The 65,389-nt window shown below is 39.6% G+C and overlaps 1 protein-coding gene across 10 annotated transcripts; it reads right to left on the minus strand.

Annotated features, from left to right (window-relative positions):
* Positions 1–9,270: 9,270 nt before the first annotated feature.
* Positions 9,271–60,683, minus strand: MOBP (myelin associated oligodendrocyte basic protein). 10 transcript variants are annotated; one of them, XR_009402421.1, is made up of 7 exons: positions 45,909–46,134; positions 35,802–36,011; positions 35,295–35,588; positions 22,795–22,904; positions 22,524–22,565; positions 11,911–11,994; positions 9,271–11,797 (listed from the first exon to the last, which is right to left on the minus strand). XR_009402421.1 is itself a non-coding variant. In XM_059390494.1 (5 exons), exons 3-5 carry the CDS (start codon positions 36,005–36,007, stop codon positions 22,865–22,867), a joined length of 540 nt encoding a protein of 179 aa, XP_059246477.1. In that variant the 5' UTR covers positions 36,008–36,011; positions 53,759–53,835; positions 60,572–60,683; the 3' UTR covers positions 20,316–22,864. The 10 variants fall into 10 exon arrangements, 5 of the variants coding, with proteins under 5 accessions (XP_059246477.1, XP_059246478.1, XP_059246474.1 ...); XR_009402420.1 differs by having other exon boundaries at positions 22,685–22,904; positions 45,909–46,133; XR_009402418.1 differs by lacking the exon at positions 22,524–22,565 and having other exon boundaries at positions 22,685–22,904; positions 45,909–46,133.
* Positions 60,684–65,389: the final 4,706 nt, after the last annotated feature.

The raw sequence follows: 65,389 nt of genomic DNA on the forward strand, positions 1-65,389 counted from the left end.
GAATAGACACCTAATAGGTGGGATGTGGTATCTCATTGTGGTTTTCATTTACATTTCCCTGTTGATTAGTGATGATGAACATCTTCTTATGTGTCTGTTGACCATTTGTATGTCTTTGAAAAATGGCCAGTTTTCTTGATCTTCCATAGTCACCTATCTTTGCAAGAATAATGAATCCATACATGTCAATTACACCTATCTCACTAATTGTGTTATTAAGATTTCTATATTCTTACTTGTTTCTTTGCCTTCTTTCTCTGTTATGAACTGGGAGAAGGAAGTTAAATTTATCTACTATACTTTAATCTTTTTATTTGCTTTCTTGTCCTAAATTTCAGTTTAATAAATGCTAACATTGCATTATTTTGTGAATAGATATTTGTTACTTTTGTTATTAAGTACACACTACCATTATGTAAAAAGCACTAGTCTCACTATTTGGCATTAACTAATATTCTTGTTTGATATTAATTTGATATGACCCTCCTTGTCTTTTTTTTTTTTTTTTATTTCCCGCATAACTCTGTCTTTTTTAAATTGAGGTCGGGTTCATGTTTCAGGTATACCTTTGCCATTCCTTTTTTTTTTTTTAACTTTTCTGAATCACTCTATTTCAGATGTTTTTCTTATATAAATTGCTTTGTGGTTTAATCTGATTTTTTTTTAAAGATTTTATTTATTTATTTGACAGACAGAGATCACAAGTAGGCAGAGAGGCAGGCAGAGAGAGAGAGGAGGAAGCAGGCTCCCTGCCGAGCAGAGAGCCCGATGCGGGACTCGATCCCAGGACCCTGAGATCATGACCTGAGCCAAAGGCAGCGGCTTAACCCACTGAGCCACCCAGGCGCCCTTAATCTGATTTTTTTAAATAAGTAATTTGAATCTATTTACATTTAATAATATAACAAATGTATTTGGCCTTTGGTCTGTCACATTATTAAATGTTATGTGTTCTCCATTTTCTCAAGGTTTGCAGTGTGCATTTATTTTTTTGTGTGCTTATTTCTTCTTCAGAATGTTTGTGGAAAAGATGGGGTTATAGTGGCCTGAATTTGTCCCTTCCTCCTTGGGTATGCCTGAGGCAGTTTTTATCCTGGTTGAAACTCTTACAAATATTCATTGATGGAATTTACTCATTAAAAGAAAAATGAGGGTGTGTCAGGGAAGGTTGAGGAGGAACTGCTGGTTGACCTATGAGCTGAGCTTGGGCACTCTGCACTCCTTACTCCCACCCCTGTCCTTTGAATGTGGGTTCCACTTGCCTCTCATGCTCCCAGAGGCTGCTCCAAAGACATGACCTTGAGATGGTGCTATGGTGAGAATACCTGCAGGGTATGTGTGACTGAACTCAACTAAGGCCTCTGTATAAACTTTTAAGGTTTCTCAAGCAGGTACCAAGATCCATTCATCTTGCTGCTTACAAAGACAAGCTTCTTATGTGAGTTCCCTTCCTTATTAAACCTGCCACCTACCAACCTGGAGTGCCTGGCTAGCCTCTTTCTTCCATCTCTCCCTGCCCTGCATGTTTGAGGGCTGATTTCAGATTACATCTGGGAAGATCCCAAGGAGCTTGCAAACCAACAAGGTATTACAAGGTTGCTTTATACAGAGATTGCTTTTTATTTTCTTCTTTTTTCTTTTGACAGCTCACTTTATGTAACTTCCTTTGGGTTTTTTATTTCTGCTTGGTAATCTTCCTTCATAGGAGCAATTGATTTTTTTAAGAGGTTTGTTTGTTTGTTTTTTAACTCAAGACAAAATATTTTGTTAAAATGTTCATCTATTGCTTTGCAAGTTTCTTTGTTATCCTTTATCTGGTCAGTTTTGCTGATTTTTAAACTTTTATCTTTCCATGATTCTTGGTCAACTTCTTTTTATTATTCTCAGCACTGGTTAGTTGTATTTCCCTGTCTGTTTGCAGCAAGTAGGTATTTTTGTTGTTTAAGTTTTAGAGGGTTTTGGAGGGGATTTGATTTGTGGGGGTCTTTTGGGGTTGGTTTCTGAGATTTGCCTTTGCTTGTTTTCTATCATACATTTTCTTTGTTGATGTTGTTTAGAATCAAAGATCATGTATTTTCTAATAATAAAGAATTGAACTATCTGTTTAAGGTTCTACCATGCATTTCCTCTCCTACCCTGACATAGTCGCTATTCAATCCTCACCCCAACTTCCCAAATCCTTCAGTTCCTGACATGTGCAAGAAATGTTTTGTATCACTTCATTGTGTATCCTTACCTACAGGAAGTACATTTTGAAATCCACTACCCTACAGCCACCTTTCTATTCACTTCCGTTAAGCAGACTATGGTGCCTTTGCAGCCCTTGAAACTTAGATCTTAGCTGTTTCTCTCTCTCTCTCTCTTTTTTTTTTTTTTTTTTTTTTGCTTAAATGATATTTAATACATTGTCCCCTCATCTGTTGCTTTCTTATAATGTATAAGAGAAGATTGCTGTCTCACACAAATAAGTTCATATTGGAATTTCAGGTATATTTTCTTTAAAGAGATTTCTTTTTATTTTTTTTTTCCCCATCAGTTCCTGAGCAGAAACCCAATTATGTGGCTCTCACAGAAAAGTTTGCTTTCTCTCAAAACAAAAGAAAACAAAAAAGCAAAACAAACAAAAGAGTTGGCTTTTTCTATGGGGAAAAAGCAAAGGTGACCCACGTCTCCCAGTCTTCCCATTTCCTTCAACTGAAAAATAGCAGGCATTGCTGTGAATCTAAGCCAGGATTTTGCTTTCTTCATTCTGATGTCTTGGAGATTATCAATAATATCAAACAAAGCTTTCATTCCTTTTTCAATATTACATATTTGTCCAATATATGAATTCCCAGTAATTAATCAGACAAGTTTTTATTAATGAAATTCAAGTCAAGATATCTGTATTCAAGTCTGAAGGTAGAATGACATACATTAATTAGAGATGAATAACATTTCAAGGTAAATGAGAAAAACACTGCCTTTTAGTATATGAAATATTTATAAATAGAAGGGCTTTTATTTGCTCTGTTTTCATGAAATATCTATAACTAGAACTCCAGGTAAGCCTGGATGTCTGCATTCCTCAGTCATCTACATCTATCATGTGCCTAGTCACATGAAAGTTTTCAGGTTACCCAGATTATAATTAAAGAAATACCGGTTTTGAAGTGAACAATGTCCAGGGTGCAACCCAACACCTGTAAAATTTTGGGAAATGTTACCCAAATGTAGCTTTTTCTTCAAAACCCAAACAATCTGGCACCCTCTCATTTTCCCTTCCACGTATGACAGGCATCCATTTTATACTTTGCTGCACATTCTTTGTGCTGTTGCTCATTTACTTAATTTCTCTTCTTCCACCTTCCATAGACTTAAAGAGTAGACACACTCCATAAAATAGAAGACTATGAATATATAAAAGTTGAGCCCAGGAAAATTCAGAAAAGCAAACTGAAGAAGAAAATTAAAATATGAATGTATAGACTATTACTTATTCGAAGTGGAAAATGGCAAGAATAATTTATTGTTTGCCAGAATCAGGTTTTTTCCTTGGGCATGCATCTAGCTTACCATCTCCAGCCTCCTCTGCAGCTGGAGTCCTTTGTTTGAATTTCACCTAATAGGAAGTATACACACATGATATGTGCTACTTCTGAGTTGTGGCCCATGAAAACCTTCCGTGTGTATTCTTCCATATTCTATCCTCCTTCTTCTTGACTGGAAGGGACTTGACAATCATGACATCAAAAGCCCTGTACTGAGGATGGCAGAGCCTCTGTTATGCTAGGGCCTTAAATAACTCTGTGGGGGAGAGGTGTCCAGCCAATCCTCGTAATTGCCCGACTGTCATCTGAGCCAAGGCAGAAATTTTGATTGTCTTTGAGCTACTAATCATGTTGTGTTTGTTACTTAGTATAGCACCAATAACACATGTGATTGATACCAAGTACAATAAACCCACATTTTCTATTTGGATTTCAGGTCTTTTAACAGCTAGAAAAAAGTCTAGACAGATATTTACCCAACAAATAGCAGTTCAGGGCATGAGTTACTCTTGATTATCAGCTTTGGAGTACGTCTGAACTGGCACAGAGGAATAAATGACTTTCCAAACCAAACCAAGAGCGCTTTGGCAATGTTGCCATGAGCCTCAAGAAGCTTCTGGGACAGGAGGCATCCAGTGAAACATTACCAGTTCTAATCTCCTGTAATCTCCAGTTACAGGACTGTAACTGGAGATTGAGGAGCCCACATTATCTGTGAGACATTAAGTTGCAACCAGGATAAGAGCTGTGGTCAGTTTCTGGAGTCAGGCACTGGCAAAGTCAAGAATCCCAGGGGATGGTGGGTCAATATGGAAATTGAGAAAGCCAGGATCCAGGCTGCTGAGTTCAAATCCCAGCTTTACTCCTTACTAATTATGGAGTCTTGAGCAACTTCTTAATGTCTCTGTGCTGATTTTTTCTTCTTCTATAAAACTTGTATAATATATATGTGTCTCAAAGGCTTGTTGTGCAAATTAAATACATCTAAATTTCAGTGTCTGGCACATAGTAAGCAATCAATAAATAGTAACTTTTCTTTTTTTTAAGATGAATGAGAAAGATGATGGAGCATACCTGGGGGAATTAGGCTGTGGCACAAACCAGGAGCAAAGCCAGAAAGGGTGAGAACCAGGGTTGTTTGTTTTTTTTTTTTTTAAAGATTTTATTTATTTATTTGACAGAGAGAGATCACAGTAGACAGAGAGGCAGGCAGAGAGAGAGGAGGAAGCAGGCTCCCCGCTGAGCAGAGAGCCCAATGCGGGACTCGATCCCAGGACCCTGAGATCATGACCTGAGCCGAAGGCAGCGGCTTAACCCACTGAGCCACCCAGGCACCCTAGGGTTTTGCTCTATAAAAATTCCCATATGAAGCTGAAACATCTGACTTTTGGTCTTGCCCCACCTAGTATAAAGTGTGGAGTAACATATAGGAGCAAGCCACCACTTACATGGGGCAACAACAGCAGGAATCACCCATCCCTGAGGGAAGGAACCTTAAGGTCTGGCAGCCTCACAGTGGGACACCAGGCAGTGTCGGTTCATTGAGATATACCAGGAAAAGAGGGCTGAAGAATGGAGCTTGCATTGGTGTCAGAGTTTCAAATCTTCTAAATATCATCTGTGTGACTTTGGGATGAGTCTTTGAAACTAATTTTTTCTCATCTAAAATATGATAGTATTTAAAGAGCTGCTTATGATTAACAAGATAATGCATTATCTAATAAAATATCTAATAAGTAATAGCTCAATAAATCTTTAACACTTGTCAGTGGAAGGGAGGCCATGGTGTCTATATGGTCTCCAATGATGGATAAGTGGCTGGGCCAGGCATGGGAACCATTCAGTTTATTCTAAAAACCACATTTGGGAGCATTACTAGTTGTTAGTAAGCACTTAACAACATCCAGCTTGTGCTGAGTTGGCTTTGATCTATAAATACATTTAAGACTGTGAATAAGTGTATGCTCTGTCCAGTAGGCCAGCCTCAGAAATTTCTATTTCCTCAGCAGTACCCCTCTGTTCCCAGGGCTGCTCTTGGTCGTGGTCTGGGACACTTTGTTCCTTCCCCCATGGCCACCATCAGAGTCTCCATGGTTCCCTGTGTTATGGCTCCCAGTTCACAGAGAGATGTTATGGATAGTGGCTCTGTTTGCCTTCTCTTTAGTATGGAGCTTTCAACAACTCCACTCTGCTGCCTTATGGGCTCAGATGATACCTATGCATGGAAACATTTCTGATTCTAAAATTTTGCTCACTCTTATAAGAAACTGTAGCATCTGGGACACCTGTGTGGCTTAGTGGGTTAAAGCCCCTGCCTTTGGCTCAGGTCATGATCTCGGGGTTCTAGGATTGAGTCCCACATCGGGCTCTCAGCTCAGCAGGGAGCCTGTTTCCGCCCCCCCCACCCCGCCTACTTGTGATTTCTCTCTCTCTGAATAAATAAATAAATAAGTAAAATCTTCAAAAAAAAGAAAGAAAGAAAAGAAACTGTAGGATCCATTCTGTATAATACTAATGTTAGCAAAGAATTAATTCAAGAAATTTTTTCTGGAATATAGGAGAACAGAGACAGATTAACCCACAATGAGAGAGATGATCAATCTGGTCTAGTGGTTTCTTGAGATGGGGGCGTGGAGGCCCATGGGTATTAAAATTTAGTCAGAGGAGCAAAGTTAGAAACAGAAGGCCCAGATTCTCAGTGTCAAGTGGAAGCCACTGCTCAGGACCTGGAGGGAAAGATGTATTGGTCTATATAAAAGTAGTGATGGCAAGAACCAGGAAGAAGTAGGGCATCATCAGAAGCCACAAAATAAAAATCCATTCAGTATGAATAAGGGAAGTAAATAAGAGAAGAAGGAGAGTGAGGGTAGGAATGAGTGAATTTGTAAGAAGAATATTATTGGAACTATGGACTCGCCAGCCTATGACTACAGAAAAGAGACATCTATATTTCTGTTCCTAAGATAGCTCCAGTCCTTACCTTGTGAAGGAAATACCCCTAAGTTTTTCTCAGTGTTCACAGCAGGGCTGAAAAATTCAGTCTTCCTCAGCAATTGCTATTAAAGCCAGTCAGTCTTCTTTTCATGCTGGTGTTCACCATCTGCAAAGGTCCCTGTTTTTCCTGCTTACCAAAGGCCTAGAGATAGAGCCTTCTGAATTTTTTTTTTTTAACACATCCAGGCAGGAGATGTTCAGTGGTGCCCAAAACACAAATTCTGTGATTTAAAGAGCCAGTAAAGAAGGGATGTTCATATGTTGAAAGCTTCCCTTTACATCCTCTCTCCAGGGGTCCCACCTGAGATGGCAGGAACAAGGACAATTTGGTTACAGCAGTTGGCTCTCCCCATTACTACAAATCATGTTTGACTTATAATTCTCACAGTGACTCCCGGACAGAGAAGACTAAGCAGGGCAAACCTGCCAATCCCGAGTAGCTGATGCTGACCATGGGCAGTGCTCACAGACTTGAAATCCCTCATTCTTTGGTTTACACATTATACAAGGCCAAAACCCTCTATTCCTTGTTCTTCCCTAGATCCCATTGAGTTTCCAACCAAGTACTTCCAAAATGCCTCCATCAGACTGCCCCACAGCACTGCTGACTTCTTGCCCAAAGCACACTTCCACCACCACCTCCTTTGAGGAAAGTGGTTTGACCTCCTACCTGCATATGTTGGGCATGGTGCTATCCTTTGTTGATGATAAATCTGTTGTTAGTTGGTCTTATTCCAATTTTGTGTAACTATAGTATATGTCTAAGATACGAATTTTACAAAGAAGAGGATGCTATCATGGCAAGAACTGATGCTAAAATGACCTTTTCACTTGGTTTATCCTACCTTTAATTCTTACAGACATCAACTGGCATTACATTGACTCATTTTCCACTTGATTTTGGTGCTTTAGGTTGTTTTTAACACAAACACTTTTTTCCTCATATATTTATGAACAAACTTACTTCTTACCATTCTATTTTCTTTTCCTTCACTCATTTTTTTTGCTTCTTTAATTTTTATCTAATAATTTATCTAATTTTTAAACCTTTATTTATTTAAGTAATCTCTCCACCCAATATGGAGCTCAAACTCACAATTCTGAGATCAAGAGTCACATGACTGCTGAACCACCCAGGCACCCCTGATTCTTTCATTATAAAATCTCCTTAGAAAGAAAAACCTCATTCAAAATTTATATTTTTATGGCATATTTTCCCTTTATTTCATCATTTTCCTTTTACTTTTTAAATACCTTTGGTACTTTTTCACCAACATGGTTTTTTTTTGTTTGTTTGACATTACACACCAAATATTTTTTGTTCATCAGTGTCCATTTAACATTTTTCTGACGTCAGTAGGACTTTTTTCCCCCTTGGAATGAGGCCAGGGGGTCTACTACAGGTAAAAAAGCTTGTTCTGATTGGCCATCTGAGGCATATAACCCCACGATAATAAAAATAATAAAGAGATAGGATGCAGAACCCCTTCCTGTGTGAAGTGAATCATTATTGGATAAATGGTTATAGCAACATGGCATAATTTGCAATAGTGCACATGTGCTGGTTAGTTGATAAAACTCAGTGCAGCTTTCAGGAGATGCCTCTATCCATGGTGCAGACATTTCTGGGCATACTTAGGCAAGATTGTGATTTACTGCTGGAAAGATAGGAAAAAAAAAACTCTTAAAGATCATCCTGGAATAATCAGAAACCCTGGCATCCCAGTCCACTGGCATCCTTGACTACCCACATATATCACATTTCACAGAGATTTTTACAATAGTCATAGTGTATGGTGATATCCTTCTGACTATGTCCCGCTGCAGGTCCACAGCATCTGATATTTTCAAACTGCTGGTTATAAAACTTAAGTGTAGGCCTCACATGATTTGTATTAATCAATACACAGCTTTTTAAGTAAAAAATTTCAGAGACCAGGTATGTTTTTCAGGCAAATCTATTTTATCTTTTTTTTTTTTTTTTACATCATTATGGACTTACGCCTCTTTGATACCTTAGGGCAACTTTGCTTTCTTTCAACATCCCTAAGAGCCACAAGCTAATCCTGATTTTTTTTTCCTCTGCCCAGAATTATGAAATCAACTATCCCCCAAGGGTATCTGTCTTTTTTACTAGAAAATAGTTTTAGAAGCCACAAGCACTAGTTCTACAAATAAGCTTGTTCCACATTCTGACTGGAATTTGGCAAGATGATAGCAAAAATATCCAACAGCATGAATCATTGTAGGGACAGAACAGATAAAGTCTCCTTTAAAAAATGTTCAGAATTTGTATTGATATTTTCAATTCACCTCTATTTTAGTAAGTTCTTCTTTCCTTACTCTGATAGAAGAGTTTATTCATCCATTTCAATTTTTCAACAACTCATTTTCCTTATTTTCATTAATGTTAATTTTAAAAAAGCTCTGTATTTATCATACCAAACCATGGGTCTAAATATCAGCATTGCCTCCTCCAAATTCAGAAGGCTCTGAATTTCTTCTGTTTTGAACTTCAGCTCAGCCATCCTGAAACTGACTCCAAAGTGTGGCGCTCCCATTGATTCTTTGGTTAGCACTGTCTTCACACTAATATCTGGAAGGGAAGCAGCCCAAGCCTTTGTGTAGAACACCAAAGAAACTAAGAGTTCAGAGCACTCAGTGTGATACCCTGATGCCTTGTTTGCATAATAAAAGACAAAAAATGCAGGTGATACACAAATACCCCTTCTTAAAATTAAAAAAAAAAAAAAAATCCACTGTCAATTATCTCTGTTTGAGCTCCCAGTTTGATTTGATTTGATTTTTCCTTCTTATTTATTCTTTAACTAGTGCCTTTGTATATCTATGTGACAGGATTTTTAGTTAAAAAAACTGCATTTCCTGCCCTTGGGTACTAGTGGGTACACCAACTTACAAGAGTCGGCTGCATTCATCACCCCTGATTCTGCACTCAGTGACATCATGCTCACAGCCTGCAATCAACCATAGCAGAAGTGTTTACAACATGGAAATTGGCAAACACTATAAATCAGGGCTTTCCACCCAAAAATCCTGTTGTCAGGCATTTACAGGACAACTCTGGGTTCAGCTTTAGGACAACTCAGTTTTTCCAAAACCAGTCAAAATATCAGAACATAAAATCAATTAACATACAGAATTATCAGAGTTAATATGCCAAACATTATGGTCAAGAATCCCCACTTAAGAAGTTTACATAGAATAGCATTTGGAGCTTTATGTATTTTTTTTGCAGTATTCATGGCATAATGCTTCCCAGAACCAACACTTAGAAGACAAAAAAAAAAAAAAAAAAAGCCACAATTGGATTATAGCACATTTTAGTTATAATATCCATTTAGTTATCCACTAGTTTCAAGTAATTTCCAGATATTTTTTATCCATCCCCAAGGGTTTTATTTCCACAACAGACAAACACAGACAATTCATTAATTTCTAGTTATTAACATTTCTGTGGTATTATCCAGTTTTTTAACATAAGTTAATATACACCATGCTCTTTCCTTTTCGATTTTGCATTCTGTAATATCTGTATCTTCTGAGTGATATAGAGGATAGAACCAAGGAAGTTACTAAGTATGAGGTCTGGCTCTGCCAAAATCTAAAATGGGCTGAAGGAATATTAAGTTTCCTTATTAGGTTTGAGTGGGGCTGGCCGACAAATTTGATCTTTCTAGTGGACTGTCATGGCACCCCTGGTGTCATTCCCAGGAATGTAATGGCCTCACATATCTCATTGTTAAAAAGTGTTCATAGTAGAGGTTCTCATTTTGTTGTTCATTTAGCACCCGAGTTTAGGCAGGAGAAACGTTTCTACCTGAGGGCTTTGTGTAGTTCAATTCCCCTGCCTTTTTATTGCCACTTGCCCAGAGAAGTGGCCTCCCCAGCTGAGGAAGCCAAATGCTCTGATTTGTTCTTCCAGTTGCCTTGGGAGTACTTGGCCTGATTCTGCTTTGCAGAGGAATAGTCTTCTGAGCTGGATCTTACCTGAGTCTAGCATTTTTCCTCCCTACTCTCTGGTTTCCCTCTCCCCCAAACCCCACACCTTAAGCAGACTTCCTCTGGCATTGCCCCATATTCCCACTTGCCTTTTAAACTTGGCTGGGTCTGGCTGTGCTCACTCAAGGACACAGAGCCACACAGCCTTGTTGGAGTGTCAGGCATCTGCCTGTGCTTGGCCACCCAACCCCCAGCACAAGACTGCTTCAGATGCCCTCACTCTCCTGAGTTTCCTCTACTAATACTACCCATTTTACATCCCTCCACATTCTGCAACATTCCATTATCTTCTACTGTGCTTTCCTACCTATTGCTACAGGAAGGTTGGGAGGGATGGTGTATTCAACTCTACCCCTTTGTCCACATGTCAGAAATCTGCCTGAAGCCACAGCACAACCCAGGTCCAAAATGAGCAAGTGTTCTGTTCTCTAAGACTTGTAACCTTGGAAAGACCCCAGGCTGATCATGAGTCTCCCACTTATCCCGCCAAACTCCTTTGTGTCTGGCTAATATTGTTGACTATTTCTATACAGGTTTTAATCTCTTATTTCTTCAAGCCAGGAATTATTTCATATCTTCCTTTTGACTTCTGGGGGATAGATATTTTTTAGATAGGCTTTCATTTTTTGTTGTCATTTTTTAAAATCTATTCCATTATAGAGAGCATTTGAGATATCATGGTTTCTGCTTATCGCACAATTATAGTATTATGGGTCATTAAAATGTATGCATGGGGCATCAGATTGCATTTACCATCAATTGTTTGCTTTTTATATTCTTCATTTGTCTTACAAATTTGTGTACCTGGTATAGGTATATATGATTCATTTGTTTTAACTGCTGTTAAGAGTTTTATTTATAAGTATACCATTGTTGATTTACTCATTCTATTAGTGAACATTTTTATTAATTCCTTTCTCTTTCTCTCTCTTCTTTTCCAATAGCAAACAATTCTTTACTGAATAGATGTATGTGTGCCTCCTTTTCTCATGAATGCAAGTTTTCTCCAGGATCAGTACCTAGAATTATAATTGCTTGATCATAAGTTATATAATATCTTGTTTTGCTAGCATCCCCATTTTGTACCCCAGAAGTATTAAAATAGTTTATAAATTTTCATCAGTGGCTTATCAGAATTTTTCCCAAAACTTGATAAACTTTTATTTTTGCCATTATGGTGGCTATACAACCATATTTTTTTGTGTGCATCCCTGAAGAAAGATATATATCTTCAGATTGAAGGAACTTGAGTCCTAAGCAAAATAAATAAAAATAAGTCTATACTTAGTGACAGCATAATGAAAATTCATAAAATGAAAGACAAAAAGAAAAATCTTAATCCAAGGAAAAATAACAGTTTACTTACAATGGAAGAACAAGTAGACTGACAACATATTTCTCATTGGCAGTGACAGAGGTCAGAAGACAACAGAGGGGTATCTTCACAAGGCTGTTAAGGGAAGAAAGACCTGTCATATTAGAACTCTATATTATTCTCCCAGAGGTTGTATCTGCACATCCTCAACTTGCCTCCTTCATCTTGCTTCAGAAAGATACTTCCCTTTGACCAAATGATAGAGTAGGTGTCTGAAGCTGGGCAAATCTTAGAGCCTCATGCCCTCTGGTCACATGACTGGTTCAAAGAGTAGGTATATAAACAAAGAAAGAAAGAGCTCTCTTTCCATGCATTGTCTTCCTTTTGGTCTGTTCCATCTAAGAGTACTTATAGGAAGATTTTCAGGAAGAAAGAGAGAGGAAGAGGGAGAGAGAGAGAAAACTTTAAAGTTTCTAGTCAGAGTTCATTTTTTAAGTGACTGGAGGTATAGGAGTAGCAGAGGGCAGGTAGGGTGTATAGATGGGAAAAATGTAGCCCAACCACTCTGAGAGATGGGAGACAGAGGCAACAAAAAATGGCACCAGATAAAAATGCTGACCATCAGTGGATGAACTTTAATAGGCTCCACCTACCAACAACTTAACCAAGGAAACAGAGCATCTTAATGTGTACATAGTCCCTTCACAAGCACAGAAACTGCAGATCTGATATCCTTGTATTGTACACCTATGCTCTTTTTATTCAAATGTAAGACAACATAGTCCATTTACATCACAGAATTTCAGACCTGGGAATTTTCTTAAAGGTACCCTTTCTTTGCATAGATGGGTGAATCAAAGGCCAGAGATTAAAGTATTTGGAGCAACATAGCTGAGTAGTGACAGACACAGAGACAGAACTTGGATCTCCTAACCCCAAGTCACTTCTTTTCCCAGTCACACCATCTCTGCACCCATAGGGACTGAATTTTTGAAGTGGCCTTCCTAATGTTCCTGGGATAATTCTCTGTAGTAGACATGTTCTAAATGCTGTCTATCCACTATGTCCTTTTTTTCTCTTCCCATGTCTCTCCATTTTCCTCTGCTAGAAAGTTATTGGGTTTAATGTTAAAGCTGTTGTCCTAAAACCCTGCCATTAAGCTGAAGACCCCACCGCTATTTATGAGGGGGGTTAGCCCATGTCATCATAATAACCAAATGGAGTGGGAAAAGGTATCTTGCAGAAGATAGTATACTGATATGGGAAAATCAAAGGTGACCCAGCAATTTGGTGTGGACTCTACTCCAAGTCCTCCTTAAATACATGCTCAACATGTTAATGCATCTCAAAAAGAAAAAAATCCTACTCCAAATGAAGTGAAGCCTTCAAAAGACACTATAGCAGAAGACCACCTCATAATCCAATTGGTAATACTTAGATTTTGTCATCAAGTCTACTTTATTCTCTTTCCAAAGTCTTTCTCTTCATATGTCTTATTCCTTTGGAGTTTCTTTCCTCCTCTGCCATGAACTTCCCCTTCCTTTGTCCAGAGTCCTTTGCCTCCACCCTAGGACTGTAAACACCACTTGGCAAGGCACAGTGTTTTAGTTAGCCAAAGATCTCATGTTCCTCAAGGTTGCCCCACCTCAGGGAGCTAAGTTTGTTCGGTGAGGGGTACGGATAGTGCATGCAAGGTTGTCTGCCCAGAGTATGGGACCAACACATTCTTTTCGCAGTCCAGTGTTGCTCTAGGTATTGTCCTATATCAATAAACAAATCAACTAGACTCTATTTGATCACAATACTCAGGTTCCTGAAGTTCTGTATGACTAAGAACAGGTAAGCTGACCTCTATCAACTAGAACTCTTTATAATATTCCTCCAGAAAATTTATTTCTATGTAAGTGTGTTAAATTTTTTAGACTCAAAGATTTCATCTTCTTTGGTCTGCACAACAGCCCTGAAAAGGGAAGTTTGGCTTAAATGACTTGCCTAAAGTAATGAAAAACAAAGCCATGCCCCAGCTCAAGTATTGTTATGCACATAAATGGTCTTTCCAGCATTCCTGCACATTTTCCTGAAACTTTCTTTGAACCACTACTTTGAACACCAACAGTTGGAAAACTTACTAATTTACTATATTTACTCCAACATGAATGTATTGAAATTGTACAGAATAGCCAAGATATAGACAACAGGATAAGAAATATCAAAAATTTAGAAATCAATATTTTTAGAAATCAGATAAGTTTTTTTATAAAACAGGTTATACTAAAAGGTTAACATATTCAAATGAAATCTTACTTTATAAGTATTAATTCGGATAAAACTTAAATATGAATACCAATAGTAATATTGCTTGGGGCAGAGGAAAAGTGATTTGGCCCAGACCCATACTCACACCCTTCCACCACAAGACTATCAACCAATAGAGCAAGCACCTGTATACAACCTGTATACAACCAATAGAGCAGTGCATCTATGAGCCCTGGTCTCTGTCCAGTATGGGTTGAAGAAATGGTACCATACACTTTGGGGCTCTCAGTTATCCTCTGGAATAGTTATCTGAGCTTTGTCTCTAAAGCCCTGATGGCTGGAAATTTCACTTCTGAGACTCTAATTAGTACTCAGTAAGTCTCAAAACAATTTTTTTTTCTTCAATATATTTTCATTATTTATTCAATCAGCAAATATCAACCCAGTTGACCAGGGATACTTGTGATGGCCACACTTATCTCTCGATCACCTGCAGACACTTTTGTTTTGATCTCTTAGATACAAGTAAAAAAGTACTTAGTGCTCCTGGGTTCCAAGTAAGGAGGGTTCCTAAAAAAAACATGGATGAAGATCAAAGTTCAGGTGGTCCCCTAAAAATTTAAAGTGGGAACTCAGATTTTAAGACAAAATGAGTTCTGTATCTAGAAAGAAATCACATACACACAAGCCTAATTTTCCCCTGTGTAAATAATGTTCTCAGATAGGGTACCTTGATGGCTCAGTCAGTTAAGCATCTACCTTTGGCTCAGGTCATGATCCCAAGATTCTGGAATCGAGTCCCACATCAGGTTCCCTGCTCAGTGGGGAGTCTGCTTCTCCTTGTCCCTCTGCCTCTCCCCCAGGTTATGCTCTCTCTCTCCCACTGTCTTAAATAGATGATAGAATAGATAGATAGATAGATAGATAAAAAATACTGTCCTGGAGTAAACAAGTTTGTGGCATAATGCATCCTTGCATGAGAAAGTCACTATATAACATGATTCCAAATCAGTTATATCCCAGAGAGAGTTAAAAATATTCAGAACACAGAGCTGTCTTGAGAAGCAGCTATATGAAGATTTATTGGGTGATATATGTGGACTAATGTTTTTTCATTTTTACAGCAACTTGAATTTTGCAAGTCAGAAGAGAGAGGAAATTGGAATGGCATGTCAACCAAATCTCCTTCTATATGGTAAAAGACATCACTATGTTTACCCCCCTACCTTCCATCTGCATATGATTTTGAGCAAAAGGAAAACAGGGAGTGGAAGGGAAAGAAACCACCTCCCCCAGGACACACGAAGCAGCAGAAGGAAAGAAGCCACAAAAACCAAAGAATAGGGGCGCCTGGGTGGCTCAGTAGGTTAAAGCCTCTGCCTTCGGCTCAGGTCATGATCTCAGGGTCCTGGGATTGAGCCCCACATCAGGCTCTCTGCTCAGTGGGGAGCCTGCTTCCTCCTGCCTCTTTGCCTACTTGTGATCTCTGTCTGTCAAATAAAAAAAATGAAATCTTAAAAAAAAAAAAAAAAGGAAAGAATATCTCTCCCTCTCCTCTGCTACCCACATACACATTTGATGCCAAATGCTTCCAGATCTTCCTTTGGACTCCAGAGATTCTCTTATTAGGACTCCAAGAGTCCTAATAAGAAGAAAGGGGTGAGTATCACATGAGAACCTAAGTTCAAGTATTTGACTGAGAACTTTTGGAAGTATGAGACAATGCAAATATCAGCAAATTAAAATTGTAGGTGAAAGCAAGTTAAGGAAGTAGAAATAGCCCTGACATAACCATCCTAATGGAGATTAGCACATTTGCAAGGCACATTGAGTGGTAGCTTGGCAGCAAGCCATGTGGGAAGACAAGGAAAACTAGACCTGGAGGGAACTGGAGCCAAAACAAACCCGGCTTTGGGTCATCACCCCAACTGGATCATTCTTGGTGACCTGACAAGTGGGGATCCGATAACTCAAAGTGTTGATGGTTTGGGCAGAATCTCAGCTAACATCTGGGAACAAGATCTGGGGAGGACAGAATGAAACCCAGAACAATAAAAATGTATGAGAGTTGTTGGTAGGTCTGCTGGAAATCTAAAAACCAAGTTCTTTTGTGAATTTAAGTTGTAGAAAAACAGATGAGTGAGGAAAGAGATGCAAGTTGGAAGAAAGACAGGAGCTGGAGGAGAGGAAGCTGTAGCCATTGGAAATGGTGGAGCGGAGACAAGGCTGTGGTCTCCTCCTGCCACTGGCTGTTCCTACCTTCCCAGCCCTACCTCCTGAGATCAGCAAGCAAATCAGGGGAGATATCAAGTCTCAGAAAATAGCTGTGGCTTAGGAAAATAATGGAGTTGAAGTTCTGAATAAATGTGCTTTGCAGATGACACTACTTGTTCTTCATCTTTGCATCAGAGGAGAAAAATCATAGAGAAGGAAATAAACAGGATCATTTTAAAAATAAGAGTGAGTTGGCAGATTACCATAGTAAAAAGATAAAGAGTCAGGGAAATCAGATGGTACCAAAATCCACATTAAAAATAGGTGAAGAAAACAGACACCATTTATATTCCAAGCCAAATAATGAGTTATCAACAAGGCAGCAGCTGGAAGACAAAAGTTGGAAAATTATTCTTTTTTGTTTGTTTGTTTGCTGCTTATAGGCAAAGCTCTCGTTTAAAATTAAAGGCAAAATCTTGCAGCTGGCAGTCGAGATCCATAATGATCTCCATCAGCAGAAAACTAAGATTCTGTTAAAGGGTGTGACTCAGAAAGTTTATAAGCCACAGGGAAAGAACAGAGGCTTTTGGGGGCAGAAGGGGATGTTCACAGATGATTCAAGAAATGAAGAGGGAGGGCGCCTGGGTGGCTCAGTGGGTTAAGCCGCTGCCTTCGGCTCAGGTCATGATCTCAGAGTCCTGGGATCGAGTCCCGCATCGGGCTCTCTGCTTGGCAAAGAGCCTGCTTCCCCCTCTCTCTCTCTCTGGCTGCCTCTCCGTCTACTTGTGATTTCTCTCTGTCAAATTAATAAATAAAATCTTTAAAAAAAAAAAGAAAAAGAAATGGAGAGGGAATATAGATTGTGTATAAATCTATTAGATCACTATGTGAAGGTAAAGAAAGCCTAAGATACCAGATTTTTTTCTTTTTGGTGCATTAAAATTTATTCCTGGATGGAAAAGAGTTGTTGCCTTCCCTGAGACAGAAATTGCAAGTAGCAAACCCAGAATCTGGTGTACTTCAGAGATTTCAGACATAAAACCAAATCCAGGAAGATCACTAAACAACTTCTATCAACAAGAGGTCCTGGCTCCCATGGGACACTCCCTGTGAGTACTGGGGTATTCTACTCCCCACTGTGCAATTCACTTGGAAGAAGCATGCCTGGAAGTGGATTAGCTGTGAATGGACTGCCACCCATTTAGGTTAACCTGGGGGGTGTCAGGAAAAACTTTATCCTTTATCTTTGGGCACACAAAATTTAATTGATGAAAAGTAGCCATAATGTCTACTGAATGCTGCACCCACTGAAAGACAGACTACCCAACCCTCCATGATGGTATTAGGCACTAAGAGATATCTCTATTTCAGCATTAATCAAACAGATTTGCTTAGAGTTCAAAGTGGGCTGTGCATGAACCATCACCTGGGCCAAGGGATCATTTTTAGTTTCTGATAATATATATACCTCTAATATTGTTCAAGTGTGGCTTCATTAACAAAGACTGGGCCCAAAATCTCTTACTTTCTGCAGTGAGGGCTGGTTTTGACTAATGCTGATGCAAATAACTTCTTATCTTTATCAGGAATATGTGTCACTAATCTAACAGATGAAGACTTCCAACAGTCATCATCATCATCTTCTCAAACATGGACCCAGACAGTCCCAACTTTTCCTCTGGGTGAGCTTCCATCTCCTAACTAAAGGAAATCTTGGAAACCTAGACCCTCTTGCTGTAAAAGTATCTTCTTTCTAGGCATCATTACTTGAGATTATCTACCTCTCTCTCTACAAAGTATTTATAGCCTTTGGGCTCTAGAGAGGAGTGCACTATTCTCTCCAGATACCACTGTTGGGCTCCAAGGGCTTCCAGCCTCAGTTATAAATGGACTCTTGGCACAGTGCATGTGCCTCAAAATCCAAGTAATATTTGCAGTTCTCTGGTACTTAAATTTAACACTATTTTAGAACTGAGTTTTATTGTTCTGAGATCTTTTTAACCAAATGACTCAAATCTGATAGATATTTGATTTGTATGAAGACTACCACTTACACTCTAACCTCTCATTTTTTCCACTCCCTGCAAACCTATTTTATGTGTTATTGATGTAGTTTAGTTAATGTAGCTTATACTACAGAAATGGATTTTTAGTACCATGTTGAATATAATATTCCAACGTAAATTTGCTTAAAAAAAAGTATAGGTATAATTATCAGGACTGTTCGCTGATCTATGAACTTTTGCTCATCCATTCTTTGGATAAACCTAGTCAGTTGATTCTAAGTCAAAACACTCAACTTGGCAGTGGGTGAGTTGTTGCCTAAGAGGAAATAATTTGTCACTGAAACACCAGTCAACTGAACCCAAAGCTATGATGCAATGCCAAATAGTACACTCTTTGATTCAATGAATCATTTAGAAAATCACTAGCATAAGTATTGTACCAGTATTTGCTCTCAGTTGTGACAGCAGAGATTGTCAGACCATTTGACTTCAGTGGAACCCCTCATCTATATAAAATTAGAAGTCAGCATAGACCCTAGAAGCTGCCTTAGTTGATGTGGAGCTGCAGCTTAGAGCCCTGTTGCCTCCATCTCCCTCTTATCTTATGATATTGTACCCCAAGGGCCCCAGGTCACCACCAATCTCAGTTGGGAAACTTCTAGGTTGCAACATGATAACAAAAAGGCCAAGATCATGGTTTCAGTGGTCATGGCAGCCATGGCCAACCTCTCCCACTTACAACCCAAAGTACCATGTAGTATAGGATGGATGTATACTTGATATTTAACAGAAAGAAATTATTTTTATCACTATACTTAACCAACCCCCCTACAAGTGTGTATTTATGTTACCAACAAGAGTGAGTATGCAAAATCTCTCCAACTTAAAACCATATACTCTATTGTTGTGTTAATAGAATCATCTTTGTCTATTAAGAATACTTCATTTTGTTTAGCAGAGATAATAAGTACCCATTAATGGTGTTATTAGTGGGATTGAGACATGTGCTATGGAGTCAGTCCAGAAAACCTCCCAGGACCCTTTAGGCCTGAGTTTCCACATCTGTCTGGTGTTGGAAGAGAGTCCAGATGGACATTCAACAAACTACTCTCTCAGAGCACAGTCCCATCTTGCTGTGATTTGTCAGAATTTTTATGGCTTCCCATAGTGAAAACTTCCTTGTGATTCTTTATTCCTTGAGAAGTTTAGATTCTGCATTTCTTTCTCTAATTCTTTCATCTTCCATCTGAGACCATATGGGACTTAAGTTTAGATCTGGGATTTATATCTAAATATGAAATTGTAGGCAACCACTTAGTGGCAAAATATTGCCTTGAATTGTTAGTTAATTAATTAAATTCCTCTGTAGAAAGTTTTTTTTTTGTTTTAAAGAAGATTTCAAAGATCTGAAATGAAGTGATCTCTTCATAATCCTGTTCACTGTCCTTATATCTCTGACCCTCAACACCACCTACTACCCCATCATGAATAGCTCACTTCACCACTGACATCAAGAGGAAATCAAAGCCATAGGCAGAAACAGCCTCAAGCTCCTGCCTCTAACACTGCAAACCGACCAAAATCTATATCCTCCCTTCCTCCTTCTCCCTTTTCCACTGAAAAGGAACCCGTACTCTGTGCCCGATCTCCTCACTTGTGCCCCACTTCCTCCACTCTTGACTCCCTCAATATCTCTTCCTCCTTTGTATACCCACTCCGCTGCTTCCTTACCAGCAGCTTTCACCATACTCAAGCATCTCCTGAGTTCATGGAATGCTCCAGCTACTGGACTATCCTCTGCTTCCCTTCATGGTCAAATTCCTGTTCCTCACCTCCTATTTACCCCAAGAGTGCCCTAAAATGTCACCAATAGTTCCTTATTGTTACATATAATTTAGCAATAAATTTTGAGATACTTCTCGAAAGTATCTAAACTTTTGAAAAATTATTCCTATTTAAAAAACAACAAGCAAACATCTATTCAGTCAGTAAGTATTTATTGAGTTCTTCCTAGTGCTGGGAACTGAAGATGTAACAGGAAACAGGTGTTGGTGATCATCGAGTTTACATTAAGAGCAGAAGGAGAGCTAAGCAATAAACAAGTAAATAAGTGAACAAGATAATTCCCAAGAGTGATAAGTGCTGTGAAGACAAATACAACTAAAAAATCTAAAGTGGTGGGATAGAGAGTAACTATGGAAACCTCAGTCAGTTTCCAAGGGAAACATCTCTGAGATGATATTTGAGCTAAAGTCACCAGTGCAAAGATCTTGGACCAGAGCATCACAGGCAGAGTGAATAGCAAGAACAGAGCCCCGAATGAGCATAAGCACTGAGTAGCTATGACAACATATTGTTTATACATACAAAAGTAGACAACAGAAAGAAGACAGGAAACTGTCATCTTGCTGGGTAGGGAAAGGGCTTCTGAGCTGCAAATGGGGTAGATAAAACCTGGAAGGGCAATAAGTCTTGTACCCTTAGGGCTGGAGCATAGTTCCAGCTCCCCTCCACTATTCTCCTAAGTAGAAAAGTGTTGGAGGGTTGAGGATGAGTGGGATTTGGATCAACTGTCTGTATTTCTCACCCTTTGGTCCCAACTTTAAAGCCAAAAAACAAATCAGCCAAGCTTGGGCTTACAACAAGCTGAGATAGCTTCTGGAGTGGACCCCACTGGAGCCTCAAGAGAGATGAGCCCACCCCAACTGCTCTCCTTCCATCCCCCAACTCTGAGATGAGTAAGGAAAGTGGTCCAAGACAGGTTCCTGCAAGGCTGCTGCTGGGCAAACAGTAGAACCCTAAGTCAGGGTCAGGCCCCCGAAAAGGAGACTATTAGTGTGTGATCTTCTCATGTGGTCAGTTTCAGTGGTCAGAGTCCTCTTGGGGGAAACGGAATTGCATGAGACTTGGAGGGGCTCTCCAGGATTTGTGCCTGAGAGAGAAAATGAGAGCCCAAAAGTATTTCCCCAAAGCCAAGCTCCCCAACAATACACAAATACACACACCAGTCAACAGGAGGGCAAGATGATCTGAAAGTCCTCCAATTAACCTAGGGGCAACCCCCACCCAAAGTGTGTGTGTGTAGGGATATAGTCTAACAAGAGCAGAGTCAGGGGTTATTTCCTATGCCCCTGACTGAGAGTCCATACTTAAGGTTAAAGTTCTTCCCAAGAGTCTCTGGCTATAAATATTGGGAGAAAATTAGAGATGAAGTCAACTCCCAGCCTTACTCCATTATAATTGGGTTCAGACCTGCACACATCATGGGTTAACCTCCTACAAAGGAGGGAAATCTTGGACTACTTATCTACCCTAACTTCCCAATTCTTCACCCCTATCCCCCACTTAATTCTCCTTTCCCCAGGGTCAAGCTCCTGTCCTATTTTACCTGATCCCACTAGAGTATGTGGAGGCACTAACCAGGGACAATAAAGAGGGACCAGTACTCAGATCTCCCCAGGAATTTGGGGCACTAGGGCCTGGAAATAGCAACTATTTGAGTACCCCTTCTGGTCCTACGAAGGGCCCTGGGGCCATCTGTCTGTGTCCTGAGGTGGGAGCACAGAACAGAATCTCTGCTTCACAGATGGCTCCTCTCAGCATCGTTGTCTCCAGGAGCCTTTAGGAAAGGGGCAGGGAGTAAGGCATTGAGTAATCCCAGACAACTTGCCCAAGTTGAAGCAATTAATTCTAGAGTTAGATCTGTCCATATGGGTTAGAAAGGCTCAAAAAGTGTCTTGGAATATTTGCTCTCACCCAGGCAGAGACCAGAAGACATTCACAAATCCCTGTGTGAGGTTGGTGACAGGGGCCTGGGGAGTGGGAGGGAGTTGCTTCTTCATGACTTTACTCTCATCTCTGACAGAGCACACTGGCTGAATTTAACATGTAGATTTAGACAACTCCTACCCTCCTTGGGAATTTCCTTGCATGTCTGGTTCATCTGCTAACCTAATATCTTACTCAAAAGAACTTGGATCTTCCCCAGAACCAACTGTACCTCTGACTGTGTGCTGGTACAGGGGAACTGGTTGAAGAGGTCAAATGAAAACCAAATGGCACAGGGAAAGAGAGGAACCAGGCAGAGGATTAGTTACAAAGAAGATCAAGAATCAAATGTCAAACTAGGCAACAGGATGCCAAAGATAGAGGGGAAAAGATATTGGAGGACAATAAAAGGGCTGGTACCTGGCTATTCTGGTCCAAAGACTCTGGAGGTCTGTGCATGTTCTGTGAAAGACAGGACTGCAGCTGAGACTAAAAGAGCCATATACTGAGATCTGGAGCCCAAGGGGACACTGCTGGGACCCACCAACTGGAGTATGACACATAGAGATACCCCCTCTCACCTCCAGGCAGGCTGCCCGGAAACCCCTGCCCCGAGGGGACTGTGGACATTGGTAGTTGCCACATTAACAGGTGTCTGCCCCTGCGCCATATTTGAAGCTAGGTGACTTGCCCAAGAGCACGTGAGTCAAGAAGCAGTGAGTCCAGGTCCCGAGGTGGTCCATTCACTTGAAACTCCTCCCTCACTTTTTCCGTGGGGTTGGCTTGCTCTTCCTTTTCAATCTGGTTTACAAAGAGAAACAAAAATCCATAGCGTTTCTAAGTGATGAACATTTTCTCTGTGCTCAGTTAACATAATTGTGAATTTATAGATACATTTAGGGTTATTATTTCTCTGGGAAATCTAGCCTTAGAATTTCTTTTCTTAATTTCACAAATCTGGTAGTATCTGGCCAAAATAATATGTTAACTTTTTCCTGGCCTAAGCCTAGAAAAATTATTCTTTTGAAGTTCTATATTTTGTACATTAATTATTGGTTTTTTGATTAATCATTGAAGATAATTTTAAGACACAGAAAACACAAAGGAAATAAAAAATACCACCCCACTCCTTAAAAAAAAACTAGTTTTACTGACAATAGGCATAAAGACATGATGTACACTTATATACATTAAGGTATTTAAACTCACATTATAAAACTGTGGCCATATTAACATGTTGCTATTTTGATGGGGAACAGATTGTGTTCAGGAGATAAACAACACCCAGTAAAAACATTATATATATGTGTCTCCAAACAGTTGCTTGCAAGCTTGTTCTCCAACTGAGGGATTACATTTTATTAACCACAATTTATTTAGACAGCAGAACTCTATGTGACTACCTTGGAAATGAGGCCATGTCAAATAGTTTCAGAACATCATCAAAGTTCTTAATTTAAAAATCAAACAAGAAAAAACCCCACCAAGATACACACATTAGGAATCCCAACTTTTGTATCAACATGGATGGGACCGGAGGAGATTATGCTGAGTGAAATAAGTCAGGCAGAGAAAGTCAATTATAATATGGTTTCACTTACTTGTGGAGCATAAAGAATAACACAGAAGACATTAGAAGAAAGAAAGGAAAAGCGAATTGGGGTAAGTCAGAGGGAAAGACGAAGGGTGAGAGACTGTGGACTCTGAGAAACATTGAGGGTTTGGGAGGGGAGGGGAGTGGGGGAATGGGTGAAACTGATGATAGTTATTAAGGAGGACACATATTGCATGGAGCCCTGGGTGTGGTGCATAAACAATGAATCTTGGAACACTGAAAAAAATAAAATAAAATTTAATTTAATAAAAAAAGAAATGTGCCATACTTTTAACACTGAAAACTAAACTTATGAGAAACACAGTTTTTCCTATAACTGAGGGGGTTTTTAAAATTAGAAATAAGATTCACAGTCAGGTGTTAACAATACCATTTTCCAAAACCCAAAATTATATATCAAGCTAACAGGGCTGGATACCAAGAAAAATAAAAGAATAAATACTTTATTTTAACCTGTAGAATAAATTATAGCCGGAGAAGGTTGGAACACATCCCTGGAAATTTGAGAAGAAAATCTCTTTACATTTTCTGGATTGCTTCCACGAACTCGAGGCATGACAGCCTGTTCATAAAAGAATGTTCCATAAATCATGCTAGATATGAAACCCTGGGTGCTGGCACTGACATGGAAGACCACAAATCCCAGGCATCACCCTGTGCAGGTAGCCCTGCAATCAGCCACTGTGGCATCCTAGATGGTGTGAGCTCCTTATTATCTAATTAGCCCTCCACTGGCAATGGCAGCTACATGGGTTCCACTAAGGGTAGCCAAATTGTGCAGCAATAGCCCATGAAATCCAGTTCAACAAGGGGAAGCAACTGAATTGGGGAGGATCTGCTAGTGGCCAGGATTAAATGACACAATGTGTCTATTAAATAACAGTTCTAATAACATCCACTTACCTAACAGTATAAGATGATGAAAAATGCACTTTACACTAACAACTGATGAGGAAGGTAAAAATCCTCATTTTACAAATGGGAAAAATATAGCTTTCAAAGAATAACTTTGACAGACAGCAGAGCCTGGATTCAAACCTGATGTCAGAGTCTTTGTCCTTCCCACTGTGCCAGAATGACAGCTAGGTTGTATTTTCAGGTCTTATTCACTCAGTAACATCAGCCAACTCCTTAATCAGGTCCTGGGGATATAAGTGTTAAGAGTCCCAGGTCCTGATTCATGCAGATTCTGGCAAGAGAGATGCACACTACTGTGTCTGAAATGTAGTAATGGAAGTAAAAGGGGAGAGGTGGCCCTCTGATAGCAAGAACTGTGAAGACCCTTAAGTCAAAAGGCTATGCCAAGACTCCTTAGAAATTACAATATGATGAGTCTGCAGACACAGGAGAGGAGAAGTTCTATGTCTACATGAAATACTCTGTACATCATCCTCAAAGACCAAGTCAAAACAGGAACATAACAGGTCATTATTACACAAAAGTCAAATCTTACATAAAATGTCCTAGTCATCTTATTGTAGCACAGCTTTGAGGGATGAAAATTATAAAGACTCTCCATATAACAGAGCATCTAATTTGGGCTCTAGCCTCCTTTAATGTTCCAGAAAGCCAATTTTGCAAGGACTTAATCTTGTTAAAATATTTCTCTTTAAAGAAAATGTTCAAGTGAAATAGTAGTTTAAACCATACAAAAATTAAGCATACATATTGAAAAGGGGGGAAAAAAAGCACCAAAAAAATTCACAGGCATGATTGTCAATGTAGAAAATCCCAGAGTCTGCCCCAGAAAAAAAAAACTAGACTCAGTTTAGCAAGATCACAAGCTACATGATCAATATACAAAAATCAATTATGTTTTATATATTGTTAAATAAATTTTATATATTGACAATTATATTTTATATATTTTATATACATTGATATGCATTATATATCAGTTATATTTTATATATAGTATATATTTTATGTATATAATGCATGAAGTGCTTCATTATAAAGCAAACAAAATATGTACAATATCCGTATGCTGAAAATGCAAAACAAAAAAGGTCTAAATGAATGGGCAGATATACCATGTCCATGGATTCAATATTGTTACAGTTTTCACCAAGTTGATTTATAAACTCAACACAACCCCATTCAATTCTACCAGAATATATTGTATAAATTCACACAATGACCCTAAATTTTGTATGGGAAAGTAGAGGAACTAGAATAATCACAACAAATTTCAAAAATAAAGAAGAGTGTTGGAGAATTCACACTAAACTGATTTCAATACTTACTGTAAGGCTATAGTAATAAAGTTGGTAAAAGAAGGATATGTAAATTAACTAACAGAATAGAAAGTCCAGAAATAAACTCATACATTTAGTCAACCAATTTTTGACAAAATTGCAAAGGTAATTCAGTGGAAAATCTTCTCAATAAATGGTGTTGGAACAACTGAATGTCCATATGCAAAAAAAAAAAAAAAAATTGAACCTCAATCCATACTTCACACTATTTACAAAATATTAACTCAAAATGGACAATAATATAAATGTAAACTTAAAGTTTTAGCATTCTAGAAGAAAACATAGGGAAAAAATCTTTGGGACCTTGGGTTAGGCAAAGAATTCTTACATATAATACAAAAAACATTATCTATAAAAGGAAAAAAAATTGAAAAATTGGGGTTCATCAAAATTTAAAATTTTGGTTCTTCTAAAGACATTGTTAAAAAAATGAGAAAACAAGTCAAGCTAGCCATAGACTGGGAGAAAATATTTGCAAAACATATATTTGATAAATATATTAAATTTCATATATTTGATTATATATTTAATATATATCCAGATATATTTTTAAACTCCAAAAGCACAACAATAAGAAAAATAACAACCAACTTTTTGAAATGGGCAAAAGATCTTTTGTTTAAAGATTTTATTTATTTATTTGACAGAGATAGACACAGCAAGAGAGGGAACACCAGCAGGGGAGTGTGAGAAGGAGAAGCAGGTTTCCCAATGAGCAGAAAGATGTGGGGCTTGATCCCAGGACCCTGGGACCATGACCTGAGCTGAAGGCAGACACTTAATGACTGAGCCACCCAGGTACCCCTAAAATGGGCAAAAAGATTGAGCACACACTTAACTAGTAAATACCACCCATCTTTGGTGGATGATATATCAGTTCATTTAAAGATCCTCAATGTCACTAGTCATTAAGAAAATACAAAATTAAAATTACAATGAGATAGCACTATACATTTATTGGAATGGGTAAAATTTTAAAAACTGACAAAATGCAGAACATTCCACATTGCTAGTGGGAATACAAAATAATATAACCACTGTCTAAAACAATTTAGCAGTTTCTTACACATTTAAACATATATCTACCACATGGCCCAGCAATACCAGTTCTACTTATTTACTCAAGAGAAAAGAAAACTTACACTCACATTAATGTTTACAGCAGGTTTATTCATAATCACCAAAAACTGAAAACAATCTAAATACCCTTCAACTGGTTAATGGAAAACTACGATAGGTACATGCATATAATGGAATATTACTCAGCAATTTTTATTATGAAAAAACTGCTGATTCATGCAACAACATGGTTCAATCTCAAATGCATTATGCTAAGTTAAAGAAGACAGACTCAAGAGGGTACATACTGTACAATTCCATTTATATGACATTTTAGACTTATAAGACAGAACTATAGGGACAGAAAAGATTATTGGTTGTCACGTGTTTGTTGATTGACTGCAAAGAGGAAATACGAGGGAAATTTGGTGGGGGAATGAGGTGATGTCTCAACTGTGATGGCGGTTACATGATTGTGTGTCTAGAACTGTTTGCCAAAAAAGTCAAATGCTGCTGCATGCAAATTATATCTCAATAAACCTGATATATGTAGGTTATGTTTGGGATGGGTGGGTGTATTACATACATATATATGATACTTGTGGGGTCCATGCCTTTCTCCTTTATCTGAATGCACATAACTGAACTATGACTGCCCAAAAGTTAATAGTGCTAAGTGATATAATGAGCATAATTCTGCTTATACCCAACTACTACTGTCCTGATGTGTGTTATTTTCCAATGAGACACAGCTGCCTGGAAATAGACATGGTGAAGACAGATGGCTGGATTCACCCAAAGTTAGAGTTTTCCCAAAGACATGAGACAGATATTTAGAGGGTAGTGGACTTCAGGGTGCTTTTGAAAGAGATTAAAATGTCGAGCCATGGCTTCTAATTTAGAGAGGGAGAAAAGTGAAGAAAGGAGTTTGAATAGACTTTTTTTTCAGAGAAGACATACAGATGGCCAACAGGTACATGAAAAGATCTTTAACATCACTAATCAACAGAAAAATGCAAATCAAAAACACATAAGATACCATCAACACCTGTAATAATGGCTGTTACCAAAAAGAGTGGAAATAACAAGTGTTGGTAAAGATGTGGAGAACAGGCAACCCTTGTGCACTGTTGGTGGGAATGTAAATTGGTGCAACCACTATGGAAAACATCATGGAGTTTTCTCAAAAAAAATATAAAATAAAACAGCTATATGATCCAGCAATTTCATTTCTGAGTATTTACCCCAAAAAAATGAAAACACTAACTCAAAGAGATATAGGCACCTCCATGTTCATTGCAGAATTATTTAAAATAGCCAAGATATGGAAATAAACTATGTGTCCATCAATGGATGAATAGATGAATGGATGAATGGATAAAGAAACTGTGGCTTATATATACAGTGGAATATTATTCAGTCATAAATAAGAATGAGATCCTGCCATTTGCAATAACATGGATATGCCTTAAGGGCATTACACTAAGGGAAATAAAGAGAATGGATTGATGGTTGCCGAAAGCGGAAGGTGGGGGGTAGGGGGCAGGAGAAATGAGTGCTGGGGTTTTTTTAGTTTAAATAAATTGGCTAATCTCTAATACAATACAGTACTATACAATATAATAAATATAAAAATCAAAGTTCCAGAGGGAAAAAGGGAGTCTAATGAATGGAGAATGAAAAACAAAGGTCAGACCACTAGTGACACCCAGTGAAGTTTAAGAACAGCTGTGGAAACATTAGACAAAGCAAGCTGTAAGAAAAGCAGACTTGATGTGGAGTTGAATGATTCCACTGTCAATTGTGGAGATGATAATTTGTTTCCCTCCCTGGAGAATAAATTCCATAAGAACAAAAGATTCAGATGCAGCTCCAAGGATCAGAGCTCAGCTAGCTCTCAGTAGTTTTCCCAGCCTGGTCTCTGGTATTCAAAACCTACCCTAACTTTCTCAACTCTCCCCAGCTCTTTCATCGTTGGTTAGAACTTGCCTTCATCGTAATGACTATTAATGTGTCTCTCCTTTGCTAAACTGAATGGTTTTTCCTGCTCCCATCAAAGGCCAGTCTCCACACATACTGTGAAGGAGCTTTACTCTATCAGTGATCTCCATTCCCCCTCTTATATTTTCAATCTCACTCTCATGTCGATACACCTTCTCATCAACTTTTAGCATACTCTAAGTTATAGTTCAAAAAAAATTCTAGAAGTAAAATTAGCCGTCATTTGTTGGGGATGTTTGAAAGTTAAGATGGTGGTTAGGTTTTCAACATGGGTGAAACGAGATGAAATGAGAGAATGAGCACGTCTTCATGGGAATGCAGTCAGGTGGGAACAGCTGGGTTTGGCAACATCCAGAGTGATCTGCCAGACAAAAAGGCCAAATGTGAGTTTAATGTTAGGGCTGGAGTAAGGTTTGAAAGTCATCAGTGTGCTAGTCATGAAAGAAGGGAAAAGAAGGGAAAGAAGGAAAATCTCCCAAGCAGCAGGCTCAGGATGGAACCCCAGCAGATTCCAAGGTTTATCAATTGCAGGAAAGGAAGGATTCACAATAAGGACAGAAGGAAAGTCCACAAAGAGAATTATGAAACAGGAGGGTCATGGAAGGCAAGAGTACAAAAAATTAATGACTGAGTGAGTAGTCAACAAATTTAACAGACAGTACCATTGATATAAAGAGGGGTTCAGCATTCATCAAGTAAAGCAGCACAAAGAGCATAGGGAAGCCGTTAGAGCAGATGTTATTGGGGCTTTGTCTACAATTCCTTGCCCTTACCACTGTATGCACATTGGCTGAATTTCCAGATACCTTTCTCTGTCTGTGGGCTATTTCCTGCTGCTGTAGCCCACTTTGCCATCTGCTTGGTAGACCAAAGGGCCAAGGAATTAATACCTCCACTCTTGAAGTAGCATTGGTTGACCAATGACTGACAGGACCTGGTGTAAAAATAACCCAGTTCCTTCACCCACTGCTTAGATAGGAAAACTGAGTGCACATCTTACACTGGCTTCTAGGGCTCTTTAGCAGGATTAAGCCCCAGGAACCCACAGTGAGAACTGGTTTGATAACATAGAATCAGCTTCTTCCTTTCCTGTCACACTTCCCTGTGTGACATTACCTTCAGCATTACCAGCATTACCAGCATTACCTTCCTTGCCCCAGTGAACTGCCTGCCCTTGCATTGTTGCTGCTGTAGGAACCTGCATAGGAGAAACTCCATTGAGGTGCTATGGGAAGAAGCAGAGCAAAGTGAGCTGAAGAGTTAATGCAATGTAGAGAAGTTAAGGTGATGAATTTACACTAATTATGCTGAAAATAAAAAATAAATAAAAATAAAAGAAAGAAACCAGAAACCAAATGGGATTACCCAAAGTAGTATTAAGGAGGGCACGTATTGCATGGAGCACTGGGTGTGGTGCAAAAACAATGAATACTGTTACACTGAAAATAAAAGAAAGAAAGAAAGAAAAAAGAAAGAAAGAAAGAAAGAAAGAAAGAAAGAAAGAAAGAAAGAAAGAAAGAAAGAAAGAAAGAAAATTACCTGAGAAGAGGAGAGATGGGACAGGGCCAGAGGCAAACTCAGTCATTAAGAGACAATTCAACATGTTCAGAAGCTAAAGTGCTTTCTCTTTAGACAATAGAAAAAGGCTGAAGTTGTCAGGGAGGTTCAGCAAGACCCTGGAAGAAACATGAGTGGGGGGAGGAAGATTACACAGATCACACATAAGCAGAGGAAACGAGGGGTTGACTGCTCAGGAAAAAAATTCTTTCTCCCCTAACAAGAAGGATTGAAAGACAGATGCATATCATAATAAACATGTTGGGTCTGGTGGAAGAAAACTAGTCTGGAGAGAGGCAGGTGCTCATCCACCAACACTTATAAGCTATAGGCTTTTCCTAGCTGTGCTCAGCAACTCTCCACATCTATGAATGGACTCAGCGTCTGGAAGTTGGAGTAGAGCACATGGACCATCAGCTTGATCTAGGTGAGGGATTTGTGGGATGAGTGTGGCTGGATGATGGACAACAATGGCATTAAGGCTGTTAGAGAAAGTAGTTAATCATGTGGTCTAAATTAAGGACATGGGACCAGGCAGGAATTGTCAGAATAGAAGAACAGACACAACTCATTGAACCAGAGAACTCTCTGGTTTACCCAGGCCTCTGTGAGTACTTGCTCTACGTAGGCACTATTGTCTGGGGACTGCCACGATGTGTAGAAGCCTGCTTCTGGTCAGGAAGGAATTAATGACTTAGGTAGGGCAAGACTTAAGGGTTCAGTTATCCAAACTCATAAAAGCAATAATGCGATCTGAGAAGCAGGCAGAAACACCAGAGCCTGATCTAAGAGCAAAGTGCTCAGGCCCTTTTCTGAACTCTGCTATTACCTGGGAAATGGTAGATGAATTTCTGATTCTGTTTGGCTGATGAGACCAAAAATAGATTGCCAGGGTGTAAACATAAAGATACAATTAAGCATAATATATGTCTGGGTGACGTTTTTCCACAAGCATGTAAGACATTTTTTCTAAGACATGAGTACAAAGTGAGTGTTTTTGCTTGTGTAAATACAGGGAAGGCTCAGAAAAGGGACTGGAAGGACAAGTTTAGCCAGTCTTGTACAAAGAGAAAATGATTTATGGTTTTCCAGAAGAACAAAGTGCAGAGTGTACCTTTTGGTATCAGGAAGGACAAAGAGAGGACATAGAAATTGTCTGGAGTAAGTTCGGGTCTGCACACCTGAAAAGGAGACAGGTACTCCCATCTAACAGTTGAAGCTTAGCCCCAATACCCAGTTCTGTCAGTGCACACTCAGACCATCAGACCATCAGAGTAATTGCTCTGGGTCAGTGATCTTCAGAAGTAAATTCTAGCTTGTCGAGTATGTCAGTGTTTACAATTGCATTATAAACATGCATGTTGTCTGTCAGTCCTAATAATTCCAAGCAAGCTCACAGCTATATACGTATGTGTGTGTGTACTTATATATAAGGATTTGTGGGATGAGTGTGGCTGGATATATATATATATATATATATATATATATATATCTTCTTCTACAGTGACAAAGGGAAAGTAGACTGTTTAATACTGTTTAATACTCCATTGCCAATGTAACCAGCATGTTGTCATTCAGTGAGTGGGCTTGTCCTAACCTTTAGAAGCAATGCAGTGCCATGTCTCGTTCAGGACAATGCATGGTCAATAAAACACCAAACCCTGCTTGCTTCAATATGAGACTCAAAGCTAAAGCACTCTTTCTCTGAAAAATCAAATTCTCTGGAGAGCCTGAAACCACTTAGAACCTTAACTCTCTACCAATCAGCTACTTTCCTGGGCTTTGATTTTATCATCTGCTGAAGTGAGACAAGAGAGTAAAAAAGCAGCTGGAGGAGGGGAGGGACCAGATAGGGACCAGGCAAAATGGAAGCAGCCAAGCTTCGCATAGTTCTGGAGGGAAGAGCAGCATCACCGAGGGAGGGGCCGCTCACAAATACCATGAGCAGCTGGACCAGGGGCATACATCATTTCCTTTGATTGCCCAGAGCTTGGTGCAGTGCTGTGCACATGATCTTGATGAATAGGCCTGAAAATACATGTAGAAATAGATTGGTTCTCCAAGCTTCTGGTGTGCAGGGCTCAATGGGTACAAGACATTTTGTTGAAAGAATGAGTCAAAGGCACACTGCTCAAAGTTGTGCGACTGGTCCCAAATCAATCACAAAACCACAGATCACCTGCACCTAAAGCAGAGCACCGAGGAGCCAAGAGAGGCTTGGCCCAGGAAACATGTGTTAACCCTAAACAAGGATGACCTGTGAAATCCTAAAATCTTGAGGAATTGAAAGTAGAATAAACTAAGAGGAAGATCCAAGGTTTCCTCCCATCAGATACAAGAATGCTACCATGTTCAATCAGGTTGCAAGGAATTACACCAATCAGATCCTAAGATTTGAATATTCTCTGTTTTTTGAGATCTATCCAAGGGAGCTACTAAGGATACAATAGGCCTCTGTCAGTATTTATTTAACCTTTAAAGGTCAGAACTCAGGAATGGGAATGGCACTATCTCAGAAAGTCTGTTTAGAAGCTTTTTATTGACCTTTTCTCCAAGAGCAATTTAGTAGCTCTACTTAAGAGTGATTTTATTTTTTTTCCCATTAACCTTCCCACCCCTTTGATTTGGGAACAGCCAACCAGTAGCAACAGAGGGAATAAACAGTGTGGTGAAGCAATGGCTCTAATGCATTTCCTCAGAACATTTAGAAATCTGAGAAGGAAAAATGAGTGTCTCAAGAAGGGCTCAGATGGTGCACCCTCAGTGTTGTGGACCATTACAAACAGGTGTTTTCAGGTCCCCTGTACCAGTGAACAAAAAGGACTGAGGAGGCAAGGGCAGCCTGAAACCTAATAAGAACAGTTAACTTGGGGAATCAAGTTACACCAACATTAGGATGTCTCTGGAGTTCAGGTGGATAAAACCAGCAGGATGGGTGCAGACAGATAAGTTGGCTTTCATGGTCTTCCATCTGTGTCCTGCTTGAACTCCCAGCCGCCCAAGCAGCCATCACACAACTCACTGCAAATGGTGGCTTGAAGCCACCCCCACAGATGACCTGCCATGTATCCAGTTAGTTTCCTCTGCTTCTCACACTTCGTAACCAGTCCCACATATCTTAACTTACCTGGCCATCACCCTTGGACTCAGGCTCCCTGGGACATCTTGATTAATGACTAGGTAACCTGGTATACAACTTAATATTCCAGAATTAAAGATGGCAGCCTCTTACCTCCTTCACAAATTAACTCACCTGATCTTGCATATTTTTAATTCTTTCACTTTTGGTGTCATACACATGGCCCCTTTCACATGTCTTTATTGCACATTACAGATAATGTGGATCATTTATTATGGATGGAAGCATCAGTGCTTCTCAAAGGGTGGTCTGTGTACCACCTGTGTCACTATGCTGGGATGGAGGTGCTGCTTTTTGGAAATAAATATCTCCAGACCTCATCGGTGACCCAAGGAATTAGATTCTCTGGGGGTATTTCTAACATGATCCTGAGTTGATTCTTCTGCATCCTTAACTGGCAAACAGTGCATGACATGCACACACAGTAACATGCTATGCAGAATAAGTATGAAAATCTCAAATACAATGAGCACCCGCTTATTAACCCAAAAAAACAGTTTCATTTCCAAATATTAAAAGGACTAAAAGATTGGCCTGCCATGTGCTTTGGCAGGGAATGTATGGAAAATCTCTGTACCCTCCACTCAATTTTGCTGTGAACCTAAAACTGATCTAAAATTGAAATATATTTTAAAAAAAGAAGAAGAGGAGGGAGGAGAAAGAGGTAGAGGAAGAGGAGGAGGAGGAGGTGGTGGAGGAGGAGGAGGAAGAGGAGAAGGAAAAGGAGAAGAAGAAGGAGGAGAAGGAGGGGAGAAGAGGAGGAGGAAGAATCTGACCTGTCTCAGATGGGACAGATAAACATGTCTCTGGCTCACTGTTTCCCTCTGCAATTCCTCAAAAAAAAGCCTCCTTTTTTTCTCTGCTTATCCTAGCCTAACCTCCTCTGTGAGGCTCCAGATGAGCAGCCTGCTCCAGGCTCCTACAGCCCAGTATACTTACTGACTATGACAATATTAAGGCAATATTGCCCTACACTTTGACCAACTATTCTCTTGTTTCACCCTGGTGAGTCACAACCTAGCTTGTTCACTGCTGTATTTTCATCCCCCTGCATGAGATATGGAACTCTGGTATGCAATCAAGTTTGTTGAATGACTCAATAAATGAATGAATGATCTTGCCACTGAGATTAACATCAGATGAAGTGTGTCAGGAGGATGGATAAATGAACTGGCTAAACCTCTCTGTTTTTATACATGCATTTTTACACATGCACATCCCTAAAGTCACCCTTCCTCCTCTCTAGGGCACAGCAATGGATAGCCTCAGTCTCACAATCTGTTACTGGGGTGGATACTCTGAGTTGATAAATTAATTAATTGCAGTCCTCCTAGACAAAATAAGCAATGGATACTGCCATCTGAAGTAGTGTACCGGCAGCTCTATGAGGAAAACAAGCCACACTAGGTATTTCCAATAAGAGGATTTAATGCAGGGAATTGACACAGGTTTGGTAAGGTCAAGAGAGGGCCACTGAGGTAACCCAGATGTTAGTAAACACAGGAGCAACTACTAACCTTAGGGCTGGGGGAACAAAAGGGAAGAGATGGTGTTACCAGAACCTAGAAGCTTTGATGGGGGACCCCCCACGGCTGGTGCCTGGCCCTCTTTGGGGGCTGCTGCGCGGCGGCTGCTTGGACTTCTGAGGGGGGCGCTGCTTGGCTGGTGGTGGTCGGACCTCTGGGCGGGGGCGTGGTTGACGCTCAGACCTCGGAGGGGACCGTGGCTTGGCTGGTGCTCTGACCACCGCGGGGGGTGCAGCTGGCTGGAGCTTGGGCCTCTGAGGGGATGTTGCACGGCGTCCGGTGCTGAGGGGGCCAAAAGAAGCTGGAGGCTGGCGCCATGGCTCTCTTCTGCTGCTTAAGGGACACTGACAGGAGCTGGAAACAGGGAGGCAGGACCTGCTCCCCCTCCCGCCTTTCAATAGCCCTTCAGTACCTTCCAGGGGCAGAACCTAACAGGGAGCGGACTGCAGGGCATTAGGGGATTAACAGCTCAGAAATCACCGAACTGAACAGGATGGGGGGAGGGGCGTGTTGCAGAGAGACCGGACGGTGCAGACCACTTACCTGGTCTTCTGGCAGGCACAGCAGATCCAGTCCTCTTCTTTCTTCTGATAGAAGCAGCCACTCTTACAGATGCTATATTTCCGATCCACGATCTCACGCTTGGAGTTGAGGAAGGTGAATGGTGGGCAGCAATGTATGCTGAAGTGCTCTGTAAACTTCTGGTTCTTGGAGAGTCTGGGACCCTCCTTAGTCGTTTTCTGACTCATCTCACTAGAAATCGTTGTAGCAAGTAGTGATGGGGAGACATAAAACAGCACATCAGGCAGGGAGCTTCCTACTCAAGAAGCCTACTTCCCACTATTTCCATAGTCCAAAATTAACATTCAGCCTTGCCTTATATCCTGAATCTGGAAGATCAATGTCTTGCCAACTCTGTGGAAAGGAACTAAATTAAGGGTTTATTTTTATTTGCATACTTGTTAATCATGTTTTCTGAAAATGAATAATTTTTCATTTATGTTTTAATGAGCCATTTAGGGTAGGAAAAATATTATAAAACCAAACATATCTATAGCAAAATATTAGTCTAGGTTTAGGAAAGGCCTTTTCTCTAAAATAATAATAATAGTAATACTAGTTTGGTACTAAAACCATAATCACCATTCAGACAAAATTACATCATAGCCATGAAAAAGAATGATCAATATGTTTGCATCTCACAAACATCATGTTGAACAAAAAAAGCTGGACACAAAGGAATGCAAGGTGTTTGACTCAATCTACATGAGGTTCAAAAACAGACAAAGCTAGTCTATAGTGTTAGAAATCAGAGCACAGCTATGTTTGGAGAAGCTAGGAAGGGGCATCAAAGAAGCCAGAAAATGTTCTGGATCTGGGTCTGAGAGGGATTGCTTTGGTGCACATGCATGTCAAATTTCACTTTGGGGCACCTGGGTGGCTCAGTCGGTTCAGCATCTGACTCTTGGTTTTGGCTCAGGTCATGATCTCAAGTAGTGAGATCAAATCCCACCTCTGATTCTGTGCTGGGTGTGGAGCCTGCTTAAGATTCTCTTTCCCACCTGCCCCTTCCCCCTCCAAAAATTAAAAAAAAAAAATTCAGTGAGTACACATTTAAATTTTGTGCATCTTTCTGTTTATTTCAGCTTATTTCAGTTAAAAAGAAAGAGGAGAAAGAGGAGGAATGGATGGAGGAGGAATCAAAGAGAAATTTGAGACTTGAAAAAACTCCCAAGCAGAAATAAATCTGGAAGATCAATGTCTTGCCAACATGCTTTTTAGGAATGTGGCAAATGCAGAAATAGTCCCACCTAATACTACAAACACTGTAGAACATGGGGGACTTAAACGACTATTAACTGACAGGAGTCAACAAATATACACATGTAACATGCATATATTAGACCCTGAGAAAGTCCTTGTTCTCAACAAATCCAAGGTCAAGTTGGACACACAGTTGTGCTGTATGTAATTACTGTGTGATGGCGATCAAGAGAAGTATGTACAAAAGTCAAGGGAAGCACCGAGAAGGGATGGATTCTTTGAAGATAGAAAAGATGATCTGGGCTTTAGGGATGAATACATTAAAAACAACTAAGTTACACTGAAAGGATATTCTAATTGTTATGTTTTTTGATGGGGCTGTCTTCTGCAAACAGAAATGAGGGCTGAGGAGCAAGTTGAATGCAGTTAAGACAATAAAATAACTTTTTTTTTGCATCTCAGTTTGTATAGTCCAAACCATGCATTACACCTATTAGGTGTGTTGCAAATGTTCTTTCCAGGAGTTTTACCTGCTTGTATCATGCAAAAATATTTTTTATGTAGTTAAGTTTCTTAGTTCTTTATCTACTCCTTCAGCTTTCATATACAGTTTGGTGTATCCCATTGTAAAAGAAAAGTCACTCTCCATCCCACTTTTATATCTTTTCCCCTCTCTATAACTCCTCCTCTCTATAGGCAGAGTACTTGAAAAATTATTGATACTATTTTTGTCCATTTCTACATCTCCTCCTCTGTGTACTCCAAAATGACTCTTGTTCCTTCCACCCAAAGAAAAATCAATCTCCATAGCCTCCCAATGACCTCCATGCTGTCAAACTAGTTGTCTTCTTCTTTGATTCCTCTCTTCATCTAAAGTCTTCCTCTCCTGTCATACTACATTCTCCTAGAGTCCCATCTCCATCTCTAGCCCCTCTTTATCATTTGGACAAAGGCTCCCCTGCTTTATCCAAATATTTTAATGTTACAGTTCTTCGAGGTACAGTAAACACTAAGTGATTAATGGGGTTACCTTCAACCATTCACTTCAACACTTATACTTAGGTCAAGCCAGCACAGTGCTCAGCTGCTGCCACACAGAGCTGAATCATGCTTAGTCCAGTCCTCAAGAAAGTTATCCACAAGCTGGGGAGATAGGCAAGGATAAACAAAAGGTGTTGATGGCCACAAAACCTACTTATTGGCCCAAATTATATACTAGACATTGAGGGAGTAAAGGGCAAGAATCAGATAAACATCCTGCTGACACTGAGCTCACAGTGTAGATTGAGGGTACAAAGAAAGCATCCTGTGCAACATGATAATATGTGGGTAAACTGTGTAGAGGGTCCATAGGAGAGTGGCAATATGCTGGGCTGGGTAATTAGGTAAAGCATCATAGGGACAAACATTACATCTCACCCTAAGGTTTGGACAAAGATAAGAGTTTGTGGAGGGATGGGAATGGTTGATACCTAAGAAAGACACAGAAAGGCCAACTACAGCCCCCCCCCCCAAGAGCCCACACTGTCTGCAGTACAGTGTGGGAGATGAGAGAGTGGCTGGATGCAGGTGATGAGGCAGGACAGGATTTACCTGTCACCATGAAGGATCTAGTCCTAGTGATTGGGAACATTGTCAGGCCATCAGACCATCAGTAGTCTAAATAGATGAGAGGGAAGGAGAGTATCTCATTATCTGGGATACTGTGAGTTGAAGGCTCTCAGGACATTCATTGGGAAGTGAGCATCCAAACCACAGCTGCTATGGTCTTCATCTTGACAGTCCTCACCTTACGGAAGAGGCACAACCTTGGGAATGGATGTGGTGAATATGAACTGAGTGAGTAGTCAGGCGAGGGAAGGCTCCCAGGATGGGTAGTGGGCCTACCTTCAAACTGCCAGGAGAGGGTCAAGGGAAGAAGGAGCAGCAGAGGCAGCCAGAGAGGTGGGAGGAGCAGCAGCCTCTTAGAAGAGGAATTTCTAAATTCGCAGAGAAGGGTATGGTTAGCAGTACCCAAAGAAACCCTTCATACAAACAGGCATTTTTAGACCAATGAGAAACTAAGGTTGATTCTTGGGGTCTGATTCATCGTAAGACCCAATCAAACCCTTAAAGATATGCCAGATTCTTACCCAAGTCCTGCACAATGTGGCAAAGTTCAGCTCAAGTTTCTGCTCTCGGGGGAAATGTTGAAACACTCCAGGACAAACCACATGAAGACGATGTTACTCAACTTTTCACAGCCAACCCGACATCCGCCAGTTCCTCCAGCTTTCTGGAATCCTCTTTTCCCAAATGGTTCAGGCATTCATCACAAATAGCAGAAGATCTAGCACATGTCCCAAATTTTTAAGAATGACTAGCATGGGGTCAGAGGGAGATTTAAAGTCTCCCGTGACTCTGAATTCCTGCTTTGACTGAATTCTCAATTCCCACTCACCTGATGTGATGCCATGTCCAACCCCATGCCTGTCCAGACCTTCATCCTGCCATCTCTTCCCCCAGCACATCAGGACAAAGTTCTCAAATTCTCCTTCCAGGACTTTTCTCACCTTCTGCCTTCCCCTACTATGTCCAGCAGGGGGCAGCCTCACTTTCTGCTATCCTCTGCGTAGTTCCTTAAAGGAAAAGCAGTTCTCTTCCGTGGACACTGACATTCTTCTGGGGCAATCAGCTGAAAATTCATACCCTCTTTTCCTTAGTGAAGTGTTTATAGTCTGTGGAAAGGTTCTGGCTACTGTTTTTCCTGGTAGCGGAAATACAGCGTTTAGCTGGGGTAACCTGATTAATAGGGAATATGCACTGGCTCTCCAACTCTTTGCTCCAGCCATGCCCCAGTTTAGGAATGTTGAGCCCCACACACTAAGCAACAGCAGCTCACAGGTGAATCATCCTTTTCCAACACTCCAGACTTACTAGAAAATTAGTTATAACTACAGACAAATAACTAACAGCAAAGGCGAGAACTCACATTTACTGAGCACCCATTGTATGGTGGTTGCTTTAGGCTCTTTACCTCGTTTCAGAACATGGCCATTATCACCAACAAACGGAAGAGGAGGGAAGCTAAGGGACAGGACCAACTTCAGAAAGCAGAAAGAGGCAGGCAAGGAGTATGAATCCATGTCTGTGCGACTCCAACATCCTGTGTCCTTTGACCAGGCCCAACACTATCTGTTGAGCCCCCTGTGCTCAGCCCTTCTGTCCCCAAAAAAGCCTGGACTTTGGGCAACTGGAGATTGTCCAGGGGAATGGGATAAGGCTGCATAGAAGCAAGGGTCTCTGTCCTAGGGTAAGAAAACCTGTAGGTTGGAGAAACAGCTCACTGAAGAAGGAAGGGTAAAGAATGGGTTTGGGAATGTCACACAGCACAGCGGCCTGGACCTCCCTGTCAGAGCAGAGGTGCATGATGGGACACGAGAATGTGAACGCCAAGCATCCTGTGAACTCCGCGAGCTTTCTCCATCCCTCCTCAACCAGCCCTCAGTGGGCTTTAAAACCTATATTTACTTTTGAGAATCAGAAAACTTGGATGGATAAAAATAAAAGTTCCTAAATTTGTATCCCATAGTTAACCACTTACAAAATATTTAACATTTTTTCTTTGATAATATTTACATATAAATATATAGTTAATAAAACGCAGGACCTTGCCTTACATATGGTTCAGATTTACATATTTGGAAAATTATTTAATTTACTTAAGTTTTATAGATATATACATTATTTATAGCATACTTACAGCTTTTAAAAGCTGTGATAAATTTATAGTTATAGCCCCCTTTATAGTCCATATCATATATTTGCATCTTGTCTCATTTTTCTTCAGTCATCTTGGCAGCAGTTATCCTACTTTATTACTCTTTTCAAAAACAAACTCTTGGTTTTCTTGTTTGTCTTTGCTCTTATTTTTTCTAGTTTTTTAGCTTCTGTAGGTATTATTTCTTTTCTTCAAGTTTTTTAGGTTTATGTCCATGTTTTTTTCTCTATTTTTTTAAAGTTTATTTATTTCTAAAGTGATCTCTACACCCACTAGAGGGCTCAAACCCACGACCCTGAAATCAAGAGTCACACCCTCTTCTGACTGGTCCAGCCAGGTTCCCCTCTCTATTATTGAGTCAAGCATTTCTCACATATATTTTTATGGCTATAACTTTTCCATTAAGTGCAACTTCAGCTGGATACCACAGATATTCATGTAAGTCATTTTTACTCCATTTTAAATATGGCTGAGTTCTTTGATTCATCCATTATTTATAAAAAACTGTCACAAAATTTCCAAGTGTAAATTAACTTCTAATTTTAATGCATTCTAGTTAGAGAAAGTGGCATGTATGATAATGACTCTTTATGTGTGAGGTTTGCTTTATGGCCTAGTTCATAGTCAATATTTTTAAATGTTCCTTATGTGATTGAAAAGATTGTGACTTTCAGAACAATTTGGTATTATCTAGTGAAGTTAAAAATGGACACAAACTACCATCTAGCAATCTATTCTTGGGCACAGCAGCCATCTTGGATCATTCAGCACCTCAGAGGAAGCCCCATGGAAGAGCACAAAGACTAGAGGAGCCTGAGTCCACTGACTTGTGGAGTTGCTGTTCTAAGTTTAACTCTTGAACACTGAACATCCTTTTAATTTTTTTTAAGATAGTGTGATATTTAATAAACAAGTCTAATCCAAGCACCTGTTCACAATACATTATAAATTAAATGTATTTTAATTTAGGGGGCTTCCTAATACCTAAACATTTGAATCTTCTTATATATCTACCTACAGGATACAGCTTGCATTGTGGTCAAAACTCCAACTTCTGGTCACAGGATAGCTGGGTTACAACTTGACTGTCCCTTAACCAAGAGCCAGTCTGGCTAACCTCTAAAAAATCTACATCTTCATTTAAATTGGACATCTTTTGGGACGCCTGGGTGGCTCAGTTGGTTGGACAACTGCCTTCGGCTCAGATCATGATCCTGGAGTCCCGGGATCAAGTCCCGCATTGGGCTCCCAGCTCCACGGGGAGTCTGCTTCTCTCTCTGCCCTTCTCCTCACTCATGCTCTCTCTCACTGTCTCTCTCTCAAATAAATAAATAAAATCTTTTTTAAAAATTGGACATATTTTACATGAGAGAAAAGTCAAACTTCCACCTCATTTTAACCACTATTATTTCAGTGACAAGCAAGCAAATACAATTTGAATAAATATGCTCAATTTATTCATCTAACTGGGTGGTTTACAAACAATAGAAATTTACTTCTCACAGTTCTGGAGGTTTGGGAGTCCAAGATCAATATGCCAGATTTAGTGTCTGGTGAGAAGATGACCTATTTTTGAGATGACATTTTTCTTGCTATGTCCTCACATAGTGGAATGAGCAAGGGAGCTCTCTGGGGTCTCTTTTAATGAGGACACTAACTCCATTCATTAGGGCTTCTCCCTCATAACCTCATCATTTTCCAAATGTCCACCTCCTAACACAATCACATCGGAGATTAGATTTCAACGTATGAATTTTAGGGACACTAACATAACAGAGAGGAAGAACAAACAAATAATAATACCTCAGGGGGCCTTTGAAAATATTAAATAGAGTGGATAAAGAACCTAGAGCTCAGCCTTATGTAAATCACTTACTTAATAAATTCTATCCCCCTTTTATCAAGAATTCAAATGACCTAATTCTACAGACTTCTCCAGACACATTCTCTAGAATCTCAGTATGTATCTCTGATGACATTTAATTCAAGCATTAATTACATCCTTATTTACATTAATGGTTAAAGACAAATCATTATAAACACTACATGATGTTTTCAAAAAAGATATCACCTAATTGAAAAGCAAATATAATATGAACTATCTGGCAGGATGAAGAATTTTAATTAGAAACTGTAAAATATAGTTTCCACACTTCCCAGATGTTTCCATATATCCTAAAACTTAGAGGAGGGAAAGTAAGGCAGATATTTGAAGAAGGAGATAAAGGGAGAGAAGGAGAGGAACCAAAGGGATAGGAACAAGAACCCCCCCACACACATTATTTATTGCATAACTGCTATGTCCCAGATCCTTATATCCATTATTTTTTGTTCCCAAGATAATCATTTTAGGTAGTTCCCTACTCACCCATTTTAGAGATGAGGAAACTGAAGGCTGAAGAAGTAAATGCTCCAAGATCATAATAATAATAAAATAACAAACTCGTCACAGTCAGTATGACTAGTTGATTGCCCAATATCCACTCTTCCCTTCAACAGCAAATTTGGATTTTGTTTGGTACCATGATAGGCCCAGTTAAATCTCTACAGAATCCCATGTGATCATGTTCTGGCCAATGAAATGTAGGCAAAAGTCCATAAGGATATGACCTTTCTTTAGTAATAAGGCTTTATTCAAGAAGAGACTCTTCTCTGGTGTGTGCATCCAGCCCAAACCAGCTGGACCCAGCTCCCAGGAGGTAGGATTATTTCAAGCTTTTGGAGTCTGATCCATAGGACTCCCCTGCTTCCTTCTCACCCAACAATTAAACAGAAAACACCTCCATCATCTTTGCCCAAAGGCAGGTCACTTCTTAGAGCCTTTCCAGAGCATCCCTTAACCCAAAGAGAAATTATCACTCCTTCTTTCATGCTTTGAACTTGGTGTGCTATACATAATTCTAGGGAAGAATCTGGAAGCTTTACTTTACCCTTACTGTTTCACTGCTTCCTTAAGTTTTCTGTCCTTGTTGAATGCCTGTTTCAGAACAATGTTCTGACACCTGACATGTGATTAAAATGAGAGAATGAACAAAGATGTCTCCCACAAGTGCTGTCTCCAGATGTCCTCATAGGGACCTCTATTCTGGCTTAGACAACAGTATCTTTTCAATGAGAAGGGCAACACAGAAAGGGACCTCCCCAAATGACCTTGAAAGTTATAAAAACAAGGTTCTTTAGAAAAAAAAATTTTAAAGACTCTGTGAACCCACTATATCTTTTCTTAATTCATGCAAATTAATTAGCAAGCTTTAGTCAACACACACATTTAATTTAATCACACATTCTAGAGATGACACTAGCAGCTCTATATAATCACCAGCTGCTTTTACATATAGCTTCACTATTCCCTAAGGAGACTGCAGATGGATATTAGAACCCTAAATATAAAATGGATTTTCTTCCTTTCATCCATCCTTCCTTCCTTCCTTTCCACCATGTTTTCTTAAAAGAGAATTGGAATATGGGTTAGTTAATAGAAGTGGCATGTGACCCTTGTCTCAGACAGTCCTCTGGCAAGAAAAGACAATGCACATAGTGAGCTGACATGTTGCAGCCATGTATTCTTTATGGCATCACAGGAAGTCAAACATAGAAATGGGTACAAGCTCTGTGAAGTGAAGAGTGGATGCAGGTCAGTACGGGGGAAACAGAACAGTCCTTCAGTTCTTGTCAGTCAGAGCCATGAGCAAGGGTCTGCACTTGTCTCCTTTAAGAAACTCAACATGGGAGAGACAGGAGACCAGACTTCACCCTGATTATCAGAGTCTGATGCCTATGCGAGAACAATATTCTGGCTTCAGAAAACAAAACTGTAAAGGAAAATTATGATCAGTCCCAAGGACTTAATATGCTATATGAATTAAGGAATGGGATGCTTAATATATACTTGGGAATTTTTTTTAATTAAAAACCAAAGTAAGATGGGGCATCTAGGTGGTGCAGTTGGTAAAGTGTCTAACTCTTGGTTTCAGCTCAGGTCCTGATCTCATGAGTCGTGAGATCAAGCCCTTGGTTGGCTCCATGAACAGCACAGAGTCTGCTTGAGTTTCTCTCTTCCTCTCCCTCTGTTTCTCCCCTCCACCTTGCCCTGTGCTCACTCTCAATCTGTCTCTCTCCCAAATAAATAAATCAATCTTAAAAAAATACCAAAGCAAGAAATTTTATTTTATTTTTTAGTAAGAAATTTTTAATTTATTCACAAGCATCTCCATTGTACCCCCCAAAAAAGGACTTTTACATTTTGCTATAATTATATAACTGGTACAGTATTACAAATACATAGCATGCTGAATATTGGCTGGGAAAGGAGAGACAAAACTAATTTCTGAATTTATTCTGCCTTGATCACTTCTGGCAAAAATTATCTCTTCCGAATAAGTGGTCAGTTAAAGTTCAGCTCCTTGGGATGCCTGGCTCGGTTGGTTAAGCTTAACTGGCTCAGTGGGTTAAGTGTCTGCCTTCGATTCAGGTCTCCATCCCAGGGTCCTGAAATCTAGTCCTGCATCAGGTTCCCTGCTCAGCTGGGATCCTGCTTCCCCCTCTGCCGGCTACTCCCCCTGCTTGTCCTCTCTCTGTCTTTCTCTATTTCTGAAAAAAAATAAATAAAATCATAAAAAAAAAAAAGAAAAAGAAAATTCAGAACCTTGACAGAACTATTCCCTGCCTCCCTCTGATCCTTCTAAAGGTGGATAAGGGTATGGAGAACTGGTAGTCTTCATGGCTTCATGTGGGTGGGATGGCTGGTCTGGGTAGTATCCTCCTCTGCTGGCCGTGGAGTGCCATAGTGTGAATGACAAGTTACTGCTGACCCCAGCAAAGCCACTGGTTATCAGAGTCCCTGTTCAGTAGTTGCCTGTTCTGGTCCAGCTGTCCTCTCATCTCCTGCATGTCTAACTTGAGGCAACATTTGGATCCCATGCACGCCCTGCATTACAGGTGGGTTGTCAAGAGCTCTATCTTGGGGTCATTGGCCTAGACCACTCCCCAACCAAAGCTGTGCACTCACTCATGGATCACACTGGATGTGGCTGAGGGCAGGGGGCTTGCAGCCTATCCTCACTGTTCCTGTTCAAGTGTGTCAGCAGGACCCCCCCCCACACACACACATGCACACAATATCAAACCTATGAGGATGATTCCACTGCACCATAACATATCTCTTGCCATGATTCTGAAACTTCATCTGGAGAAAAGAGAGAATATGAATGTTTCCTCCTTAGCTTGCCCTCTCTCCCCCTACCTTGAATAAGCTTCACAAAGTGCAGAATTCCTCCATAAATTCACAAAGTGGAGAAGGCTTAAGCAAATAATGACATGCTCTTCTTAGGCCTTTTCTTTCATTTACCCAACTTCTCCCCGTACATGGCTATCAATTCTTATCAAAGCCCCCACTGCCACCCTCTTTGCCTTCAAGTGATTAGGAAAGCAGTAAGGAAGACATAGGAATAACCAGGAATTGCAATTTTCATAGACTGGTTTCAAGAATAAGATGAAATGTCCAATATTTAAAATGCTAAATTAGGTGTACCTGTCTGCCTCAGTCAGTGGAGGGTGCAACTCCTGATCTCAAGGTTGTGAGTTTGAGCCTCATGTAGAGATTACTCAAAAATAAAATCTTAAAAATTAATTAACTAATTAATTAAAAATACTAAATTATTTCAAATCATGGAGAATTACTTCAAGGGCTTAGAATACTTACAAATCTTGAATGAATTTCTGTCAAAACTTGCCTCTATTTTACAATTTAACATTTACCCTTTGAAAAACGAACCCCTTAACAATAAAATCTTTTAAACTGTAATTCTATGAGAAGAGACAGAAGTAAAATACATTTTCAGTAATCATATAAGAATATGGAAGGGAAATAGTAAGTAGGTCTTTACTCACTGGGAGGGACATTTTCTGGGTAAATGGTAGGAAAATCCCCAAATTAATTTCTGCATACTCCCCAGAAAGAGGGAATCCTCTTTCAAGAAATTGTTGGAACAGAGAAAGTACAGCATTCATTATTCTAAAGATTTCTTAAAATCAGGCTAGCTTATGAAAGGAGAGAAGAAGGGCAAGAGATTCTTAGCATTTTTGTACAAATACAATGGAACCAGTAAGGCTTTTATTTTTGTTTAATTATTAATATTCTTATAAATGATAATCACAGAACTATTAGGGAGCCATTTGAAGACTGACTGAATATTAGACAACCCTCTTACAAGGTGAAACAAGATGTATTAACATAGAAAATACGTTTGAAATATCAAGTGAAAGCCACTGGAAGCTAGATTACTTATTGCATGGCATCAACCCGAGGAAGCCAGCCATGCCAACTAAGGCTAGCTCACAGCCCATGTGATAGTGTCTCAAGCACCCCCAGACATCTCCAGTGGTAGCAGCTCCAACACGAGCTGGGACAGGAGCCAGGGGCCTTCAGCAAGGTGGCTGCATGTTCAGACCCTGTCTTGAAGAGATGAGATACTGGTCTGGAGACCTCAAGCAATCTTGGGCAAATTTTCAAGCTGGTGACCTCTCTCTGAAGTGTCAGGAGGAGTTTGTAAATAACTTGTGACCACAGGTGACAGAGGGGTCCAGGTGACATCAGGCTGCACATGTAAAAATGATATACAGAACAAGATTGAAGTAAGTGAAGCTAAATACGACACTAACACTCAGCCATTCTCGAACATCTGTTGAGTGTTGAAGTGCAGGGGATGAATAAGACAGAGGCTTGGGTACTCACAGAGCTCAGGGGACAAGGGAGGGAGACTCATCAGACCATCTCAGGAACAGAATAGCCAATGTATGACTGCAATGTAATGAGGGCTCTGGAGGAAGGGAGTGGGGTACTAGGAGAGACTACAGTGGCAAGACCACTATAGACTGGAGGCTAAGGAAGGGCTCCTGATGAAGAGACATCTGTCTGAGATCTGAAGGATGAACGGAGTCCACCATGAATGGGGAGGACAGAGTTCCAGACAAAGGTACCAAAACTTGATGTACTGGAGAAAACAGAGAAAGGATATAGCTGGAGCATTGTGAGGCTGCAGGGTAAGGCTTGGGAAGACCATGCAGGGCTATGAAGGTGAGCTAAAGAATAGGAAGAATGGGAGGCATTGAGAGATCTTGACTGGAGGAGGTAAGTCTTCCCACTTTTGCTCCATGAAGATCAGTCAGGCTTCTTGCAATGTAGACTGGAGACAGGCAGGAGGGGAAGCAAGGAGACCAATGACAGAGGACAGACTCCAGTCAGGATAGGGGAGCAGAGGTGGGTCTTGGAAATCTAATAGAACTTGAGGATGGGTCAGATGTGGGGTTCGATGTTATGGCTTGAGCAAATGACCAATGGAGACATTTACTGAGGTAGAGAAAGCTGCAGGAGAGGGGAGAAACATTCGTTTATTCAACCTATTAACTGAGAACATACTGTGTGCGAAACATGTTAAACCTGAGATGCTTATGAGGATCTAGTGTCGATGATGACACATGGCAGAATGGAAGCATGGCAGATGCCTCCAAATTGCTAAGGGTTAGAACAAAGATTGTTTCCTACAAGTTAACAGTTTGATTGTGTCCCATCTGTTGTTATTATTATAAATGATGTTTTCGTGAATAAAGTTGTGCACCCATCATTTCACACACATGCAATATCTGAGGGATGTATCTCTAAAAGTGGGATCACTAGGTCAAAGAATCTGTGCACTTGTAATTCTGAAGATTTTAATAGATGTTTTCCAATTTACTCTCCATGGGATTTGTACAAATTATTATTCTACAAACAATGCATGATAAAGCCCATTTTCCCATCACCTCAACAGTAAGATTAGGTTATTAAACCTTCAGATTTTTACCAATCTGATAGGTAAAATGTCTCATAATGCAAAGTAGACAGGGTAAATCTCAAATGTTTTAGATTTGGGAAGTCTATAATTATGACTTGCCATATTAACAAAATAAGGGAGAGAATAAAAACAGTAATAAATACTAAGAAAGCATTCACTAAAATTCAATACTGAATCATGATAAATACTCAATATAGAAGGAAGAGAAGGGGATGTTCCTAATATTATCAAAAGCTAGCTACCAAAATATCTATAATAACAACTTACTGGGGGTGGAATTTGAGAAATATTTTCATCTAAATCAGACTCCCCAGAAAGAATGCTCTCACTTACTATTCAACACTGTACTTTAGTGAAATCTTAACAAGAACAACAAGCAAAACAAAACACTAAAAACTCTACAAACTAATTAGAATTAAAAACAAGATTTCTGGACACAAGATCAATATTCCAAAATCAAAATCATTTCTATAGATTAAGAAGATTGAACTAGAAATGTAAAATAAAAGAATTTCATTCAAGCTGGCTACCTTCAGGCAAAAGAACACCTTCAGGCAAAAATATATCTAATAAAAGAAATGCAAGACCTTCATGAAGAAATTTGCAATTTTTTTTTGAAGGCTGCAAAAGAAACTGTCAATGTAAGTATACTGAATATCTCCCAATAAATCTGTAAACTTATTGCTAGTCCAATAATTATCAAATATTCATGTCACTGACAAGATGATTACATCATTCTTATCAAACTTTAAGAGACCAAGATGAGTCAAGACAATTTTGAATAAACATCAAGTCTTGTTCTACCAGATGGAGACACTCATCATAAGCTATACTAATTAAAACAATAGAGTATTGGGGCACTTGGGTGGCTCAGTCAGTTAAGCATGGGACTCCTGATTTCGGCTCAGGTTATGATCTCAAGGTCCTGGGATTGACCACCTCTGGCTCTGCCCTCAGTGGGGCGTCTGTTTGAGGATTCTCTTTCCTTCTCTCCATCTCCCTGTTCTCATGCTCCCTCTCTCTCTCTCTCTCACTTTGATCCTCACTCTCACTCTCAAATAAATACATAAATAAATCTTAAACAACAACAACAATAAAGTATTGCCTTGGAAATAGACCAACAGATCAATGAGACCAAACAGCTTAGAAACAGACCCACATAGGTATAGTAGTATGGTTCATAACATAGGGGACTTTTTTTTTTTAACTGGTAAATGGACTCAAAAGGGAGACGGCTAATAACCCTAATAAGAATTTTATGTGTTATATATATAATATATAAAACTCTCTCATATATATATGAGAGAAATATCTTTTTTTTTTTTTTTTGAGAATTATCTTTATAAGCCAGTAATTCTATACAAATACCCTTAACTCTGGAAGACTCAAGGGCTGGACTGACCCCCAGAAAAGAGAGTTAAAGAAGGTCTTTGCGAAAGGTGAGCAAGAGGCAGCGGACCAGTGGGCCTGGGAGACACGCAGGGGGTGAGAATTCAGAGAACAGACACTGGGCTGGAGCTCTGCCCAGGGAACCGCCTGGGCTGTCAGAGCCCCTGCTGCTGGCACGCGAGGAATGCTTTGTGGAAGAGTTGTTTCTGGAATAAAACCCGGAGGTTCAGCGGTCTCACTCACCTACCATTGCTTTCCAAAGGCCGCTCAGCCCCAGCTCCTCCTCTACAAAAAGAAATATCACTGTGGCGCAAATTTATTCCACATTTCATAGAGATATTTTTTTGGAATCAGGGTGCTTTTCGACAGACAGCAGGACCTTGCCAAACTCCAGCACTGAGTTGGGAAGCAGCTGAGGCTTTAAAATATCAGCATAAAAGGGCCTCGGTTTGTCTAGGGGTTGATAGCCCATCTGGAGAGAGAACAAAGCCCTGCTTGCTTTGCTCTGTGCCAGGCGACAAGGGCACAGCACAGTGGTCCACTCTTGCATAGACTTATGCAGAGCCCTTTCTGACAACAAACTACCTACTCCTGCTATTATAGGAAAAGGAGCAAGTGTGACCTAGGATTGGTATCCTTAGGACATAGCTAATATATTCAGCAAATGTTTTGGAAGCAAAAACCTTGCTTATTATAGTGGTGGCAGATAACCATGTAAGAAGCGTAGTAATTTTCTGAATGTAATTTTGATAACATGACATTCTTTTTTTCTAAAAATTATGCGATACACTGCTGTGGTGTATGGGTAGGGAAGCTTCCACTAGAATTTTATGTGGATGACTATTTCCACAATTTTCTATAAACAGGGGGCAGGAGAGTCCAAGAGAAAGAACTAAAGGCATGAGTTTGTTTCCTCATGCATCCGTTTTCTACTTAAAAACTTCAGAGTCTTCCTGCAATTACAAAGTGAAGTCCTGTGCTTCTTAATTAATATGTCACACAAGACTCCTTGTGATTTGGTCCCTACCCACCTTTTTCCTGTACAGGGAACCAAGTTTCCAGATTTACATTGTCTTATAGAAAAACCTAAATGTTAATTTGGCCTGTGGTCCCAACGGTGGGGGGGCGATGGAGGGGGTACCTAAATTAACTGATGGACGGATTTATTGCTCCACTGACAGCTGGGTAAAGTGAGAGCTGCTAAACTGGGTTCTCCAAAGGGCATCAGTCTCAGGAAGACAAAGAAAAGAACCAGCCAGAGAGAAGCTGAAATAAGAACCAGATTATTGAATTTTTGGGTCCAAGGCTACAATCTGACTCACCCAATAGCAGCTATACTGGTAGACTTCCTCAGATAGATAAAATGTCACTTATCTTTGTTCCATTTTGTAATTTTTATGCTCCCATCTTTATATTTATTATATTATATTGAAAGCACTCATCTAATCAAACAAGCAGGAATGGGGGTCAAGAATAAGTCCAAGGTGTATAGTTCATGGAACTAGGTGAGTGGTAGAAGCATCTTCTAGAAGAGAAGCTTTAAGGAAAGAGGATGAATCGTGAGTTCAGTTTTAGGTGCACTTCACTGGAGGTGTTTGAGGGGCATCTAGATGGAGATAGCAAGTGAACAATTCAAAAGAGAAATCTGGGTAGAAGACAGAATTTAAGATGTTGGGAGTATAGATAGCAATTGAACCCAGGGGCATGGATGGGATTGCCTGGTGGCAGAACGTTTAATGAGGAGAGGGTAGGACAGAGCCCCAGGGCCCTCCCACATTTGCAGGGCAGGTGGAGGGGAAGTGTTTGGCAAAGAGTAAAGAGAAGAGTCAGAGTAGGGTAGGGAAACTGGAATGTGTGGTATCATAAAAGCCAAAGGGAACAGTTTCAAAAGAGAGAGTGGTCAACTTGGTGGAATGATTCTAAGAGGTGGTGTGATATGAGGACTGTAAATAATATATAGAGGGGCACCTGGCCAGCTCAGCTAGTAGAACGTGCAACTCTTGATCTTGGGGTCATGAGTTCAAGTCTCATATTGGGGTAGAGATTACTTAATAAATAAAAGTTAAAAAAAAAGAAAAATAATACATTGAATTAAGTGATATGGAGATAACTGATGACTTTGACAATAATGTTTCCATAAAATGGCTGAGACAGAAGGTAAATTAGAGGGCTTGTGAAGAGAATAGTGGCTGAGGATGGAGAAAGACACTGTAGACAACTCAGGCCAGAGATCTGAGAGCTAAGGGCAGGAGAGCAGTAGTAGCTAGAGGAGTATGTGTTTTCCAGACTTTTGTTGTCGTTGTTGTTGGGGATGGGGGAGAATTGGTTGGCTTCTTGATTTGACTTCTTTGTTATCATGAGACTGATCAGAAGCATAAGTGCTGAAAGGAAGAGATTGAAATAAAATAAGAGAGAATATAATTAGTATGCCTAAGAAAACCCTGAGGAGATGTAGTACAGAGCACATGTAGAAGTGTTAGCCTTTGTTGGAAGAGGGAAAACAGTTGACTGCATGAAGTTTTCATCTAATGGATTCCATTTTTCTAGTGAAATGGGAAGCAAATGTACCTGAGAATGACAAAGCTGAAAATTTGAAAAGAATAAAAGAGATTTTGTAAACATTTGAAGACCAGGCTGCCAGATAGTAATGACCTGGGTCGGGTCACTGACCATTAATGTGTAGTGGTTTTCCCAGTTGCTCTCAACAGCCAGGGTGCATACAGGGAGAAGACATATGGTTCATCCAGGGTTGGGAGATAATTTGCAGGAAAATAATTGAAAAGATGGATTCCAGAATCTATAAGTAATAGAAAGAAAATAGGCAGAAAGGAACAATTGATGAACAGATTCATAAATTGATGGAGAAATGGAAGGGAAAGTCAACTCAAGTACCTAGTAGAAGAATAGTTGTGGTGGAGTACTTAACAAAACAAGTTGAAGGAAAGGAGGGTTGTGAATGAATGCTAGATGTTTGCACCATTGGATTCAGAAATGGAGTAGTTTCAAGAACTGCCAAGTTCCATAGTATGCAATGGATGGATGAAGAAGAGTGGGTAATTCACTGGAGGGATAAATAGTTCATTCATATGGACATAAAGTCACGTACACTGATGGATTGAGGTGGGAGGGCAGCGGGTAGGGGGCTGACCACAGAAGCATCAGTGGAGAAGATATGACTAGAAGTCAGGTGAAGACCGGCACAAGGAATGAAGCACAAGTTTCAAAGTACAGAAGACTAGCCAGAGAGGGAAGGAGTAGTGACCTGACAGTGACAATGGGGAGGACACTGGTCCACTAAACTCTGGAGCCACTTGGAGTGTAAATATTCCCCATTTGACAAGCTGACAGATGAAGTTTGTTCTCAGAAGACTGTCTAGGTTCAGCTGAAACAAAGAAATAGAAGGAATCTCCTGAGTAGGATTTGAAGATACAGGGAAAGGAAGTCTCTCTTTCATGGAATGGCTCTTCCCCCATGCGTTCATAGTGCATGAGTTTGCCAAAAGTGGATAAATGGTGGCTGAGGTCATTATCCTTCTCATGCAGAGACATTTTTTTTCCCATATTTCTACCTCCCCAAACCTAGGATACTGTGAAACACCTGGAATAAGTTTTTCTAAAGTGTTTAACTCTTAATGAAAATTTGATTGCTCAGTCTTTTGCTGATTCTGCATTCTACTTTGACATTTCAAATACTAGTAATCATTATACAGTAATTTAGATGCAGATCCAAAAGAGTACAGGAAATTCATTTGTACCTGTATTTTCATCCGTACACATTTGGTGATTAGATCTTTGTTATGAGCTTGTCTTGGTATCATTTGCTCCTTTTTTCCTAAAAGTGAAGCAGTAGAATGTGTCCTGGTTAATTTAGCATTTTGGTTAAGTTGTAGTTAATCCAAAAGTATTATACACAGAGATTATATTATACACAGAGATTCACTTTCACCATCCTAGGAAGGATATGATGATTAATTAAGATATTACCTGTCATTTGGGGACTAGAAAGAGAATATAATAACAAAATTGTATGCAAACTTAATTTATCATTATAGAGAATGCTGTATGTCCAGGTAATTCACTGTCATTAAATAAACAGTCTTCAATCACTTCTCCTAGTAAATCTGATGTCTACAAATCTGATTTTTGCTTATAACACTAATGAATGGAAGTCCTAAAATAAATGAAATTTTGGTGTCTGGCTTTAAAAACGCAAATCATAGCAATTAAGTAAAGCATCTCAAGAAAGGAGTTGAAATGTCCTCCTCCCATGGAGATCTGGAAGAGAGATGTGTTTTTTACATTAAAAACTCGAGGAAGGAATCCAATTTGATAAGGCATTAAATTGAGAACTTCACAATATCAATCCTGTTTTCCTGGGCAATATGGAGATTTGTGGCCATCTATAACCATTTGCCCCTTCTTTCTTACTATATATCAGATCTTGGGAGTGTTGTTTGAACAAAGAGGTCTTCTAGATACAAAATAACCTGCAAAAGAAACCTATCATTCAGAGTGGTTGTTCTTTTAAGGTTCCTGTACCCAATCCCAATGTTGTGGAAGAGGGGCATGTCCCCCCATCACGCACACAGCACCAAGCAATTCTGGGACATCAGCAGGGTGTCAGGGAATTCAACTCAGTTCTGATGCTATCTGCCTGAAAATAGCATCAGATTCCACAGGTTAAGAATTCCGTCCCCCAAGACTGCCTCCCCACCACCCCCCACTTCAGACTCCAGGCCAGTGGCAAACCCCAGGCTATTACTCATGCTTCTGACCAATGCGCTATGGCTTAGAGGTTTTAACAACCTCCACCCCACTCCACCTCCTGCCCTTACGCTCCCTTAATTTACTAGAGTGCCTCACAGAACTGGGGGAAACATTTATTACTATCAACAGCCAGGTGACGAGACACAGTGGATGAGGTTTGGGGAAAGGAGGAGGAGCTTCCATGTCCTCTCCAGGCACATGTTGTCCCCGCATCTCCAAGCATTCACCAGCCCAGAAGTTCTCCAAACCTTTGGGGTTTTATAGAGGTTTCATTACACAATCATGATTGACTAAGTCACTGGCCATTGGTAAATTCAACCTTCAACTGCTCTCCCCTCCCCAGAGGCCAGGGAGCAGGACTGAGATTTCCATCTCTCTAACACATGATTGGCTCTCCTGGCACCCTGCCCCCATCCTCATATATCTAAGGCATTTCCAACCTCATTTTATTATCACAACACAAGATACCTTAATGCCCTTGAAGAAACCTTCAAAGGTTTTAGGAACTAGAAACCATAGACAAAGACCGAACACACAATAGAAATATGTTTTGGTCATGTGAATGACCAAATATATGTATTTCTTATAAATCACAATATTACAGTTGTCTTAGTTGATAATTTATCTTAGGTGATAACTAATCTTAGTAATAATGATGCAATTGACAACTCTGTATTGCTAACTGTAAAAATTATCGTAATATTTCTCTGTCAAATCAGATGAGCATGTTCCTTTTGAATTTAAATTAATTTTTAAAAATAAACTGCAAAAATAATCTATTGGGATTACAGTGAAATAAAAGCTTTTGCACAGCAAAGGAAACACCATCAACAAAATGAAATCAATTGGGAGAAGATATTTGCAAATAAGTAAACATTTATTAATTAAAAACAGGGCGCCTGGGTGGCTTAGTCAATTAAGTATCTGACTCTTGATTTCAACTCAGGTCATGATCTTGAGGTCCTGGGATCAAGCCTTGCATTGGGCTCTGTGCTCAGCATGGAGTCTGCTTATCCCTCTTTCTCTGCTCCTCCCCCCACCAAGTATCTCTCTATCTCTAAAATAAATAAGTTAAATTTTTTTTTTAAATTGTAACTTTATAATGGAGATTCTTGCAAATACCTTCTTAACCAAGTGCTCAACATTTTAATCATAAACCCTCTGGGGTAGGCAACGTGGCCCTCCCAATCCTAGTTGATGACACCTATGAATTACATAATCTTACATGGCAAGAAACTTTGCAGATATTCCTTAAAATAGGGAGATTATCCTGAATTACTTAGGTGAGCCCAATCTAATCAAATGAGTCCTTAAAAGCCAAGAATTTTCTCTGGCTGAAATCAGAGAAATATGACAAAGGAAGAGGTCAGAGATAGTTGAAGCATGAGAAGAGTTCAATCCACCACTGCTGACCTGAAAATGAGGGGCCCAGGGACCTGAGCCATGTGGAAGTGAATTCTGCCAACACCTAGAATGAGCTTGGGTATAGATTCTGCCCCAGAGCCTCTAGCTAAGAGCCTAGCTAGCCAACACTTTTATTTCAGCCTTGTGAGACCCTAAGCAGAGTACCAATCCTACAGGATAATTAATTTACAAAACTGTTAGCTAATAAACAGGCATGGTTTTTTAACACACTCTGTAATAATTTGTTACACAACAATATAAAATGAATATTCTCACTGCTGTGCATCACTGAAAACCCATCTATCTTCGTAATTAATTTTTGAACTGGCATAAGAAATAGATACACATTCCATGAACCTGTCTTCATCAGATGTCCTGGGTCTTAAAAGCTATTGCTTCAAGCGTCTGAATGCTGCCCTACTTTCCCCACGCACATTCACTCCAAATGTGGCTGCTGTGTATGAACTATATTTTCTTTTCTGTATTCTTGATAACCTGGCACCTATTGATCCTGGAGACATTGTGCCTCCCCAGGGTAGCTAATTCCTAGGGAGTAAAGGACTCCCCTAAGAGTGTGACTTTCACATGCAAACCAACCAATCCAGAGCCTACACTTGCCAATTACCCTTTTGATCAAGGTCCCACAGATCAAGCCAACAGTCCTCTGTCCCAATCACCCCAAGGCCAGGAACCAGAAAACTCAGGACAGCCTTCACATACCAAAACCCACTGAAATTATTCAAACTAGCTCATCCTAAATTCACCTAGTCTGTTTACCTCACTTCACCCAGTCCTTCCTGAAAAAACAAAAACAAAAAAACGCAATAAAGTTCTTGTCCATGCTTTTCCCTCATTCTCTCTGGCTCCTGATCAGCAATGGTACTTCCTGCATGGTCAAGCATGCATCCTCCTTTTGGGAACCGTGAGTAACAATGGCAATCATCTTCTGATCTGCTGCCTTCATCATGCATGAATGAAAACAAAATCCTGAGTACCTTTTTTAAAAACAGATTGGTCTTTTGTGAGATTAAGAGTTTCTTATGGTTTGTCTCCCTCCCAATCCCATCTTGCTTCATTTTTCTCCTCCCTACCCTCCACAACCTCCCACCCTGCCTCTCAAATTCCTCATATCAGAGAGATCATATGATAATTGTCTTTCTCTGATTGACTTATTTCACTTAGCATGATACCTTCTAGTTCCATCCACATTGTTGCTGGGGGGTGGGAGAATAGGTATAGAGTGGCTGGGTTATGGACATTGGGGAGGGTATGTGCTACGGTGAGTGCTGTGAAATGTGTAAGCCTGATAATTCACAGACCTGTACCCCAGGGGCAAATATTATATGTTAATAAAAAATTTTTTTAATTAAATTAAATTAAATTAAAAATTTAAAACAAACAAACAAAAAAACCCAGATTCGTCTTTTAACCACACAGAGCACAGCTAACACCACCAGGTTTTACCTAATGCACTAGGGGTAACAGAGCAACAGAAACCAGAGAGGACTGGGAAACCAACAAAAGAGGTCGCTTTTGGAGCCTATACAATGGAACCTAATCCTATGGTCCCAGCCAGCCCAGCAGATTTCTAGGTTGTAGAAAGCTCAATTCCTATCCACAAGACACTTCTGGCTTTGCAAACCTTCCATGTCCTGGCCCCTAATTCTTTACTGAATGACAATAAGAGGCCCTCATTTCCCAATCCAGGATGGCTCATCATGAGAACATATAATCCTTTAAGAAAAAGTCTCTTTCTCAAACTCCAAGGTGATCTCTGTGGACCAGATAAGGCAATCAAAATAACTAATGTTTATTTTCCCCAAAGCTGAGTTTCTCAACATTAAATTGTAGCATGTGCAGAACTCCAAATTTCTAATCTAATTTCATATTAAGAAAATAAAGTATTTATCTACCTCATCCAGGGAGCAGTCCTATTAAAGCCATAATACATTTACTTGACTACAAAGATTATATAACATGTTAATGAATTGCCCTACATTTATATTTATGATGACTTTGGCATTTCCTCGTGGGGGGTGGAGGGAATGGATGCTTTATATTTGGAAATCCTAAGAATCTATTTTAATACCTTTCCCCAAACAAAGGAAGTCTGCTAGGAAGTTGGTCTCTATCTTCAGAACAATAAAACAGCCAGCCACCTACAAACAGAAGTTTTCTAACTTACAAACAAAATGGAAGTTCTTTCTTTTCTCAGCACCCTGCCAGCATGCTAATGGTTGCCAGGGAGCCTGGAGTGGCCATCCAGGACCACTCTTGTGAACAGTATCTGTTTTCAGCAGATGGTTCATGAAATGAACACTCATAAAGCAGTAGATATGAACCTAGCACATGCAAAGAATCTATGTTAAATACTTTACTATATGACTATCAAGTTCATGTACATATTGTTGCAATTATCCTTTTTAATACAGGGCAACAGTTACACACTTTTGGTGAATACTTGGGAATTACCTGTAAAAGCTCTGATTTAAATTTTTTTTGTATTTTCTTATAAGAGTTTAGGTACTCATTTAAAATTCTAGTGACCATTAAAGAAACCAGACTTCAAATTAACAGTCTGTACAATCAGGGGTGCCTGGGTGGCTCAGTCAGTTAAGCATCTGCCTTCAGCTCAGGTCATGATCCAGGGTGCTGGGATTGAGCCCTGCATCGGGCTCCCTGCTCAGTAGGGAGGCTGCTTCTCCCTCTCCCCACTGCATGCTGTCTCTCTCTCTCTCTCAAATAAATAAATAAAATTCTTTAAAAAAAGAAAAAGTAAGTAGTCAGATTCAAGTATGAATTTGGAGATGTATGATCTGAAATGCAAGCATATTCCTTCCAAAACTGCATAATCTGGACTTAATCATGAGAAGACATTAGACCAAACCCAAAACAAGGGACATTTATTTTTTATTTTTAAAATTTTATTTATTTGTTTGTTTACTTATTTTATTAACGTATAATGTAGTATTTGCCCCAGGAGTACAGGTTTGCGAATCATTAGGCTTACACATTTCACAGCACTCACTATAGCACCCTCCCCAATGTCCATCACCCAGCCACCCTATCCCTACCCCTCCACCCCCCTGCAATCCTGTTTGTTTTGTGAGATTAAGAGTCTCCTGTGATTTGTCTCCCTCCTAATCCTATCTTGTTTCCTTTTTTTAACAAGGGACATTTAACAAAATAACAGGCCTATACTCTTCTAACTTGTTAAGATCATGAAAGAGAATGCCCATCTCAGGTAAAGACTAAAGACACATGGTAATCAAAGTGATGCATGATCTGGGAATGACACCTGGAGCAGTGGATAAAACCTAGATTTTTGTGGATTAGATAATAGTATTTTCTTAATGTTTGTTTTCTGATTTTGATCATATCTGAAAATTAATCTCAAATGGCTCAGAAAAATAATATGTATGTGTACATACAAAGAAAGAGAATGATAAAGTAAATGTGGCAAAATGTCAACATTTCAGTGATCTGGGTACATCTGGAATTTTTGTATAGTTTCCAATTTTTCTGCAAACCTGAAACATTATTTTTTTTCCTGTAGGCTCCACACCCAATGTGGGGTTTGAACTCACAACCCTGAGAACAGGTGTTGCATGCTCTACTGACTGAGCCAGCCAGGTGCCCCTGAAACAATTTTTAAAATCCACTAAGGCATTGTCCTTTTAATCCAAATAAATATAAAATAGCATTGCTATACAGCTAACAGCAATCTGCTTTTTTCTTCCTGTTTCATTCACAAAGCAGTAAAAATAATTTTCCCTATTTTTCTCCTAATATTTTTGGCAAGTTCCTTGCTTTATTCCCTTGACACATAATGTTTTCTTTCCTTGTTCCAGCCACCATAACACTGGAAAACTCTGTTCTCTAAGAAATTCTGCACAAGACAAAGCATTAACATCTTTCCATCTAAGGTTGCTAATCTACAGGGAGCAAAATTCTTACAAGATTTGGGCTTTCTTGTTCCATTAGTATACCCCACAGATAAACCCAGCTGCATGAGGGAAGTTGTTCCTAGATAAGAAGAAAAAACTCATTTTCAAATCATGACAAATAATAAAAGAAGAAATAAAAAAAGAAGAAGCCAATAGCTCCATTAATCTAGCTCTAGAAACATGAGGCTTTAAATCTGAAAGGATCTGAGTGTGGGTTTGGAGCCTCTCCCCAGGCTCAGACAATTTCCAAACATTAGGTGGAACACTCCAGAAGGAGACCTCTGCTCCCATTAGAATAACTCTATCAATTTTAAGTTCTCCCAATCTTGACTGCTATTACGGCAAGTTCCCCCTGGAATATAATGAAATGGCCCCCACAAAAATATGCAGTTGCCACTTGTAGATGAAGGACAACCTGAAGTTAGATGAAAACCTATGGGATTTCCTTACCTTCAAGTAACAGTTGTGTGAAACAGGCTCCACATCTGTGCCAGGTCCCTGGGGGAGTTGAGGCTACCTCAATGCAATGCAGAATATATAGGGAGAGATTATATATCCGGGTTTTTCATTACAAAAGGTATTTTTGATGGGTTTTCAGCCAAGATCCACTTAAAAACAAAAGCTACACAAAGACTACAAAAAGGCCACACAAACTTTAAACAAAAGGCTAAAGAAAGACCAAACAAAAGCCAAAGAAAGTTTAAACAAAGAGTGAAACAAAGACAAAACAAAGGCCAAACAAAGACAAAAACAAAGACTAAAACAAAGGGCAAAGGAAAATCTAAACAAAAGCTAAGCTAGGCTACAGCCATACCACACACACACACACACACACACACACACACACACACTGATGCTATATCTTTACACACATCCACATATTTCAGTCCCCTACCTTCTACATCCCACATAATCCACTCCATGTGAAATCCTTCACGAAGGCACACTCCACACCAACTCCTCACACCAAACCATATGACAGATCCAACAAACCATCATACCGGCTCACCCTACCAACAAACCACACACCCTTCATCCAGTGCCCACATATGTGGACATGGAGATGCACATGGAAGGGAAACAATAAGAAGACATGGGGGGAAGACAGTCATCTATAAGTCACAGAGAGAGATTTGGTACAGATCTCCTCTCACAGGCCTCAGAAGAAACCACTCCTGCTGACACCTTGATCTCAGATCCTAGCCTTGAGAACTGTGAGAAAATACATTTCTGTTACTTAGACCACCATTTGTGGTATTTTGTTACTGCTGCCCTAGCAAACTAATATACCATAGTCCCTGTAAGTACTATTTAAATTAGTTTTTGTATTTATCAAAATAATACTAGCATGAAGTTATTTATAATGTTATTAAAAGATTTGTGTGTCAACTATACACCATTTTAAAAGGCTTGTGTTGAAAAACAATAGCCCTTTTTCTACCTCACCCTATTCCATAATCCCACTCACCAAAGGGAACGACACTTAACTTTTTTTAAGCTGTTTTTTCTATATTTATTTCCACATTGCTAAATAATTACATAAACAGCCATTTATATACTTGTTTACTGAAGGCCTTTGGCTTCTTGATGAGGATTTGGTTTTCTTACTCTCTCCTCTTTGCTCTCTTATCTCCTTCATCCACTGAATGTAGTTATCTCAGTATCTATATTCCTATAAATATGTAAATATTTCCTACAGAAACTTCTGATCAACTGTGATTTTTTTCTTTCTCTTTACAACTTTGTTTTTCCTGGAGTTAATAGTTGTCCTGTGTTTGCTTTCATTTGTTTATTTTAATTTTCTTAGTTTTTTATTTATGTGTCACTCATTTTTTCCCCAAATATTCCAACAGATTCCAATAATTTTCTCAAGCATTCTAATATATCAAATAATCATTTCCATCTATTGTCTTCTGTAATTCTCTGTTCTTATGTTCTGTTTTTAGACTGGTTGCTCTCAAAGTCAGTGCAGGTGGGGGCTTCCTTTCATTGGTTTGCTGTAAAGGATCACCTGTGCCTTGGATCCCATGTCATTCTCATTTTTGGTTTTCTCCCTCATTTTTCTGAAGCGCATCTTCTAGTTAATCTTCCTTAGAAAGGAGACACACACACACACACACACACACACACACACACACATGCACACACAATATATCTCTAACTCTATCTCTATCTCTATCTCTGTCATCTCTATCTATATTTGTATATCTTTTTGAGTGCTTAAATGCCTGAAAACTGCTTTATTCTATTCTCACTACTTGGTTGCTTGTTTGTCTGGGTATAGAATTCTGGGTTGAAAATAAGAGCCAAAACTCTGGCTGTATTGATTTTCTGTATTTTTTTTTTCCCTCTAGTGCTGTTGTTGAGAAGTTCTAGACCTTTCAGATTTCCATTCTTTTCTGATTTTTTGAAAATCTCTGGAAATGTCCAAGATCTTATTTTACCCCAGTTGTGCTAAAACTCCCCCATTCTTTCAATATCAGTCTTTTTTCATCTGCATTTGGTGAATCATTATCCTTTGGAAAATTATAACACTCTATCCTGTACTTTTTCTGTTTTTTTTTTTTAATTAATATATTCCCTCTCATTTTCTTGCTTCTGTCTGAAAATTTTTATTAGTTGGCTATTGAAAAGTAAAGACAGAAAACTAAATTGTTCTAAATTGTTCCTCATTCTTCTCTCTAGGAAACTGCCTATTCTTTGATTTTTAGCTCTGCCTTTTATGACATTTTCTTATTTTATTCACCAAATACCTCCTATTGAATTTTATATTTTCTTTTGGAATCAGATTCTTAAATCCTAAGACCTCATTCTTATTTGCTGACTTTCCTTTTTTCAAAGCACATAGTCTTTTCTCTGAACTCTAAGAAAATAGTAATTACACTGTGTGGAGGTTCCTTGCTTACTTGTTTTGCTTGTTTGCTTCTTTGTTAGCTTTGTTCCTTGAATCGAGTTAGTCAGCTTACCTCAGTTTCCTTAATCCTTCTTTTGTTTTCATCTCTCTCCTTCTTGTTGAAAGCCTTTTCCTTTGTCTAGTGATCTTTCACTGTCCATTTCTGTCTGTTAGGCACTCAAGAGGTGACTGGATGCTCTGAGTACAAGCACAGGGCTTGCTGAGAGGATGGACAGCCATACTGTCCAGAGCTCAATGTCTAAATGGCTGGAAGATTTTCCCCTAGGGTCATTCAGTTTCTTCAGGGAAGAGTAATCTGCTTTCCAGACTGGAAGGAGTAGTAAAGGTATGGGAGTTTGAACATCTTGCTACTGATCCTGTGATCAAGAGAGACAAGAGACCACATGACTGTGTGGATGTATCCCCTTTTCAAGCTCTGCCCATCTCTCCTGTGCTCTCCACAGATTGTGAGTCTGGAAATTTCTCCATAATAAACTTCCAGGGACCAGACCAAGCTGGTGCAGTGAAGCTTGAAACCCATTAGGAATGTTGGCTTCACCAGGCCTTTGTCCTGCTTCCTACCATGCCTAGTGGCACATATTTTGGCCTGATTTTTTTGAACATCAGCCCTGAAAACACTTAAATTGGAATTTCCCCAACTCTGCCAAATAACTTACCATCCTCTGCTCACTCTCTATATCCCAAAACTGTGTTATGATCTCTCACTTTTTAGTGTCTCCTTTTCCTGGGGGGCTAAAGCCTTGAAAAAAATTCTCTACTGCCCCTCTGGAATAAAATATTTAGTTCTTTACTTTTTTTAAATATACTTTTTACTGCTATAATTTTAATAATTTTTTGGAAGGGAGAATAGATAAAATAAGCATGTGTAATTAATCTGCTGCTTTTTAAAATGCATTTTTAAAAGATTTTATTTTTTGAAAGATTTTATTTATTTATTTGACAGTAATCACATGTAGGCAGAGAGACAGGCAGAGAGAGAGGGGGAAGCAGGCTCCCCGCTTAGCAGGGAGCCCAATGAAGGGCTCTATCCCAGAACCCTGAGACCATAACCTGAGCTGAAGGCAGAGGCTTAACCCACTGAGCCACTCAGGTGTCCCTAAAGATTTTATTTTTAAGCAATGTCTACACCCAACATGGAACTCAAACCCACAACCCCAAGTTTAAGACTCCCATGCTTCACAGCTGAGCTAGCCTGGCACCCCCAACATATTACTTTTTTGTAAAGATGTATTCATTTTAAAGAGAGAGGGAGAAAGAGTACACAGGCAAACAAGGGGAGGGGCAGAGCGAGAAGGAGAGAGAGAATCTTTTTTTTTTTTTCAAATTTCTGATATTTTTATTTTTAATTTTTTTATTTCTTTTCAGTGTAACAGTATTCATTGTTTTTTGCAACACATCCAGTGCTCCATGCAATCTGTGCCCTCTGGGAGAGAGAGAATCTTAAATGCACTCTCTGCTAAGCACAGAGCCACTCATGGATCTCGATCTCAATACTTTAGATCAAAACCTGAACCAAAATCAAGAGTCAGACACTCAACCGACAGAGCCACCCAGATGCTCCAACCTGCCACTTTTAAACAAAAAATGAAGTAATTGGTTTTTTAAAAAATAATCTACATACCATAAAATTCACAATTTTGTGGTATAAAATTCAGAGATTTTTAGTATATTCACAAGGTTGTGGAGGCATCACCACTACCTAATTCTATAACATTTTCATCACTATAAAAATAAACTGAGACTCACTAGCAGTCAGACGCAATACCATTTTATATCAGCACATAGAGAGTCAAGCATGCAATGGGTTAGAGAGTATGGCAAACGTTTTGTTAGGGGTATTACTGAAAATTATTATAAAGTGAGTAAATTATCTATGGAAGAAAGTTACCTTAGGAAAGCCATTGGTGAGATAAGGACATCCCCACATTTCACCTAAAAACTGAAAGGTACATAAAGTCATATCCACAATTAGACAATAGTTGCTTCTGAAGAAATTATGTATCAAAATATGTGTTGTGAAAGTTGTTTTTTTATTAAAACGATAAAAGACAAGTCAGAGAGGGGAGGAGTCAAGATGGCGGAGAAGTAGCAAGCTGAGACTGCTTCAGCTAGCCGGAGATCAGCTAGATAGCTTATCTAAAGATTGCAAACACCTGAAAATCCATAGGCAGATCGAAGAGAAGAAGAACAGCAATTCTGGAAACAGAAAAACAACCACTTTCTGAAAGGTAGGACCGGCGGAGAAGTGAATCCAAAGCGACGGGAAGATAGACCCCAGGGGGAGGGGCCGGCTCCCGGCAAGCGGCGGAGCAACCGCGCACAAAATCAGGACTTTTAAAAGTCTGTTCCTCTGA

This window comes from Mustela nigripes, chromosome 2 (genome assembly GCF_022355385.1).
Source record: "Mustela nigripes isolate SB6536 chromosome 2, MUSNIG.SB6536, whole genome shotgun sequence".
NCBI classification, from domain to species: Eukaryota; Metazoa; Chordata; class Mammalia; order Carnivora; family Mustelidae; genus Mustela; species Mustela nigripes.

Excerpts from the sequence above, each read along its gene's own strand:
- MOBP (XM_059390491.1), bottom strand. The coding sequence starts at position 45,967 with ATGAAGTTTCAGAATCATGGCAAGAGATATGTTATGGTGCAGTGGAAT. Across the intron at positions 36,012-45,908 it reads CAGTGGAATCATCCTCATAG|TGAGATGAGTCAGAAAACGA; the intron begins GTTTGATATTGT and ends AACGATTTCTAG. Across the intron at positions 22,905-35,294 it reads TCCCCCATCAAAGCTTCTAG|ATTGAAAAGGAAGAGCAAGC; the intron begins GTTCTGGTAACA and ends TTTGTAAACCAG.